The following is a 72089-nucleotide window of genomic DNA, read 5'->3' as shown; positions in this document are numbered from 1 at the left end:
GAGGTGAGCCCAACCAGATCCAACTGGTAACGCTCCACCTCCCGCACAAGCTCCGACTCCTTCCCCCCCAGAGAGGTGACGTTCCACGTCTCCAAAGCCAGCTTCTGTCGCCCGGGTCTGGTCCGTCGAGACCCTCTGCCTTCACTGCCACCCTTCTGGCAGCGCACCCGACCCCATCGCTGTTTCCCGTAGGTGGTGGGCCCGCAGGACGGAGAAGCGGAGGTGTTGCCCACGTTGCCTTTTCGGGCTGTGCCCGGCCGGGCTCCGTGGCAAGCCCGGCCACCAGACGCTCGCCGACGAGTCCTCCTTCTGGGCATGGCTCCAGAAGGGGACCCCGGGCTTCCTCCGGGCCGGGTATCCTCACTTTGTGTGTCATCTTTCATGAGGTCTTGTGAACCAATCTTAGTCTGGCCCCTTGCCTGAGACCAATTTGCCATGGGAGACCCTACCAGGAACACAAGGTTCCAGACAACACAGCCCCCAGGTTCATCAGGGCACACAAACCTCTCTACCACGGTAAGGTGCTGGTTCTTCAGAGAGGTGAGGGGTATCTACAGATAAATATTAAGCCTGACAAAACTTAACGTCTAATACATTGCTTTCCTACAATGTTAATTATGTTGAAGCACTTATTTTAACTGATATTATAAACATTAATTATACTCTTATGTATGTAGATAGTATAATAAATGTGCATAATCAATCAATCAATCAATCAATCAATGTTTATTTATATAGCCCAATATCACAAATGTTACATTTGTCTCAGTGGACTTCACAGTTTGTACAGAATATCAGTATGACAATACGACACCCTCTGTCCTTAGACCCTCACATCGTACAAGGAAAAACTTCCAGAGAAAACCCCACAGTTTAAAGGGAAAAATGGGAGAAACCTCAGGGAGAGCAACAGAGGAGGGATCCCTCTCCCAGGACGGACAGACGTGCAATAGATGCCGTGTGTAAATTGAAAAGATAATACATTTGCAACATAGGTAGTCCAAATGTTTTGAAATGCATGTGTGTATAATAAGAAGATGAATCCACGAGGATATCCATCCAGGACTTATGATCCAGGACCGCAGCCACGACTCAAGATCCAGGACTCGCAATCCATGACACAGGACCGCAGGATCATCCATGACTCCGGATCCCGGCGTATATAGACACCAAAAAGAAAGAAATTTGGGGAAGCTGGGTTAATCGGAACATGAGAGTAAACAGGTATAGACAGAGAGAAGGAAGAAGTAAGATGTCCCCCGACAAACTAAGCCTATATCAGCAAAACTAGGGGCTGAATCTAATCAGCCCTAACTATAAGCTTTATCAAAAAGGAAGGTCTTAAGCGCACTCTTAAAAACGGATAGGGTGTCTGCCGTCCGAACACAAACTGGAAGCTGATTCCACAAAAGTGGAGCTTGATAAGAAAAGGCTCTGGCTCCCATTGTACTTTTAGAGACTCTAGGAACAACCAACAACCCTGCATTCTTGGAACGCAATGCCCTAGTAGGACAATAGGGTATAATGAGTTCTTTAAGGTAAGATGGCGCCTGCCCATTAAGGGCTTTGTAGGCGAGAAGAAGAATTTTAAATTCTATCCTGTGTTCTATAGGGAGCCAGTGTAAGGCAGCCAGAACAGGAGTAATGTGGTCCCTTTTCCTAACTCTGGTTAGTACACGAGCTGCAGCATTTTGAATCAGCTGAAGCGACTTGACTGACTTCTTGGTACACCCTGATAATAAGGAGTTACAATAATCCAGCCTTGAAGTAACAAATGCATGGACTAGTTTCTCTGCATCGTTTTGAGGCAAGATATGCCTGATTTTTGCAATGTTACGTAGATGGAAGTAGGCGGTCCTTGAAATGGATTTTATGTGGGTGTTAAAGGATAAATCCTGATCAAATATAACACCAAGATTCCTTACAGTCTCACTGGAGGCCAAATTAATGCCATCCATAGTTAATATATCTTTAGATAATTTGTTTCGTAGATTCTTCGGGCCAAGTACAATAACTTCAGTTTTGGTCGTGTTTAACATCAAAAAATTTAAGGTCATCCACGTTTTTAAGTCCTTGAGGCAGTCTTGAATTTTATTTAGATGATTAATTTCATCAGGCTTGATTGATAAATATAGTTGAGTATCATCCGCATAACAATGAAAGTTTACAGAATGATTCCTTATAATATTGCCTAACGGAAGCATATATAGGGTGAACAAAATAGGTCCAAGCACTGAGCCCTGTGGCACTCCATGGCTAACTTTGGTTTGCATGGAAGATTCATCGTTGACACGTACAAACTGAGAGCGTTCAGATAGATAAGACCTAAACCAGCCTAAAGCAGTTCCCTGTATGCCAACTAAGTGCTCTAGTCTTTGCAATAGGATATCATGGTCGATAGTATCAAATGCAGCACTAAGATCGAGCAAGACAAGAATAGAGACAAGTCCCTTGTCAGAGGCTATTAGAATGTCATTTGTGACTTTAACCAGAGCTGTCTCTGTGCTATGTTGTGTTCTAAAGCCAGACTGAAAATCTTCAAATAAATCATAGTTTCTTAAGTAATCACACAGCTGTTTTGCGACTGCTTTCTCAAGAATTTTTGAGAGGAACGGAAGATTAGAAATAGGTCTATAGTTGGCTAAAACCTCTGGATCGAGGTTGTGCTTTTTAAGAAGCGGTTTTATCACTGCTACTTTGAATGATTTTGGAACATAGCCTGATAATAAAGACATATTCATAATATTTAATAAAGAAGTGCTAATTAATGGAAAAACTTCTTTTAACAGCTTAGTTGGAATCGGGTCTAAGATACACGTTGATGGTTTAGAAGAGAGAATCATTGAATTTAATTGTTCAAAGTTTATGGCTGAAAAGCATTCTAGTTTACTATCTAGTGTAATATTATTAGAACTTACATTTCCGGGAGCTGTTGATAACACTATACTGGTCAAAGGCAAGAGGTCATTGATTTTGTTTCTAAGAGTAACAATTTTATTGTTAAAAAAGCACATAAAATCATTACTACTGAGTGCTATGGGAATAGAAGGCTCAGTCGAGCTGTGGCTCTCTGTCAGCCTGGCTACAGTGCTGAAAAGAAATCTTGCATTATTCTTATTCTCATCTATTAATGAAGAGTAGTATGCTGCTCTCGCTTTACGCAGTGCTTTCTTATATTCATTGAGAGTAATATGCCAAATTAAACGAGATTCTTCAAGTTTAGTGGAACGCCATATCCTTTCAAGTTGTCTCGACTTTTGCTTTATTTTGCGGGTTTCGGCATTATGCCATGGAGCTAATCTATGTTGTTTTATTTTCTTCTTTTTCAAAGGAGCAACAGAGTCTAATTTTATTCGCAGCGCATCTGTAGCACTATCAACAACATGATCAATTTGGGGTGGTGTACATTTTGTATAAGTTTCCTCCCCTACATGCAGACATGCTATCGAGTTAAGTATTGGTGGAATCTCTTCCTTAAATTTGGCTATGGCACTAACAGATAGGTTTCTGCTGCAGGAGCTTTTGGCTAATGCTTTGTAGTCTAGTAACAGTACTTCAAAAGTTACTAAGAAATGGTCGGATAAAGCAGGATTATGCGGTTCGACTAATAGTTGCTCAATTTCAATACCATAAGTCAGAACAAGGTCAAGAGTGTGATTATAGCAGTGGGTTGGTTTATTTACACTCTGACAGAAACCAACAGAATCTAATATAGAGTTAAATGCAACAGTAAGGCTATTTTTATCATCGTCAACATGAATATTAAAGTCACCTACGATAATTACTTTATCTGTTTTAAGTACCAAAGCTGATAAAAACTCAGAGAATTCTGATAAGAATTCTGAATAAGGACCTGGTGCACGGTACACTGTAACAAATAAGATTGGCTGCAAAGTTTTCCAGGTCGGATGCGTAAGACTGAAAATGAGGCTTTCAAAGGAGGTATAATTTAATTTTTGTTTAGTATTGATAAGTAAACTTGAGTCAAAGATTGCTGCAACTCCACCTCCTCGGCCCGTGCCTCGGGAAATATGAGTATTGATATGGCTGGGTGGAGTGGCCTCATTTATGCTGACATATTCTTCATGTCTCAACCAAGTTTCAGTGAGACAGCATATATCAATATTATAATCTGATATTAAATCATTTACCAGTATTGCTTTAGATGCTAGAGATCTTATGTTTAAGAGACCACATTTAATCTTCCTGTTTTGTTGCACTGTAGTAGTTGTTACATTTACTTTTATTAGGTTATTATGTATGACACCTCTATTAGGTTTTACCTTAAATTGTCCTTGGGCAGACACACACACCGTTAATATTGGGTATTTTATTGGGGTCGGGATTCCTATGGATGACTGCCTAGGAGAGAGCGCAGAGAAGCGTGTAAGACTGCGACTCTGCCTCCTGGTCTCAACTCCAGTTTGTCATGGATTAAGTCCACAGAGCCCTGAAATGTTTGCCGAAATGAGATTTGCACCTTCCAAAGTAGGATGAATGCCGTCTCTCTTAATCAGACCAGGTTTTCCCCAGAAGGCTGTCCAATTATTCACGAAGCCCACATTGTTTGCTGGGCACCACCAAGACAACCAGCGCTGAAATGATGACATGCGGCTATACATGTCATCATTGATCAGATTGGGGAGGGGACCAGAGAAGATTACGGTGTCCGACATTGTTTTAGCATAACTACACACCGACGCCACATTAAGTTTGGTGCATTCTGATTGGCGTAAACGAACATCATTACCACCGACGTGAATAACAATCCTACTGTATTTACGTTTATTTTTAGCCAGCAGTCTAAGATGCGCCTCAACGTCGCCCGCTCTGGCCCCCGGAATGCATGTGACTGTGGACGCTTCGGTCTCTAAATTCACGTGTCTCATAATAGAGCTACCAATAACCAGAGTTGGCTTCTCAGCGGGTGTCTCGCTGAGTGGGGAATATCTGTTAGATACGTGAACGGGTTGGTGGGGACCTGCGGGTTTCGCGTTATGCCCCTTCTGAACAGTCACCCATTCTCCCTGCTGCTCGGGAGTTGCCGGGGGACGGCTAAGAGGAGCTACCTTTTGCCGGTCCGCACCGGCTAACATGGGCTTTACTGTAGCTGAGTTATTTTCTAAGATGCGGAGCCGGGCTTCTATGGCTATGATTCCCGCCTCCAACCTAACAACTATACTACATTTAACACATGTATCGGTACCAGTAAAGGAGGTAGGGGAGTAACCAAACATGAGACAGTTAGAGCAGGAAATAGCACCCGAGGGTGGGGAAAGAGCCATGGCTAGCTATCAAGCTAAAGTAGCTACCGTTAGCAAACCCGAAAAGAGTGTAGGCAACTGTGGAGTTACAGTCGCTAAGAGAAGGAGAGTTTGTGAGTGCTTAAGCTGTAGTAACGTGTGATTACAACATCAGGCAGTTGCCGTGATCAAGAGTTTTAAAACGATCGATTAAGTTAAGATAACAAGCTATCAGCAACAGAACAGGCACACGGGATACCCGGAGATGACAACAACAACCGGAAGTTACAACATGCTTACCGCAATAGTGGTCCGTGTAGGATAATTTGACAGTTTAATGGTGGAGGTATACACACATATTGATAGATGTCTTGTAATGCACTGTTGAGGAACCTGTGACCCAAGTTTTTCATTCATTGCATAACTACACCGTAGTTGTGTATATGATATGTCAATAAACCTTAGAAATTCTTGAAATCTTGAAAGGGATGTGCAAAATAGAAATTATATACAGTTTTTAATTAACTATTAGTAGAGAATAAAGAATATTAATATACTTTATAGATATCAGTAGATAAATGTTTAGTCTTCTCAAGCACCAACTATCAAATATCTCCTGATTGTTGGCACTTGACAATCACCTTTCCCTGAATTTTACTCAGGTGTAACTAAAGTCTGCTTTAAGGGTTGTTTATATTTCACATCATTAATCAGAATCTGCAAAGTAACTAAAATAAATGTAGTGGAGTAAAAATACCAGGTTAACCTCTGAATTATAGTGGAGTAGAATTACACAGTAACAATGAGCTGTCATGTGGTTATATACTGTATTAATGCTGCCCATTATGGATACAAGCGATGTTCACCCATTTAGTAATTATATGTTTTAAATTTGTACACACCAACTTGTTTCCTATCGCCTAAACCTCCAGGGCTGTACACAGTTTAATATTGTCAACTTCTAATTTTGGGAAAACGAAAACGTCTTTTTAAAACTACAATTCCCAGTAGAGACGTGCAAGAACATGTTGCGAAACACAATAGCCAGCATGTGTAGTTCTGGGGTAGCGTTCGAGTTTAGTTTTGAATAGTCTGCCGTGGTTTCGTTCCATTTCAAAGAGCTTGACGCTCGGCGTAACCTTGGCACACTGCCACTCCAACATCCAATCCCAGAACTTGAAGATGAATCACAGGGTTTGTCAACGGGACTGGAGTCACAAACGATAGCTGGGGATTATGGGTAGATATGGATATCATATCGCATTAACAACACCACATCTGGCTTCACAGATATCTTCTGTTACTGTCCTTTCTTCTTAGAGGAAGTACAGAAACACGTAACTCTGGATTTGTTTTAATGTTTGAGGTGCAATAAATGACACAGCAGCTTTTTGGCATGTTAAAACTATTATTTTCTGCCTCGCTCATGAGAGTAACAGCTGGCGAAATTACAGCCTTGCCTACTGATTTCAAATGTGTGCTCTAAAATGATATTTATAAATGACTATTATCATTATTATAAGCAAGATAATAAATGGCAAAGATATGTAGAAAATAAACGTATTTAAGAGACGTTCATAAGAAACCTAACGTGGGAAAAAATATGTCTCTAGAAGATATGTAGAAAATAAACGTATTTGAGATACGTTTATAACGAACGTAACGTGGGAGAAAATACGTTTCTTACTAAACGTAATCGAGAATGCAGTTTAGTTCTGTGGGAACGTAATTTTTAGGAGACAGAGTTGGACAGACAGGTTACCGAATGTGATAGATAACATAATTACATCATGCTCAAGCCCATGCCCTCAAATCTAAGTCAAACAAGTGTAATTTATTTTGTGACAAACAAAGGTTTTCGTAGTTTGACGAGGCAATTAATGGCAATGATAACTGTCTAATATGGCTATCTTTTTAGCTAACTTACCAATGTGGCTAACATCTGCAATAATAATTATAATTAAAACATACACGACCTGAGTGACCTCCCCCCGGGAGATTGGTGTCGATCCCCCGTCATACTCCAGCTCTGCCTCTAACATAGAGGGCGGAGTTGTCGGGTTCAGGAGTTCCTCAAAGTGCTCCTTCCAACGCCCTAACACTCCATCAGTTGAGGTCAACAACGTCCCATCCTTACTGTACACAGCTTGGATGGTTCCCTGCTTCCCCCTCCTGAGGTGTCGGACAGTTTTCCAGAACAACTTTGGTGCCGCCCGAAAGTCCTTTTCCATGTCTTCTCCGAACTTCTCCCACACCCGCTGCTTTGATGAGCGGGCCCTCGCGTCCGTGCGCCTGTCGGGGAGGGCGGCCGGTCGTCCCGGCGTCAAGCAGACGCGCGCGAGTCCTCGGAAATTAGTCGTTTGTCATTTCTCTAATTTCGCGTCCCAGACTCCCAGGTCCTCCGGCAGCAACCCGGAAACGGATGTCGGCGCGCGGTCTGGAAGGAAAACTCATTTCTCTGAAGGCTCGTCGAGGATCGATTATCGAGGAGGCTGTCTGGAGGAGCCGTGACCGAGGATACACTGATTTAGAGGAGAGAGGAGTGTCTCTGGAGGAGCTATAACCGAGGGTACACTGAAGTATTCTCCAGAGACGATTTCAGCCAACAGTGATGTTTAAAAGAGGCGTGACGCATGGCTGGATGTCAACGAAGCAGAGCTCTGCAAACTGTTCCCGTTGTGATTATAAGTAATTCAAGATGATCAAATGTGCATCAGACTTTCTGCCCTTTACCGTTTGTTTGTTTACTCACTAATCACATCTCCCCTGGATGTTAGGTTATGCTTTCATTGTGAGGCGATGTTTACAGTGAGAACAGCTGCTGAGGTCAGTGCAGAAAGCAGAACAGTGTGTTTAATATATATCGCTCAATAATATTAACAGGCCTACATTTCACACTTTATTTGTAGGCTTTAGGAGATATCTACAAATAAACAGTAGATATTTTTCATGAAACCATATAGTGCTTCACATAATAAAATATACAAGGGCTGTAGCCTGATATTTAGTTATGCTTTAGGAGCTGTTTGTGTTTGTTGTACAATGTGTAGGTGTGGTTGTGTGTGTGTGTTGAAGTATTATTTGAATTATTTGAAGTATTAAAGTAACGTGTTATGGCAGGAAAGTTCAATCTGGTATATTCATTTTAATGTCACCTTATATAGAATGTGTGTTAAACTTGTGATTTCTGCATTGAGTGACTTCTGCCTTGCAGATACCAAGAAGAGGCCCATAGGGTCTCTCTGTTAATTATCAATAGTCCTTGCAATTAACATGGGAATTCCCAGATACATTTTCAGATATAAGGCAGTTAAAGTCTTGTAGAATTAATGATTTATCTCCTACAGACCCCAAAAGAGGCCTTGAGACTTGGGTCACCCAGCAGTAAACGAGATAAACGTCCTTTTGAGCTTATCAATAAAATGTATTCATTCCTAGTAAGCTGACTTTGGGGTGAAGGGAAGTTCAGGGAAGCCATTAAGCCACAAGAACAATTAACTTATGTTGGTTGACTGATGCGGTGACTGTCATGGGACGATGGCGTTTGGATATTTACAAATATGGCTTTCATAGAGAAAAACAGGTGACTGTTGTGTGATAAGATACATGATAGGATGTGTGTGTTGAAGATGTTTAGGGGGAATGAGTATGTGTCCTGTCAAAGAGTCCTCTGTCATGACTCCAAATCATTGATTGGGGGATCAAACAAACACACACGTGCAAAACTTCTCCCCACCTGTGTATAAATGTTGTGATCATTTTGAAGATCGGCGCTCTTGTTTTTGACTTGCCGTTCCTGAGACGTGTCTCACACGGTGGTAGAACCTGAGCCCGGAGTACTCTAAAGAGTGCTTCGTGATTAGGTGATGTATTTGTATGTTTTTGCCATTAAAGCAGATTATTGTTTAACCCTTATCCTGGCTGCTTTGAATTTGTCCTTCTTTTGAGAACCCGCTCATATAGGAACGGCGCGGAGCAGAGATTCTGCCCCAACAAATGGTGTTTCCCCGACGTGATGACGTCATGACGTGGCGACGTGCCGACGTGGTGACGTCATGAGTAGGGTTTTTGAGAGGAAAATCAGCAGCCAGCGGACGAATGGTCCGGAGAAGAGGCCTAGAATAATCTCTGACAACTAAAACGAGGATCCTACAATTGAAAGGTGAGCAGACGAGCCTGTTTCTATCGAAGGTCTGTAATTGGCTAAACTACATTTTAGAGTTGTCAGAGACATATTCCGGTGTCATAGTTGTTGCGGTGGAATATACAAATACATATTTTAGATAGGTAGGAAAGTTATATAACATAAAAGTGAATCAACGAGGTATGTAAGACGAAGGTGAAAGGCCCCATACTTTTTGCAAAACGGAGACGGCTGAAGACTCGTTGGGGGATGTTCAGTGGCTGTTTTCAGACGCCATCCGGAACAAATCAGAATAACAATTCTTAGGTTCATAGGAATCGAAGTTGAGTTATAAGTAAATCCAAAGGAGAGTAACGCAACCTTCAAAAAGCAATTTTGAAGTGACCGGACCTCATTAATCCTTTGTTCTGTGGGGGTTGAATCTATAAAGCCAAACGTCACGATAAAGAGTTCTGTAAGCCTGGGTTACGTCTCCATGTCAGCGTCACATCGTTGAAAGACGGCGTTGAAGCGCTCTGAGAGACTCGCTAAACTTGTTGGAATAAACATCGGACAATAAAAGCTGAATAGACTGTACGGGGAATTTTTTCTGTGAATATTTACTGGTAACAAAGACAGTAAGTCAGATGAATAGATACGAAGTCATAATGAAGGGAGAATTTGAACGAGATGAGCGTGAGTTAAGAGCTTACGAGAACAGTGGGTTCAAGCAGAAAAATTTAATAAAATGATAGCAGAAGTGTTAATTGTTGAAAGAAGCCCCCCTTCTCCTAAAAAGGCTGAGAGCTGCAGCGGGGGAGAGAGAGGGGGGTGTCAGTATTTGTCTGTGAGAGTTTCCCCCCCTTTTTTCCTCTCGAGAGCACAGCGGCCCGGAGGGTGTCCGCTTGCTTTTTTTCTCTAATGCCTGAAGTTGGAGGGAAATACATTGAAAATGAACAGATCAATGTGTGATTTGATGTGGTAGATATATTGAAATAAATAAGAAACAATGATTTGCTGCTATTTAAACATAGTCTTTGAGAACTGATTGATACCGTTGCATTACATTGTGAATTTCATGGTATTTGTCATTAACTAAGGATTGCACTTAATTATACTTCAAAGAAAAATTATGTTACATACAGTAACATTAGGGGAAAGTGAAAAGAGGTTTACTGAGTATATGAAGTACATTAAAGTTAAGGTTTTATTCAAATTAAATATAATAGGTGGATTTTTCCACCTAGAATAAGACATGGAAAGAGGAGAATTTGTTAGACATGAAATAACGAACACACTGGAAGAAATATATATTGTAAGGTTATTTAGGAGTTGTTATCATATACAGTTACTCTCAGTTGATGGTTGTTTAAAGTAGATAGGAAACTGAAAACGTAAACGATTCACCACAATGGTGTTTTTAAGTTTATGAAGAAGGAGTAGAAAGTAAAAAGAAGGTTTTTGTAAGTTTGTCAGAGGGAATCTGTTAATGTTTAAACAGGACAGAGGTGCCGCACGAGGTTTTGCTCCAGCCATCTCACACAGTTACACAAAGGGGTGATTTGTGAGAAGCTGGTGCAGGAGCCGGCTGCTGCAGGGCGCAGAGAGGGCGCAGTGAGGAGAAGTAAATGGTTTGAAAAGTATAGAGAGGGTAAATGTTATATAAAGTTAACTAATATTCTGGAAAAGGTCATATTGTTTTGTGAGTAACATAAAATAAGAATATATTTACTAGATATAAGAACAACAGGCTTATCTAGGTTAACAGAAAATTGCTATTAACCAGTTTCAGCTGCAACTATCCTATCTTTGTTCTAAAGAGAACATACGTTGCATTTACAATTAATATTAAGGAAAGTTCACAATTGATACCATTAAAGACCGTTTGGGATTAATAGGACGAGTTTGTCATAAACATTCGTGCTTAGATGGAATAAAAGTGTTGAGATGTTCTCAAAAATGGGAGTTTTCACAATGCTTTTTAGTTTTTATTGAAACAATTAAGTAATAAGGACAGAAAAATGTTCCGTGATGATTTATTTAGGTTTCAGCTTTAGTAATAATGAAGATTACATTTTGTAATAATTCCTTTAAGTGTTCCAAAAATATATTCATTAACTGTAGTCAGATTACTTGTTTTAAATATATAGCGCTGAATACAGTTAGTTTTGTATTCTGTTGCAAATCTAACCATGCTTGTAACACACAACTTAGATAAACAATTTGAAAAAGAATAGAATAAGCAAGTAGATAAAAGATGAATCTATAGTGGTTAAGAAAGGTGTCTTTGTTTTGCCTATTAACTTAGAACTGAAGTAATGAAGAATAGGAAGACTGTTACCATTAATGGGTTTAACATTCACATGTTTCTGTGGTGGCTGTCCATTTCCAGCCGCCTCCTTGGGGATGTTTTCCCTTTGCCTGTTGTGTGGGCGTGGTGGCTGTCACTCTGGCTCCCGGCTCACCTGCTGCAATCAGCTGTTCACCCTCACACCTGATTCTCATCAGCCATCTACAACGGCATATCAGCAGAGGCTCCACAACCTGTCGGTGCCAGATCGTTGTTAAACCACAGTGGTAAACCTCCAGGCTACTCAGCATTATCAGCTACCTTATTTCTGGATGTTCTGACGCTAACGTGTTTTCTTCCTGTGCTCCAGGATCATTCTCTGACCGCCGTGTTGTCGTCACCAGCCTCCACTTCCTCGCCACTCCTGCCGGATTATCCTTCCCGCACCTTTTGTTCACTAATAAACCCTTTTTGAACACTCTGCCGTGTCCTGCGTTTGGGTCCTCTCAGATACCGTAACAGTTTCAGCATTCCTGACCATATAGACACTCAGCTGTTTTATTTTGTAACTCGCTGGGGGAGAGATTTGCATTGAGTTTTTCTCAGTAGCTGATTTGCTGTGATTACAGCAGCATTGGATAGTTGTGCGCCACCTTTGGGTTGTACTCTGAATCAGTGTGTTGGTGAAATGTTGCTCATTGCAAACAGAAGAAGTGTGCAAAGAACGCATCTCTGAGGAGGTATGGACAGTTTGCTTGTGCCTCGTTGTCAAGGCAACAGTGGTGTGAAGAGGTACTCCAGTTTTTGGGGATTTCTGCTGTGCAGAGGACAACGTGTGTCTGCTGATTGTATCACATTGATCCAGAGGTTCCTTCCCCCTCAGGACATCCAAATGCCAGAGAGAGTTTCCTTGGAGCCCACTGACCAGGGCCGGTTCTAGCTTTTTGGGGACCCTGCCCACACTACAGCTGAAGAGGACAATGAATCATTGACTGTTCTCAATATGACAAGATCTTGAGACAGGCTGGTCTCAGTCTGTTCAGACTCTGAAGAAATCATGCAATGATTTTAAAGCATAACTGTGCAAGAGTTTACCAGAAGGTGGTGTAGAACGATATGCTTAGTGTTTAGGAAAGGAGGCTGATTGTTTAATGATGGTCTGGAATACTGAAAAGATTCAAGTTTAATATCCTTATTTGGCAAACAAGACATCTGATTATTTTGTCACACATGATAATCTTGACATCTAGCTATGGGAAAAACATGTGGTTGTTATACCATTGTTATCATGAATTCAAAATAAATAGGGAAATAGTATCTGGTTAAAGATGAATGGATTTCATATCCTAGAGAGGGTTAGTTATATTGTGAATACTTCACAAGGTATTTACTAATGTATTTTGAAGAACACATAACAAGAACACAAGTCCAGTTTTGTTTTGTTTCTAGATTAAATTGTCCACTACCAAAACTGTTCAGCTTAGGTCTGGCTTTAGACTTTGATAGTGAAAGAGTATTTAGGGTTATTTTTGTATATCTGACATTTTTTAAATATGTTGGCTATTCACTAGATAGAGAGATGGCATTACTCTCCATTTTTTAAGAACATTTCTGAGGATTAAATATTTGTTTCATTTCTAATATTCCTATTTAAGACATAATTTTAGAGTAACAAGGCTGATGCTGAAATTGGAAAATGTGGTAGTGGTTTGCATGATGTAAACAAAAAAAGGTTTTCTTTGTTCAAGCTCCAGTTAGATCTGAAACAGTAATAATGATTGATTTGGCCAAAGCTTAGTTTAACATCCTGATGTAACATTATGAGGTATGTTCACTTCTAAGGGTAAACAAATTGATAAAATGGATTATTGTTATTATTATTGATTTTATTTGGAATATTAATTCAAAAGGCCGTTTTCTGCAGGTTCACTTAAGAATGCCTTGCATGAATATTTGTCAGGTATTGTGTTTCCTTGGGGCGGTATATTAATAAAGTGTATTGATAATTTGTTTGTTAAACATCTGAAGAAAATGTGCATTGGTTGACATCAACACAATGATGTCACTAGTACAACTCCAGCTAGTAGAATATTAAAGTCTCTGCAGAGCACGACACATGGCCAATGAAACTGAGACCAAATGACCTTTGACCCTGACTGACAGTGTGACTTGAGAAAAGCACTATCATAACTGACTCTGGGGCTGACCGAACTTGACTTTAAAACCTGACAGTGTGAGTGTGAATGACATGTCTGCATGTGATCAGTGCAACTGCATGATTCTAAAACAATAACTAACCAAGCATGTTTTTAGACTAACACATTATTCTGGAGCTCCAAGGGAAACGAGAGGTTTCCTAAAAAACTGTTGACATGTTTCTAATATTGATTGAGTTATAACAGGTAACACAGATGCAGAATCAGTGGCCGAGGGGCTACTGAGAGAGGTAATTCCAGAAGGAGAATACCAGAGAAGGTGAACTGTGATGATGAAACAATTTTGTAATATTTCAACAGGTATTAAAGTAACTGAGGTTTGAAATGTAGAAAGAACGTATTACAGCTAAGTTAAAACATAGTAATGTATTGAGATATAATTTAATTTAGACAACATCTTGTCACTAGCCTGGTAAAGAAGTAAAAGCCATAGACTGTTTAGATCATTATTGGGATGTACATTTAATTGAAATTCATAATAGAAAGACATTTGATGACAGTATGTTGGATTTCTGTATTCATTTTTTCAGCTTGATAATATCTAAGCAGTGACAGGTAGAAGCTGTATCACCAGGAAATTATTCACTTTGTCAGTATCATGATTTTAGTTGTTTTGAATCCATAACATTAGTGTGTTCCATTACCAGAAACATTAGCAGTTCATATTATATTTAGATTTTAAATAGGATTTCATTTAAAAATAACACAGATGCTTGTCAGAAATTCAGAGCTATTGACATATGTTATTTAGTTCACCTGAAGATGTTGGAGTTTAGGCCAAGTATTAAGATTCTGAAGCGGCACTGACAGATAGGAGGTCTGCAACTAATTTAGAAAACCTGTTCACAGACAGCTGTTGTTTTAAGACACCCCACCAACAGGCTCCAAGCGGCCTACCAGTGGTGGGTCAAACACCTGAGGGCCCAGAAGCCCTGAGCGTAGACTTGAGGGGTGGGTATCAGATTTCTCCACACAGGTTGCTGACGCCAAAAGGGGGACCCGAGGAGCAGGAGGCCGACACAGCGGAGTTCGTCTGGCTGAAGGTCGTCAGGTCTAGGTGGCTCAACCCCAGGTTCTCCGGCCTCTACAGAGTGACCCAGAGGACATCTCATGCCGTCCGCCTAGGAGAAAAGGGGGACATCTGATACTACAGGAGCCAGTGTGCGGCGAGGAAATCACCTCGAAGGACCCAGACACATCAGGACGGACCTGGCTATCGTCAACGAGGACATCCCTACAGCAGACGACTCGGAAGCGGCTGTCAGCAGGCTGGGGGACTTCTCGAGGCAGCTGAGGAGTCTACTTCTCTCTGATCAGATTAATCAGTTCCACCTTTGAAGGAAAGGCCGCATCTCCCCCTCCCTATCAGCTGCCCTTGTTGGCGTATTCCTTTGAGGGAGGATTCAACAGGACGGACCTGGCTATCGTCAACGAGGACATCCCTACAGCAGACGACTCGGAAGCGGCTGTCAGCAGGCTGGGAGACTTCTCGAGGCAGCTGAGGAGTCTACTTCTCTCTGATCAGATTCATCAGTTCCACCTTTGAAGGAAAGGCCGCATCTCCCCCTCCCTATCAGCTGCCCTTGTTGGCGTATTCCTTTGAGGGAGGATTCAACAACACGCAAGGATGCTGCTTTCTGGCACTCAGGCCCTCACTCTAATAGTTCCTTCACTGACATTGAAAGTTGTGTTCTGTTCCCAAAGGTTTAAGGTTGGGGGAAAGACACAATAGCAAAGAATGACAGTAGTTGTGTTTCAAATGTCTTATGTGAGTTGGTCTCGTGAGGCGAGACCAAAAGGGGGAATTGAAGTATTATTTGAATTATTTGAAGTATTAAAGTAACGTGTTATGGCAGGAAAGTTCAATCTGGTATATTCATTTTAATGTCACCTTATATAGAATATGTGTTAAACTTGTGATTTCTGCATTGAGTGACTTCTGCCTAGCAGACCAAGAAGAGGCCCCTAGGGTCTCTCTGTTAATTATCAATAGTCCTTGCAATTAACAGGGGAATTCCCAGATACATTTTCAGATATAAGGCAGTTAAAGTCTTGTATAATTAATGATTTATCTCCTACAGACCCCAAAAGAGGCCTTGAGACTTGGGTCACCCAGCAGTAAAGGAGATAAACGTCCTTTTGAGCTTATCAATAAAATGTATTCATTCCTAGTAAGCTGACTTTGGGGTGAAGGGAAGTTCAGGGAAGCCATTAAGCCACAAGAACAATTAACTTATGTTGGTTGACTGATGCGGTGACTGTCATGGGACGATGGCGTTTGGATATTTACAAATATGGCTTTCATAGAGAAAAACAGGTGACTGTTGTGTGATAAGATACATGATAGGATGTGTGTGTTGAAGATGTTTAGGGGGAATGAGTATGTGTCCTGTCAAAGAGTCCTCTGTCATGACTCCAAATCATTGATTGGGGGATCTGCCTAAGGGCAGAGGGACAAACACACACACACATAATTTTGAAGATCGGCGCTCTTGTTTTTGACTTGCCGTTCCTGAGACGTGTCTCACACGGTGGTAGAATTAGGTGATGTATTTGTATGTTTTTGCCATTAAAGCAGATTATTGTTTAACCCTTATCCTGGCTGCTTTGAATTGTTCCTTCTTTTGAGAACCCGCTCATATAGGAACGGCGCGGAGCAGAGATTCTGCCCCAACTGTGTGTGTGTGTGTGTGTGTGTGTGTGTGTGTGTGTGTGTGTGTGTGTGTGTGTGTGTGTGTGTGTGTGTGTGTGTGTGTGTGTGTGTGTGTGTGTGTGTGTGTGTGTGTGTGTGTGTGTGTGAGTGAGTGAGTGGAAGGTGCAGGCAGACAGGCGGGTCTCAGTAGCTTAAAGGGGTCCTATCATGCTATATTTGAATAATATATTGAAGAGCCATACCTATATAAGGTATATTTATAAGTTTTATTTTTCAAAATACCAAACAGATCATGCATTTTAGCCATGCCTCATTTTGCCTCACTCCAGCTCTGTCTTTGCATGAGCTGGAGCTGACACCCCCCCCCCCCCTGCAAAGGAGGGGGCGGGGCACAAGCGTCATGTTACTATGCTGTCGCCATGCTGTTGCTATGCTGTTGCCATGCCACTGCAACCTCTCATTCCCCTGATAGGTGGGGAGTTGACCATACAGGTGGAGTGCACCTCTGTGACATCATAGAGGTGCAAATCAGAATCCGCATGTATCAAATCCGTTGCAGCCCTGATTTTAGGTTCCCTTTAAGGTAGCATGTGACATCAAAAATGGTACATTCTCCATTAGCTTACGAGGTCCATGTTCAAGCGATCAACTATTCCTTCGCATTGTTGCATCACATTGGATATCCGCTTAAGTTGCCCTAGATTGGAATTTTTCCGATCATTTCCCTATGACGAATTAGCACAAATGTGCTTAAAATGCATGAAAAACGCCAATTTTTCAAAATGGCCAGCTTTCTGCGGGGCGGGGCTAATGAAAAGCAATTTGAAATATGTGTGAATCATAATAGCAATGTGTATACAGCGTTTCGTGAATATCGGAAAAACTATATGCAAACAGTTTGGAGCAATTTGCGACATGTAAATCGTCAAAAATGGTGTATTCGCTGTTAGCTTACGACCTCCACGAGTGAGTTTTCAAAAATGTGCTCCGCAATTAAGTATCATATTGGATAGGGGCTGAACTTGTCCTGGATTGGAACTTTTCCGATCATTCCCCTAAGAGGAGTTCGCAAGAATGTGCTTAAAATGCATGGAAAACGCCCATCTTTCAAAATGGCCGACTTTCTGGGGGGCGGGGCTAATGGAAAGCAATTTGAAAGATGTGTGCAATCATAATAGTAATGTAGATATAGGGTTTCGTGAATATTGGAACAACTATATTTGAGTAATTTGGAGTAGTTTGGAGTCATTTGCGACATGTAAATCGTCAAAAATTGTGTATTCGCTGTTAGCTTACGACCTCCACGATTGAGCTATCAAAAATGTTCTTCTCAATTTGGCATCATATTGGATAGGGGCTGAACTTTTCCTGGACTGGAACTTTTCCGATCATTCCTCTAGGAGCAGTTTGCAAGAATGTGCTTAAAATGGCTGAAAAACGCACATATTTCAAAAGTGCCGACTTTCTGGGGGGCGGGGCTAATGGAATCTATTTACAAATATGTCTGCAATTTCATGAGGAATGTCTGTGCCAAATATCGTGAAGTTCTAAGAAACTATATGTGACTACCACACAATAGGGGGCGCTAGTGAGCAGCTTTTTTGAATAATTACGTTTTTTTTTTACATTCTCGAAAAGGTTGTGGGTTCTGACGTGTGTCCCAAGTTTTGCGTCCGAACCTCATTTTATGCTATCGCAATTTAAAAAACATGTATAGGCCACGCCCACATTCTGATTTTTTTGCGACACTTTATATCTGAGTTTGTAGTCACCCTGAGAGTATGTCTAAAAAAAATAAAGATAATTAGTCCATCCGCTATTGAGTTATAAATTGATGGTGTTTTTGGCGCCCCCTATAGTCCAAAATGAAAATGCTTTAGTGTGCCTATTCCCCAAGACAGTTTGAACCTATTTACCGAAATCTGTGTTGTTTGGATACATTGTTGATGAGTTATGAGCATTTCTTTCTAAGCCCCGCCTTTTTGAGAGTACGTTTTGATTGACAGCGGCAATATTTATCGTCCTAACATGCTCATTGTCTACTATAATGTGTCAAACCCTCCACCAATGCAGGATATGAAGTTTGGTGTTGAAAAACTGAAAATTGAAATTTAAGTGAATATTTAACTGTTTTGAACATTATGCTAATTTAGAAGACAAATATTTAGGTGGAGCTTAGGGTTCCAAGAAGATTATTTGTAGAACAGGTCCACTCGGATATGTGCAACATTTCAGTTCATTCGCAGTTACGGTGCGACTTTGTAAATGTATTCCGAAATGGGATTTTGATAGGTGGCGCTATTTAGCACGTTGGAATATTTTAACCCATTGACTCCAGAATGTTGCAATTTTTACCGGACCTGGCGTCCGTGCAAAATTATACAACTTTGTCAGCATCCTAAAGGCCTCAAAAACAGGAAAGATGGTGACTAAAAATAATAATAATAACAATAATAATAATAATTAAAACTGCGGTCGCACTTGTGCGCGCAGTGATGAGCGGGCCCTCGCGTCCGTGCGCCTGTCGGGGAGGGCGGCCGGTCGTCCCGGCGTCAAGCAGACGCGCGCGAGTCCTCGGAAATGAGCCGTTTGTCATTTCTCTAATTTCGCGTCCCAGACTCCCAGGTCCTCCGGCAGCAACCCTGAAACGGATGTCGGCGCGCGGTCTGGAAGGAAAACTCATTTCTCTAAAGGCTCGTCGAGGATCGATCATCGAGGAGGCTGTCTGGAGGAGCCGTGACCGAGGATACATTGATTTAGAGGAGAGAGGAGTGTCTCTGGAGGAGCTATAACCGAGGGTACACTGAAGTATTCTCCGGAGACGATTTCAGCAAACAGCGATGTTTAAAAGAGGCGGGACGCATGGCTGGATGTCAACGAAGCACAGCTCTGCAAACTGTTCCAGTTGTGATAAGTTATTCAAGATGATCAAATGTGCATCAGACTTTCTGCCCTTTACCGTTTGTTTGTTTACTCACTAATCACATCTCCCCTTGATGTTAGGTTATGCTTTCATTGTGAGGCGATGTTTACAGTGAGAACAGCTGCTGAGGTCAGTGCAGAAAGCAGAACAGTGTGTATAATATATATCACTCAATAATATATGTAACAGGCCTACATTTCACACTTTATTTATAGGCTTCAGGAGATATCTACCAATAAACAGTAGATATTTTTCATGAAACCATATAGTGCTTCACATAATAAAATATACAAGGGCTGTAGCCTGATATGTAGTTATGCTTTAGGAGCTGTTTGTGTTTGTTTTACAATGTGTAGGTGTGGTTGTGTGTGTGTGTGTGTGTGTGGGTGTGTGTGTGTGTGTGTGTGTGTGTGTGTGTGTGTGTGTGTGTGTGTGTGGACGCGGTTGGGTCCTAGCACATCGTGCTCGGGCCCTAATAATAATTCCACCAATAAGAATAGGTTTCCTCGCACTTCGTGCTAGGACGCCGTTGGGTCCTAGCACATCGTGCTCGGGCCCTAATAATAATTCCACCAATAACAATAGGTTTCCTCGCACTTCGTGCTAGGACGCCGTCGGGTCCTAGCACATCGTGCTCGGGCCCTAATAATTCCACCAATAACAATAGGTTTCCTTGCACTTCGTGCTAGGACGCCGTTGGGTCCTAGCGCTCCGTGCTCGGGCCCTAATAATTCCACCAATAATAGGTTTCCTCGCACTTCGTGCTAGGACGCCGTTGGGTCCTAGCACATCGTGCTCGGGCCCTAATTATAATAATTATTTATATTACTGTAGCCTACTATTACATGTTAATAAAATATAAAGTTAACTATCGAAGAAATCACATAAACTCAAGCATGAAGAAGAGACCATGTTGTAAGAAAACACAGATAAACTACAATTTTATTTATCATGAAAATAATAAAAGAAAAGTATCGAAAAAGAATCGGAATCGCAATTCTTGACTTGGTATCGGTATCGAAACCAAAATGTTGGTATCGTGACAACACTACAAAATGTATTTATTCCCTGTGGATTAACAAAGAAAAACCTGAGTAAAGTTGATTTCAGAAATATGAATTTATGCATGCACGGTTCCACAATATAGATGATTAGAATGGACATCATTATCCCACAAAGTCTTGAAGATGGTTTTCCTTTGGGATCAAAGTCAGTGTTGCAGTCTTAATGCAAGGCTTATCATAAAACAATTTCTTCGTACAGAAAAACTGTTCATCCAGCCATCTGCAAAAGTTTTTGTTGCATTTTGCAAAATGTTAGATTTTCCTTCCCTATGGTCCGTTGGCCTTGTACTGCGAGGCGCTGCTAAGCTGCTGATCCCGAGAGATGTTGATCCTCCTCACGTTCAGCTCGGCAGCAAACGCTCTGGCCTTCTGGTAGAAGAAAAGCGAGAGCTCCCGGTCGGTTAGGAAGTTGTGGTAGATGGTGGCCAGGCGGGTGCACAGCTGCAGCTGGGACCGCTTGTTGCCCAGATCCATGGCTGCAGCCAGGGCCAGGTGATAGTAGCCTGCAGCGTCATGAGGGTCCTGTGGAGAGAACAGCAAAGTGTAGGGTGGTAACAGCCCTTCATGAGTCATTTAGTGACAATGGTCTTTGTATTTCATAAAGACTGCTTGAGACTTGGGATGCCCCATTGCTGCCCCATTTTTGGCAGATTTTCTTAATTTCACTGGACATGACTGTGGTGGCAATGTGGTGACACACTGTATACTTTTTTTGTAGCTTTTGGTCACACAGCATATCAAGGAAGCATATGAAGAAGAAGAAACCTGAGATTTACAGATAAAGGAAACACAATGGCATCCACATTTGCTTTTTGCTTCCTTATCCTCCTGAAGCCCAAGCTTTTTTTTAGTATGCACTTTTTAATTTCTCCTACCTATTTGGGATAAGTAGGACCTAATAAGTATACAACCTAAGTATTGTCTTTGAACAGGAAGTTGTTTTTGAAAAAAACATGTCCTCATATGTTGAAAGTCGGTTTATTTTACGAATTTATGTCTGAAAATATGTTATAACTCTGAACAACACCCAAGTAACTCTTGAGTGTATTGGAGACCAGCTTGGAAACTGACAATAAAATAGTCCTGGTTAGTACAGGGCCTCAGGTCTGATCTCAGGAAGTAAACTAGGTGAGTAAGTAAATGACCCTCTTTGAATCCCAATCACATCCTTTGTCATTACCAACTCGTCACATATGGATGCTTGGACATGACGCATCTTGTAGACCTGTACTATCCTCAAACTATGATGCTGCACGTTGGTGGCAGTAAACATGTGGTTTAGGGTTGGTTATTATGACTTCTAATAAAAAGTCAAAAATACACCATTTCGCATGTTGGCAGGGATATCATTTTGAAAAAATGTATCTGTAATCTCTTACCTTGAGGTCATAGAATATGATGTCCCCCAGTGTCTGGTACACCCGGGCGTAGTACAGTGTTTCTTCATCGAACATCAGAGGGGTTGTACAGAGGGTCAGGGTCTTCAGGTAATAGTGTTCAGCCAGCTCAAACTGTTCCAGACGGTGGAAGAGGGAGGCCAGGCGGTGGTGAGCCACTCGCTCATTCAGACTTTCACCTTTATGTAGAACCAAAGGTAGACTTAATCATTCAGATATAGCACATGGCTTTGAACTGCCACAGTATTTGTAAGTTCAATTTTGTATCAGTTAAGTAGTTCCGATATCAAATAACTATTTGCCAACTACAATACCATAAGAATTTGTGGTTGCCAAATGTAATTATTTCACACAAATCTAATCCAATGAGCATTACATTTGCTGATAGCATTCATTGTCCCCAGACGATGGATCACTTATGTATGTATGAATGCTGCGTGTCTTTGATGTATGTTGTCTATTCTGAATGTTTTGATGGCACCTTAACCCTCCTATCGTCTTCGTTTTCCCCCCCTTAGTTTGGTGTTCGCAGTCAAATTTGACCGGTTCTGTTTTAACTCATATTATATTAACACAAAAACCATTAATCATCACCAAATGTCATTTAAAACCCTTTCAAACTGTAAATATTGTATCAGACTACTGGTATTAGGGTTGCAAAGGGGCGGACATTTTCCATGGGAAGTTAAGATGGGGAAATGGAAATGGAAATATTCGATCCAAAATTAAACAAAAAAACATGACATTTCAAAATATATATATTTTTTAAGTAGAACAGAACAAGTTTCAATTATTTTATTGAACAATTATTTGTTTAATTGAAGAACGAAAACAGGAATGTTGAGTTAAATGTTACTCATCCCCCCCAACCCCACTCATTAAAAAATGAACAAAAATGCACCTCCCATCCAAAAATCCCCACAAAGTCCCATTCAAAATGTTAAATGAAAAGAGCCCTTCTCCCTCCAAAAAGTCCCATTAAACATGCAAATCTTCCTTCGAGCAATCCTCTGCATTTTTTACCCTTTCAGTCAACGGGCTCTTCCTGGGCCTCATCAACATCCAACTCTGAGTCTTCCTCTTCAGTGTCACTGTCCAGCCTTGTTGAGGATGGCTCTGTGTCCGGCTCAAAGAGCCTTAGGTTTGCCCGAATGCCAACCAGCGTTTCCACTCTCACATTTGTGAGCCTGTTTCGAACCTCTGTGTGGTCTCAATAGCCATGCTATTGCCAAAGCCAAGGCAATAGCTAAGCCAAGTGTACTTGAATTGCATCTGTTTGTTTTAGTCAAGATTATGCTCAAATATACTTTCCCCAACTATATTTAAGTTCCCTATGAAGAGCCAACCTTCAATTTAGAAAATTCCCAGTTTATTCCCATAAATTCCCGTGGAAAGTTTCCATCTTTGAAAATTCCAGGAATTTTGCAACCCTAACTTGTATACATGAAAAACTGCAGTAAATATACAAAGAACAGACACTGAACATGTATTGCGTGTGCCAGGTGTGATTCACATGGGGGGATGGGCACATAAGGGGACATCTAGAGTATGTGTGTGTGGGTGTTTGTGTTTTATCTGATCCGGATGGTTACTAATTCCTTTTCTTTATGGCGGTCATTTTTGACCGGGAACTCCATGGGTGTTACAAAGTTGACTAAATCATCCAAAATGCAATGAAAGTGGTGATCAGCAATTGTATATGTTCAAATATCTACTGTGAAGGATATCATAAAGCCTTAATGCAATCGAATGTAAAACAGAAAAGTTATGATTGAGGAAAGTAGTAAATCGCTCAGATTTGACCCGAAAACAACAGGAGGGTTAAAAGGAGTAGCTTTACTCTTCTCATTGTATAATGACAATACATGCTTCTAATCTGATCTAATCTAACTTTCCATTTGCAAAAGAGACCTCAATATAAATTAAACAATTGTCATTCAATCCGTTGAACACCACTTAAAATAGAAGCCTTTAGATGTGCTGTTCATGCCACCAGAAGGTTTAACTTAACATTTTAAGCTCTACTACTCACAATTTTCTAAAATTAGCTAAATCCCCTGTATGTTATTTATTCCTAAAATAAAATAATACGGCATGACATACACTTTATGATAGCAGTACAAAAGCTCAGCTAATAATGAATTCCCTTTACTAGTTATTTGAGGTCTTTGTGTTTTAGTACTAACTACTACAACAAAAATGTAATATAACTGCTATATCAATTAGCATACTGTAGTAGTAGTAGTAGTAGTAGTAGTAGTAGTAGTAGTAGTATTTCATAAATAATATCGCAGGTGGATGACAGTATTATGAATATATCTGGCTTTAAAAACACATTTTATTATAATTACAATCCTAAACTAACCTATAGACATTTTAAAAAGGTTGTTTTTGAAGTGTTCCGTACCCAGTGTGATACTGATGTCCAGTGCAGTCTGGGCGAACTCCACAGCTTCTCCATACAGCTTGAGACTGAGCATCAGTTCAGTCAGCTTGTTACACAGCCTCAGCCTGGAGCGGACACTATTGCTCCTCACTGCGACGGGCAGAGCGCGGTCCTGCAGGGTGGAATACACACAGGCTATTATAATCTATTTAACAGTAACTCCATTATCTTTCTGAACAATAAAAGTCCTACAGTAACAGCGAACGGGCTAACCTTAATGGCTAAAATGTGATTCAAATCAATTCCGATTTATTTCAGACCATACCCTGTAGAAGGTGATGGCTTTGTCCCGGTCCCTGCTGCTGTTGAAGAAAATGTCTCCTGCAGCTTCCAGAAGCTTCAGGATGAACTGAGTGTCTCCTGTACTCAGAGCGACATCCTGCGCTACCTGACAACGACCACAAATATTACAGTTCTCCATTTACTTGAGAAAATACGATATTATATTCTTTGGGTGGAATAACCTGTACTATATTAAGTATTATGTTGACTGTAAAATGTTTCGTAGATTGTTACTAATAGACATTTAATAGTTGTGATTTCTGACCTGAACGTACAGGTCCACCAGTTCCGTCTGCTGCACCAGGTGGTAGATCCTCCCCGCCTGCAGCCAGCCGTACGCCTCCTTCTCTCTGCAGCCCAGATCGATGGAGATACCCAGACTGGTCTTGGTGTAGTCGAGAGCCGCCCTGTAGGCCCTGAAAAGGTTAAAAAGTTGATTAGTTCTGTTTCTCCAAACTTTAAACTCTTTGGTGATACATTCAAACCAACAGCTTTGATGATAAATGTATTTAATATTTGTCCCACTTCAAAGGAAACTGCTCAAGCCATCTAAAAACGAAATGAATGGCTTTACTGCTCACAATGGTGTATTCCCTACTTGAAAAAAAAATCATATTTTTCTGTTACATAAAAAAAAAGACTCTTTGAACACATAATCAGTGCAAACTATTCTCTCATTTGTACATGCTACAAAGGAGAGAATATATTGCTAAAATGATAGCACATCGTCATTGTGTGTATCCACTTCTTTAAGAATCCGAATCAGGTGTATTGCCACTATGTTTACACATACAGTACAAGGAATTTCCTTTGTTATCAAAAATATATAAGTTGTAGCATAAAACCGTAGGTATGCAATGTAATAAAAATATTTTTGATCATGCATTTTCAAAAATACATCTTTGAGAGGGGCAAAGATTAACGTTAGGTCAGACCAATGAGCCTAACCCTAGCTCCACACACACACACACACACACACACACACACACACACACACACACACACACACACACACACACACACACACACACACACACACACACACACACACACACACACACACACACACACACACACACACACACACACACACACACACACACACACACACACACACACACACACACACACACACACACACACACACCGTTCTGTGCCCAGGTTGAGGAACAGCTGGCTGATGGCCTCCAGTGCCTCCCCCTCCTGGCCCCGGTCCCCTGTGCTCTGCAGCAGCGCCACCTGGTGCTGGCTGTAGACGATACACTGGGCCTGGTCCGGGCTCTCACACCCGTACAGAAGGCTCAGGTGTCGGGTCGCAGAGAGCTGGCCTGGCAACGAGGGACAGTCCAGTTCAGTTCAATGCATCGAAGAGCAACGTTATGCATATTGAGGACCACACCTTTTTGTTAAATGAAAGACTTTTACTTAAAATAGGCTGTTTTCAAATCATTTTTTGCCTTGGCACATTTCTTCTGTTCAAACCTACAGTGCTACTGCAGTGTGAATTAGTAAAGAGCAGCACATAATAGCATTTACATACTGTACTGCAGTTCAATTCATCTGAAGACACAAATCATAATAAAACCTTGGTTGGATGTTGAACCAGCAAGTGCCTCTGCAAAATCTAAACAACGTGTTTGTATGAACTTTTTAAAGAACATTCATAAACATTCATCTGTTTGTATCTTGCAAATTATTTATCTAATATATATATATTCCATGTACTTGAATTATAGACTCTTCTAAAAACATTTCTAAACATTCTCTTGCACTATTTTATCTGTTGTATTTGTTTTATGTCCTATATATATTCATGTTGCACTGTTGGAGGAGCCTGTGACTTAAGTTTTCCATTGCAATATCTACGCTGTAGCTACTGTGCACATGACAATAAAGTCTTGAATCTGGTGTCTATACTTACAGTCTAGCAGGTTAGCGTTGATAGCTAGCAGAAGAGCCCACTCGTAGCATCCTTTCCCAAAGTCCAGCTGCTGCTGCTTCACATAGTGCTGACCCAGCTCCAGCAGCACGGTGATGAAGTCAGCCTCATGCCCTCCTTCCTCCAGCTCAGAGAAGAGCTGCACAGCCTCTGTCAGGTGTCTCTGGGCTAGTCCTTTAGCTCCAGCCTTCAGACACAACAGCCCTTCAAGAAGAACAACAGTCACCCACAGAACCAGAGTCCATTCATGTGTCAAGAAGTTTATTCTATCTTACCTAGGTTAGCCTGAGCTACAGCCCAGTTTGGCATGTCCTCATACTCTTGGCAGATGTCCACAGCAGCCTGATAGCTCTCTGCTGCCCTCCGGAGGTCACCCATGTATCGAAGTGCAACACCACGCATGTTGAGGACCACACCTGTGTGTTAAATTAGAGACATTTACTTCAGCTGTTTGGAAATAGCCTGTTTTCAAATCGGTTTTTGCCTTGCCATCACACTGATTATTGTTTTTTAATGAAGACACATCTTTAAAAAGTCTGCACATTTATTCAGTTCAAACCTATACTGTGACTGCTTTGTGCATGAGTAAAGAGCAGCACATGATAGCATTTAAATATTGGAGTTAAACAATTCCTTTGGTTGGATGTTTAACCAGGAAGTACTTTTGCAAAATCTAAATCACTGTTAAGTAATAACTTTTCTAAGGATCCAATACCTTTCTGTGGACTAAATAGGGAAAAGGACATCAGGAAGCACAGTCGACTTTTAGCCTCAGAGATAGTGCTAGAATACCAGGGCAATCATTCATAGAAAGCAATGATTAAAATGTTCATCAATCTTAAGACTAGCTTAGTTTGTTAGCAAGGTGCTAGATTGCTGGTTTCAGTGAACAATGACAATTACAATGATGTATTTGACTGTAGTTCAAAATTGTAAGTTGCTCCTTAGATACTAGAAATATTTACTTGCCCCCTCTCAATCCCTCTGACTGTTATTTTGAACACATAAAGACTTCCACAGACCTTCCTGAGGGGTCGTGCAGTGTTCTGGCATGGAAGCTAGGACCAAATCCAGGACATCCAAAGCAACATCTGGCTGATGATTGTCAATGTGAAGCCATGCCAGCCAGATGAGGGCACTGTTTCTTTCTGGGACGGAGATGCAGAGTGAGGGTCCGTTGTTGTTGATCAGAGTATGCATGCGGCAGATGGCGTGTCCAACCATTGAGTTCTTGCAAAACAGTTGGCTGAGACAAACAGTAATCCGATGACCCAGAACATGGTATCGATCATTTCCTTCTCCTTGGATAGAAGGAAGGGCTTGGTGTAAATATGGAGCCACTTTAGGTGGGATGGACTCTTCCTGTTCTGTGAACTCATACAGTTTGTTGACATTGTCCATAGCTAGTGCCATGCTGCTGAGACAGTCTGTCAGTGTAGCAGAGGGCTGCAGAGAAGCTCTCCTGGCTGAACTGACACTGAGGTGGGGGAGCTGGAGTTCGCTGTAGATCCTTCCCAGTGTGAGGTACTCCTGACTGGGAGAGGTCCCCCAAGTCCTTTGAGCTTCACCAGAAAGAACAAGTAGTCTTTCAAGATAAGGAACAACTCGCAATCCTTCAGCATGAGTCAAGTGGTGCTTCGCCAATTGGTAACAAGCCCGGGCCTCCGCCATTTGGTTGTGAGATAGAACAGCTTTCTTGAGGATGTATTTAAGAGCGGAGTTGTCTTCTAAATATGCCAGGCAGTCTGGGATTCCAAATAGCAAGGCAACGAGTCGTTCGGCCAGAGCAAAGAAACTCTCAGTATTTTTCTGCAGGAGGTAAATGGGAACCAGTCTTGAGTAGATGCTGGCCAACAACCTGAGGTCCGTGAAGCCCTCTCGTGGCACGCTGAGGGCTTCCTCCAAGTAAACCCGGGCCTGGCTGAACTTCAACCTCCCAGCACAAAGCTTACCCAACAGAAAGCACAACCGAGTATGCGGCCAATAGAGTCGCTTCTTCCTGGCTGTTTCCCTAGCAACACCCAGGAAGGCAATCAACTCATCCTCGTCCGAGTGGCCGGTGAAGATGGAGGACGCGAGGAGTTCTGAACCCAGTCCATACAGGACACCAAACTCTGCTCTGTAGTCTCGTCCCTCCAGTAAAGAGAGGAGGGGGATGAAGTTCTCGGTATTGGTGTTTCCTTCGACCACTGGGTGAACCATGAAGCACGGAGGGATGGGGTTCTTTGATTCTGTTGCAAGGTGCAGTTCCTTTAGAGTCCCGTTAACGGTCACTACGGGACCTGGTGATGAGTGTTTTCCCTGATCAAGTATCCTCTGAATATTTCTCTTAAGGTCAGTCTGAGCGTCAAATTTGCTTGAAGTGCCGACTGCAAAATGAAAATCAGAAATAGAGAATATGTAATACAGAGTGGACAAGACTTTTACTGTAGATATATTAACATCACATTTACTGTAGATGTCAATACGTACGTGATTTTTTTTTCTCAGCGTCTTGGCAACTCATCGTATCTGGGATTGAACAAAACAAAGTACAAAAAGAGAATGAGGAAACCCAGTGAAACCTCAACAACTGTCTATCTGGACATGGTATGAGTCTGATTGAATCCTATTGATATTTGACAATTCCTTAAGATTTTGTTCAGTATTACCAACATTTTTCAATGAACCTTATCAACCACTTTCTGACTGATTGCCATGACATTTGACACAAACATGTATGTCATCTACATGATGAAAGCCTTCTGGCTAAGTGGTGTTTGTTTTTCTATAGGCAATGACAACATTATTACTTTGCTTGGAATACTTGTTGGGTTTTTGACCTGTGAGTTTGCAGCGTTTTTGTCTCACCAAGTTTGTATTTCTGACCGGTATCATTTTGGGATTTCTTCTGCAGTAACGCAGTTGTTTCCTCTATGACTTTGTCCTCTTGCACACTGAAGAGTGTTCTTTCCTCTCCATCCAAAAAAATATCTTCTGACCTGGAAAGGTGACCACGTAAGAACAAGATATTTTACTCTATTGCAAATCAATTCAACAACAGCTAACTCTGTGATATTGGTAAACTCACTGGGTAATGTCAGTGGAGGGTTCCACCAGGCTTGTCTTCACCAGACCCACTTCTCCTGTGGCCTCCTTCCTCCCTGTGAACCACTCAAAACAAGACACCAGAAGTCCCACGATGATGATGCGATCACCAGGGGCCACGCTCAGCTCATCTGGGCCCCCAGCATCGTACTCCATTGTGGCAAGACAGGTTCCTCTGGCTGAACAAAAGAGATTGAATAAATTGCCACTGTATTTTATTACAATAAAGTACAGTGGAGTATTCAGAAGAGCTCACTGAAAAAACTGAACCGTATTAGGTTAGTTGAAAGCAATAATATTAAGTTTAAATAAAAGAATATTAGGCTCAACTTATTAGGCGCGTTCACGCCGGAGTACTTTTCCCCGTACTTTTCCCGTTTGGTTCCGTGAGTACCCCTTATGTCGCGTTCACACCAAAAAGAGTACTTAGTGCCGGGAACTTTTACCCCCATTTTTAGTGCCTGCTAGAGAGGTGGTACCAAAAAATTACCAAAAAAGTACCAATTTCTATTGACTGGGCAAATTGCAAACCACGCCCCTGAAACGTTTTTTGAAGCCGCCATTGTATTTGCTGGCATTAGCATTATTAGAATTAGCATTATCCCCGCGCACCAACGGAGAGACTAACTTATGGCAACACAAAAAAATCATGGGAGCGGTGGAGATGAGGAGGTATCGGTGTTCTGGCGATTTACTCGGAAGTAACTTCCGACCGGGGACTTTCGGTGGCAGTATACACCGTGAAGTTGTTTGCGGCCTGCCAGTAAACCCAAAGCAGAAGAAGACGAAGTGACGTCAGCGGCTCATTTGCGTAATCTTCTCTCAGGAAAAGTACTCTGGTGTGAATGCGATTGGTACTTAGTGCCCTGGGGTACTAAGTGCCGGGGCACTAAGTGCCGGCACTAAGTACGGCACAGTACTTGGTGTGAAAGCGGCTAATATTATTGCTTTCAACTAACCTAATACAGTTAGGTTAAATTTGTTGAAGTCAATGTTTTAGTTTTTTCAGTGCTGAATAGTTTTTTTTGGAGTCAAATTTTTTTAAATCTGTGGCCTTAAAGGACTTGAAGTGTCAGTTGATGTGTGTACAGGTAAAGTGGTTGAGATGTCAGTTGGACAGTCGTTACAGAAGGAGGATTTCCTCTCAGTTGAATTGTTGAAGACCCAATGTGAAAAGCAGTTTAAATCTCAGTTGTGGAGAGAGGGGGAAAAGGCAAACATTTTCAAAGAAATACTAAAGAGATTAAAGTTTAAAGTAAAGAAGAGGCATCTTGAAATTATACCAGTGTTAGAAATTGAAACGCGTTTAAAAGATTCAGGCAATATGTAAGTATGGCTGACAGGTACAAACGTGCAAAAGCGGCCCAAAACTCTCCCTTTAGGAGAAACTCGCTGCAGCTTCAGAAACAATGCAAATATGAAAATCCAAATGTGCCAAAAGACCTCTAAATTAAGAAACATCTTCACCAACTTGACAAAATATGCACATGGTTTACTTAAAATGTGGCATTAGGCGCTTTCACACTGCAGTACTTTTCCCACTTTAGTTCCGAAACGTCGCGTTCACACCAAAAAAATCCGGAACCAAAATTAGTTAATGAGAACCTTTTTACCCCCTTTTCTGTCCCTGCTAGAGAGCAGGGACTTTCCTGGGAGAAAAAGTTTCCTATTTCTGATTGGCTGGGCGGATTGAAAACCACGCCCCGTAAAACTCCCAAAAAGTTTTGTGAAGCCGCCATTTTATTATCCTCGCATTAACATTATTAACATTAGCATTAACCCAGCGCACAAACGCGGAGAGACTAACTTATGGCAACACAAAAGAAAACATGGGAGCGGTGGAGATGAGGAGGTGTCGGCGTTCTGGCGATTTACTCGGAAGGCTTCAGTAGAAGCCAGTCCCCAACTCTGGGGACTTCCGGCCGGGGACTTCGGGTGGCAGTATACGCCGTGAAGTTGTTTGCGGCCTGCCAGTAAACCCAAAGCAGAAGAAGAAGAAGTGACGTCAGCGGCTTCATTTGCCTAATCCTTCCCCAGGAACTTATTCCGGTTATTTAGTTCATGAGAACTAAAGAGTTCTCATGAACTAAGTTCTGATGAACCTTTGTGGGAAAAGTGCTGCGGTGTGAAAGCGCCTATTAATGAAACACTGCAAATACAAAATGCTGCATTCCAAAATAAACCTGCAATAAAGAAAAAGGTTTTATACTTGCATTGTTTCTGAAGCTGTAGTGTTTGGGCTGTTGTAGCTCCTTTTCCCAAGTCAGCTACCGTATATAATCAAATTGAGCCCTCAATATAAAGGTGTGTTCATAATTCAAACAGATTCTTTATCTTATTTTTAGAGGGAAAATAAACTGCACTTACCAAACTGCAGAGGGAAGTCACAGGAGGGTTTCCCATCACCAACTAAAATGCCTTCTGCACAGGATTTGAGAAACCACCTGTGGACAGATCGTATCATGTGAGAACTTTATTTATTATTGTTTGTTCACAGATCAGTGAGACATACAGTACTTGTATGAGATTGTATTGAGCCCATAATGTGACTCACTGATAAAAAGGCATGACGGGCTTCACAGCAGGTCTGGGTGCAGTGCCTCTGCCTCCATCAGCCAGGCAGAGCATGGTCCACCCTGAGCCCAGGAAGGGGGGCTCGAACTGGGCTATGTCCCCCTGTTCCAGGTACAGGTCCCCTCCAGAGGTGGAGCTGTCGAACATCTGGTTGGTGCTACAGCTAGCAAAGAAAGACCCTAAAGATAGCCATGTGAACTGTCAGCATGTCATATATTTCTTTATTTAAAATTGTACGTTGCATGTGATTTGTTAAAAGATCATTATTGGTTCAAATCAGTGTTTTTCAACTTCACTTTTTTTTTCAAGTGACTTAATGACACGTTTTCATTTTGTATTGCTGTTGACTATCACTCCGATTTTTGTCCAGGACCCAGTTCTGCCTTTTTCATCTTCAAATATTAATCCATTGCTGTTTGTCTCCATCGACATCACTTAATTCTACTGTCTTAAATTAACATCATTATTGCCCTACCTACTGCCACCCACTGGCATGGAAGAGTATTTCATTAGCCAGCCAGTACATTGAAGGCACAGACGCTTAACAAACTATCTGCAGCAACTTAATAATATTTTTGGGGACCGATTAAGTGCAATTTGTTAATTTCCCACGGCACACTTGGCAATCTCTCACAACACACTGGTGTTGAACACAGTGGTTCAAAATCACTGGTTTAATTACAGCTCTTGGGTATGTAATGTTTCCACTTTCCCCAACTTTTAGAGGCCACTATTAGCTACTGTTAGTGCTGTCCCCCACCTTCCTGCATGAGTATGCCTTTGTATATCAGGCTGAGGGTCTCCTCCTGAATGGAGACCTGGATCCTGATGTCCTCCTCCAGAGAACTGAGACGAAACCTCTGGTCTAACAACAGATCCTCCATACAGCGACCCAGGAAACCTGCAGCACAGGAGGAAGAAGTGATACTATGAACAGACCTATTCTTGAACACACTTTCTGAACTATAACTACTGGCATTATGTTTGCTAGCAGCAGCAATAGCTGTATTAGCATGATCATTACTACCCAGTACTCCATACAGTAGGTCAGAAATATGAAAACTACAATTACAACAAAAAATTACAATAACATTTCTCTCTTTTGCACTTTAGCCTTATTTTAAATACCTACCAATTGTGTAATATGTGGTGAACTTCCATATTTCTTCAAATGTTTTGAATGTGACAAAAATAATATTTTCTTCACTGTTGATGGAGATCAGATGAGTAGATAGCTCCTGTAGACAGAGAGAGAGAAAACAAAATGTAGTATAATTTAGCTATAATAAAGAAAACAATATGTATTATTAAGGAGTGGCTTAAGAAGTTTCTTTGGATATTCAGATATTTAGAGTCAACCACAACCAATATGAAATTAACTAGTGAAAGGATATTGATCTGCAAGGATCAGTCGCATCAATGTAATCACAAACTATTTTGAAGATTTAGATTTCCTTTCGTTTCTATTTTATAACTTATTCTTTGGGTTTCGAATATATATTGTTTATGTTTAAGCTACCATTTTAACACAACACTTGAAGCAGTCCTGCAAACCAAGCAGACAGACAGCCTTTACAAACCGAGTCATTCATAACTTGTTGAGAAACTGGACTCTTGTTCAGCGTAAAATGCCAGGTGTGTGTGTGTGTGTGTGTGTGTGTGTGTGTGTGTGTGTGTGTGTGTGTGTGTACCATGAACAGAGCGTTGACCTCGGTGCTGTCAGCTTGCAGAATGCGCAGTTTCCCTCTCAGCATTTCCTGTGTCTGATCGTCTGCAGGAAGACTCTCGGGACCCCCAACCACATCCAGCAGCACAGGCAGAGCTACACACACACACACACACAATCAGATACCATGGAACCCTTAGATCTCTGGGTTTACACACACAGGTGTTTGCAAACATTCAATCACTAGTACTTACATTTGATATCTTTATTTAACTCCTTCAGCCTAATTTCAGCTGCAGGAACCATTCAAACATCAAACTATTCAGCACATGATGGGAAACTTTTTACTTTTTCTAAATTCTCTCTCTCTCTCTCTCTCTCTCTCTCTCTCTCTCTCTCTCTCTCTCTCTCTCTCTCTCTCTCTCTCTCTCTCTCTCTCTCTCTCTCTCTCTCTCTCTCTCTCTCTCTCTCTCTCTCTCTCTCAATGGGGCTTTATTGGCATGAAAGTTAAATTAAACAATGTTGCCAAAGCATCACAATACAAAATAATTAACAACATTAACAGACATTTCAAATTTTTACATATTATTGATGATATATATATACAGTGATACAATTACATTTCAACGTGTGTGTGTGTGTGTGTGTGTGAGTCTCATTCACTGTCCCTCAGGTTGTGGCATGTGTATACATATTGGGCAGCAAGGTGTGCCTTGTCTCCTTCTCCTAGGAGTACTCTCAGTCTTGAGAGGTCATCAACCTCCTTGAAACCTGGGATTACAGAGTTCAACTTGTTCCAATAAATGCTCCTTACTTCGTTGAATGTTTGGCACTTCAGGAGGAAGTGCATCTCTGTCTCAGTCTCACCTGTCGTACAGTGACCACATGTTCTGTTCTCTTTTGGTTGCCAGGATCTTTTGAGTCTTCCTGTTTCGATTGCCAGTTTGTGGTCACTGAGCCTGTACTTGGTTAGGATCTGTCTCTGCTTTCTATCTCTGACAGTAGAGAGATACTCTGCCAGCTCATACTCTCTGTTTAGAGCCAGGTAACATTCTAATCTACTTTGGCTTTTAGTTTCTTCTTCCCAATGTTGTAAATAGTTGTCTTTACATTGTGTTATAATGCGTTTGACTGTGATTGGTGTTTGGAGAGCAGTGTTGTTGAGAGACTGGTCAGAGTGGCTCTGAGAGGGGGCAGTTAGCCTCAGCACCAGCTGACATAGGGGACTCTTCTCTGGGGTTAGCTCTTGGCTTTGGAGGGCTTTGGAGTGGAGGGTGTCTCGGGGGCTGGATCTAAGGTGGTTAAAGAATGTCAGTGCTCTCTTTTGAGTGTTAATGATCAGTGGGTATCTGCCTAATTCTGCTCTACATGCATTTGTTGGTGTTTTTCTCTGAACACGTAAAATGTATCTGCAGAATTCTGCATGGAAAGACTCTGTTGGATGTTTGTCCCAGCGGGTATAGCTCTGGTGACTGAGTGGACCCCAGACTTCACTACCGTACAGCGCAATGGGCTGGATCACACTATCAAAGATTTTGAGCCAGATTTTAATTGGAATTTGGACATTATAAAATGTTCTCTTAATTGCATTAAGAGCTCTTCTGGCTTTTTCTTTGAGTGCATTCACTGCCATGTTGAAACTTCCTGATGCTGTTATGGTTAAACCGAGGTAGGTGTAACTCATACTATGTTCGATGATATGATTATTTATGGTAAACTGGTATTTGTTCTCCTGACATCTGGGGCGTTTTTGGAAAACCATGACATTAGTTTTCTTCATATTGACTGCCAGGGCCCAGTTCTTACAGTACTGGTCTACTATGTCCAGCTGTTGTTGTAGTCCTTGTTCAGTAGGAGACAGCAGAACAAGGTCATCAGCATAAAGCAGACACTTCACCTCTCTCTCTAGGAGGGAGAGGCCAGGAGCAGCACAGTGATCCAACTGAACAGCAAGTTCATTTATATATATATTAAATAAAGTGGGACTTAAATTGCAACCCTGACGAACACCTCTTCTCTGGGTGAAGAATTCAGTTTGTTTGTCTCCAATTTTAACAGCACACTTATTCCCTAAATACATTGATTTAACCAGATCGTACATTTTGCCCCCTATACCACAATGTAGAAGTCTATAATAGAGCCCTTCGTGCCAAATAGAGTCGAAAGCTTTTTTGAAATCAATGAAACAAGTGAATATCTTACCATGTTTTGTTTGGTGTACATGTTTGTTAACTAAAGTGTGAAGGGTATATACATGGTCGGTGGTGCGGTGTTTTGGAAGGAAGCCAATTTGATTTTGACTCAAGATGGATTGTCGGTTAAGGAAATCTTGTATTCTTTTATTTAGAATACTACAGAATAATTTCCCCAGACAGCTGCTGACACAGATGCCACGGTAGTTATTAGGGTCTGATTTGTCTCCACTCTTATGAATGGGGGAAATGAGCCCTTTGCACCAGATGTCAGGAAAACATCCTGACTGCAATATGATATTGAACAGCTTTAATACTGTACCCTGCATCTCTGGGGTGCTGCATCTGAGCATTTCGTTTTTAATGTTGTCTGGGCCACAAGCTTTCCTTGGCCGGAGAGATTGTGTCTGTGTGGTCAACTCTTCCCAAGTCATTGGGAAATCAAGGGGGTTTTGGTTGTCTTTAATAGTTTCTTCTAATGTTTGGAGTTTCTCTTTTGTAATACATTGATCTGAATTCATTAGATTTATTGGTATGTCTTTGTACAAACTTTCAAAATGTTCTCTCCAGATGTCACCGTTTTGGATGGGTAATGCTTGCGGTTGTTTTGTGTTGAAGTTGCTCCACAGATCCCAGAATTGATTTTGATCAATGGCTTTCTCAATATCCTCAAGTTTCATGTGGGTATAATTTTGTTTTTTGTTCCTTATTGTACATTTATATTTGTTTAAAAGGTCATTGTATCTAATGCGTAAGGCTGGGTTGTTTGGTTGCCGATGTTTTTCATTTGCTATTTTTCTCAGGTCTTTTCTGATGGTCTTGCATTCCTGGTCAAACCATTTGTCAGCGTTTTGCCTTTTAACAGGCTTCCGCTTTTGTTTTACAAGGTCAGCTTTAATAGCTGCCTTGTGAAATATCATATTGATATAATCAATGGCCATGTTTACACCATCTTTGGTAGGAACATATTGATTTTGGTCAAATAGTGACATGTCATTCATCAGATCAGGTGAGTTCAAGGCCATGGTGAATTTGTCTCCACTGTCTGGGGCCCATCTGTAAGTAGGATTTAATGTATACAGCTTACTGGGTCCCCTTGTTGTGTCACTCATTGGACCTGAGACTTTAAAGAACACATTGATTTGGTTGTGGTCTGAAAAGGGGGATTGCTGTCTGACAGTGAATGCACTGATAGTGGAGGGGTCCATGTCAGTGATTGCATAGTCTACTACACTAGACCCTAGAGCTGAGGAGTATGTGAATCTCCCTAAAGAGTCCCTCTGAACCTCCCGTTCACTATGTACAGGCCTAAGGCCCGACAGAGATGCACTATCTCTTTGCCATTCTGATTGATTTCAGAGTCAAGGCTGTTCCGATGGCTGACGGTTGGTGTGGTAAACAGGGGGGGCTCACCAAATACATGGTGGCTGCCCTGTGGGTCTATGACATCAGGTTCAATTCCTGTTCGTCCGTTCAGATCTCCAGTTAGAAGCACATTTCCCTGGGCCTGAAAGTAGGCTATTTCTGAATGGAGAGTTTCAAAAATGTCTTCTTCAAAATAAGGAGAATCTACTGGGGGTATATAAATAGCACACATGTATAGATTCCTGTCAGTTATGCCCAGGGCTTGATCTAACCTTAGCCAAATGTGTGATTTACCTTGTTTTACTACTGAGATCTGATGGCAAAGATCTCCTTTATACCACACCAAGATCCCCCCCGATGTTCTGCCCTTGCGTATGTTTTTTGATTTTATAGAGGGCACCATTACTTCATTATAACCTGGAGGACAGTGAGTGAGCAGATCATTTTTACACCATGTTTCTGTTAATATAATTATATCAACATCTTTGATAGATTCTAAGAACTCTGGATTCTCACTCTTAACCTCAAAGGTTGAGGAGTGGAGTCCCTGAATATTCCAACAGCTTATATGAAAAGAATGCATCTTTTAAAAAATACAAAACAATCAAAATGAACCTGTATAGTGAGACAAATATATAAAAAAAAACAAAAAAACAACAACAAATAAAACAACTATTTTCACTAATATTGCTATTGTACTGATTACTACGATAACATATAAATGTAATGTCTTAGCTGGACAGAAGTCGGGTGCACAGGGTGTGCAGCATCATCCTGATGTCTCCCAGTTCAGAGGTAGCAGGGGGAGGGAGGGTGGCAGCAGGCTGGGCTACAACTGCAGCATAGCTCCGCTGCTGTAGGCGGGGAGGGAGACAAGGAGCAGCTGTTGCTGCATATCTCTGCTGCTGATGTTGTGCAGGTGTTGAGCTGGGTGAAAGCAGCCTCCTCTGGGTGTGTTGGGGGCGTGGGGAGTGGGAGGTCCAGGCTGAGCTGTTGTGTCTCCTCACAGCAGGGGTGGTGATCCTGGGGTGGTGATGGGGAGGAAGCGGTGTGGGAGGGTCTATAAGGCCTCTAGAGGAGGGGGTGGGAGGACTGCGTCCCAGGGCTGCATCTTTGAGGGTCTTTGCAAATATCCCCACCCTCTCTCTGTGTAGGTGGAGTCCATCATAGAGGTCCCAGGGGCCAATGGTTGAGTGGAGGGCCAGGTGGACATTTGGTAAGGTGGCACATCCTTTTCTGATCTCCATATTAATGTCATGGATGACATGAGGAGGGGTGTCTGTCCTTGGCAGCAGGGTGGAGACCACAATGCGGGTGTCAGGGAATTCCTTACTGGCCTGCTCCGCCATTTTCCTCACTGCCTCAGCAGTGTCCCTACGGAGGGTGTGCAGGTCATTTGTTCCCGTGTGGATCACCAGGTACTGAGGGCTCCTGAGGGTCTCCTTTTTCAACAGCTTCATGGCCTGGCCTGTGGTGCTGCAGTGTTTAGACAGCACCTTTTTATCAGGGAAAAGCTTTCTTGGGTCCAGGAACTTCCCGTTTGAGTCAGCCAGCAGGACCACTTGTGGGTCTTGTTCTTCCTGCTGAGTAGAGGGAGGCTGGGATGGGCAGAGCTGGCTGTGGGCAGCTGGCTGTGTGGGTGTATCAGGACGGGCCAGGGTGTTGTTGGGCTGGGTGCTGAGCAGAGAGGGTGGGCCAGGGACACTGGCAGGAAGAGTCTGTGTCTCTCTACTCGTTATTGTGAGGACTGATGAGAGTTTCTCTGTCAGGTGCTGGACCTGCCTGGTGAAGCTCTTCTCTCTACACTCAGCATCCTCCCTCACCTTGGCTAACTGAACACGGAGCACACTGTTCTCCTGTTTGAGTGCCTCTACACTTCCTCTGAGGTCAGATGCCAAAGCCTCGTTGTCGCTCTTGAGCTGCTGGAGGTCCTCTTTAAGCTGCTGCAGAGTGTTGTCTGGGGGACCAGACTGCCTGGCCTGGGTCCGCTCTTTGAATTCTGCAAAGTCCAGCTCCAGCAGGGCCATACTCTCCTTCAGCCGATTGTTGGAGCTGGCCGGTGTGGGAGGGGCAGAGATGGACAAGGTGTTGGGGTTCTCTATTGGGCTCTCATCACCTTCGCTGTCAGAGGGGACATCAGAGGGGACATCAGAGGGGACATCAGAGGGGACATTGATCCTCTTTGTGTCCACCTCAGCTTTCAACAGGGGGAATGCCTCTTGGAATGACTCCAGGTTGGCTTCATTCCCTTGGACCATGACCTTTCCTTTGGTGTAGTATGTGATGGTGAGCAGAGGGTCATCTTTGTCAAGGTGTTCATCTTTACAGATTTTTAATCTGCCTCCTGAGCCGATGCCCTCTCTGGATACGTATGCATAATTCCTGCACAGAGTATCTTTCCAGATGTAGATGGAATCAGTGAAGAATATGAGGTTGTTCTTCTTCCTTCCTCCTTTTTGTTGGGCATAGTCAGTGAAGAGGACCTCTGGGTTTCCACACAGTGTCTTCTCCTTGTGTTTGTCCTTCGCATTTACACTCTTGCATTTAGCAGGATATTCAATCTCTCTTCCCTCTGCTCTGAGAGCTGAGAAGTTCTTTTTTGCCTGCTGGACAGTTTCCATGGCGACCACTTGTTTTGTTCCAAAGAGAGGCTAGGCTAATTAATTAGCTTACAAATACTTTTCTTTTCCTTTCTTTTTATCTTCATGAAATAATTCACAGTTTATAATGTTCCTCTACCTTCTTTGGTGCAGCTCCTTCCAACAGTGGCAGGTAACAGCTGGCAGCCCACAGCTAGCAGCCCACAGCTAGCAGCCCACAGCTAGACGGTTGACAGTTGTCAATTGGTAGTTGAAAGCTAGTTTGTAGTTTCAACTCAAAAATACATCCAAAAATTGCGTTTCTTCCTCTGGTTTCTGTCGATCAATGTCGTTAACTCTTCTTTGGAGTTAATTCTGCAGATTTTCCTATAAAATGTCTCACTTTTTAGGTCCAATTTCGATTTTTTTGTTCAGGAGCTCATTTCTGATGCAGCTTACTCAAATCAAAACTCTCTCTCTCTCTCTCTCTCTCTCTCTCTCTCTCTCTCTCTCTCTCTCTCTCTCTCTCTCTCTCTCTCTCTACCATTCAGCTAATAACATATTCAGCTTTTTCTGCATTTTCTGCATTTTCAGCTAAATTCAGCCATAAATGTTCACAGTTTACAGCATTCGCACACAATTTCTGCAGGAAATGTATTTTCTAGTTAAATATTTGGTTTTGTAATCCACTCACATAGGGTGGATAATGTTAATGTACATTCAGTTCTGTGACTGATATACACATGTTGATGTTTAAGGGTTACATTAATATGGTTAATAAGATCTGAGACCAGGATATGTAGTGAGTGAACCTTCATTATTGTGTGTGTGTGTGTGTGTGTGTGTGTGTGTGTGTGTGTGTGTGTGTGTGTGTGTGTGTGTGTGTAGGCCTGTCGCGATAATCGATAAATTGACTTATCGTATGATAAATAAAAATGGACTCGATAACTTTTCTGAGCTCGATAAATTGCCGTTTACATAAAGATGTGACCAGCATTTTAGCTTGGAGCGCTGTTGCTGCCAGGCGCGCTGTGAGCGGCGGGGCTGACACACAGCCAGTTCAGGACACTCCGCGTGCACGTGCAGCAGCGTAGCAGCCAAATTAATAATATAGCGACAAGCGGGAGACAACGTGTCACTTACTCGCGGGGAATTTGAAGTGAAATGGAATTGGTTATAAAACCTAACGACACATCTCGATTCTCCAGTGTGGCTGTATTTTGGATTCAAACCAAATCAACGAGGCGAACCTACGGACTTGAATTAGCCGGGCGGTGTGTCGCATTGGTTTAAAAAAGGTAGCGACAAAAGCAGGCAATACCACGCATTTTAAACCACCTAAAACACAACCACCCCATTCCGTTTTCCCAGCTGGGAGTAAACACGGCAGCTGGAGATGGAGAGCCCCCGCCCGACAATGCAAACATGTTGGTGTTCCTTGCTCGAAAACTTAGAAAAACAGATTTGGATATGGCCTGTTGAGGCATCTGGGTCTTTGACAGTGGACTGTACACTTGATTGTTGTTTTAAGGAGTTTTTTTTTGCTTGTGAGATAATGTGTGCTCATATTTATTTATTTATTTATTTATAAAGCTCTCTCTCTCTCTCATATATATATATATATATGAGAGAGAGAGCTCTGTTTTCCAGCCTGACTCTATTTAATTTATTGTTTTGGTTGTGTGTGATTTAATTAATTTATTATAATTTAATTAATTTGTTTTATTTATTAATTTATATATTTTAATATTATTTCACATTTCATTTGCAATGTTGAATGTTCAATAAAAAGTTATGTTTGAAAGGATGTACTTGAATTATTATTATATATTATCATTATGTCTAAAATGGTCTTAAAACGGTGCCGACAATATTATCGTTTATCGTAATAATTTCCAGAAAAATGTATCGTCCAACACAATTAATTATCGTGACAGGCCTATGTGTGTGTGTGTTGCTCCAATCTACCCAGCAACACCATGACAACCAACTGCAGCACTGAGTCCCATAAGAATGCATTGAGGAGTATATCTGACAATTTTGCCACCTGTTCAAAAGATATGGCTCCTATCAAAAATTACCGGGCCTTGAGCATCAGGGAACCCCAATGAACTGAAATATGTTTTTTGGGGGGGTTTTGTGTGGTAAGTGTGAAGAGGAGAGCAGTTTGTCTGAAGTGCACTTCACTCTGTTCTGAAGAAAGGTCCGGATGTTCTTAACCTGGGAATCAATTGGGAGCTAGCTGGACTTTTTCTCTCTTCATGCCCTCAAGAGGCATTTTGTTTAATTTCTTTTCTAAATCTTTTTTTATTTTACAACCTAGGAGACGTTTTCCTACGTTTTTCATGAAAAAATATGTCTGAGGAGTGTAGGGTTTGGGAATTATGGCAAGTTTAAAATATTTTTGGGGGAGAATTTTAAGCACTGCTGCACTCTGTTTTGAGATCAAAGCACTCTAGAGTTAATGAGCTGCTCCCATCCACTCTAATGTTAAAATCTGAAAAAGGCCTCTCTACCAAGCTCCAAACTAAATTAAATATCTCAAAAGGTGTAAAAGATATCAAAAAGAAAAGTCAATTTTGAATAGCTGAAGGTCGTGTGATCATTTGAAAGTTGGAATGAAGTGTCTACCTGAAAGTATGTGGAAGGAGTAGCATTTGGTGCAAAGTGTAGGAAAAGTGGATTTGAAGGCATCTCCCCTTGACTTCAATGTTAAAAAAAGAGTTTAAAAAGCTGAATATTTCAAAAAGTATGAAATATTTTGAAAAAGTTGAAAGTTAGCCATTGATTGCTGAAAAGGCTGAATAGTTTAATATTTGAATGGTTTCTCTAGCTGAAAGTAAGTTGAAGTTATGGAGAGCTAAAGTATTGGCTGATTTGAAGGCTCTTCCCATTAACTTCAATGTTAAAAAAAGAGTTTAAAAAGCTGAATATTTCAAATATTTCAAATATAAAATATTTTTAAAAAGTTGAAGGTTGCCCATCGATTCCTGAACAGGCTGAATAGTTTAATATTTGAATGGTTTCTGTAGCTGAAAATAAGCTGAAGTTATGGAGTGCTAAAGTATTGGCTGAAATAATAATAGGTTTAAGGGGAAGAATAAAGATTTGAAGAACTATAGTGGAATGCTGTAAACAGCATTCGCACTAATTAAAATGCTTATAAATGTCATGTTTGAGGTACTGTCCATAACTGTGTTACTTGCAACCAGTGTTGTAAAGTACATTTACTCTTTACAAAAAAAATATAGGTACTTGTACTTTACTTGAGTTTTTCCACATTATGCTACTTTATATTTTTAACTCCACTACATTTATTTTTCATATTAAGTTACTTTGCAGATTTAGGTTATTAATATCAAATATAAATCAACTAATACATTATAAAATATTATTATTGGTTAAGCTACCCAGCAGTATAAAGTAATTCAAATAAACCCCCATTTTACCAAGAGCAACATGATGGGATGAACAAATTAATGCATCAATTATTGTAGTACAATAATTTAAAATATATGTTGCGTAAATGGGCCATTCTGCAAAAAAAGTTTACTTTTGGTACTTAAAGTGTTTTTTGATGTGTATACTTTTTCAAATTTGACTTAAGTACAATTTTGAATGCCGGACATTGACTTGTACCTGAATAGTGAATGATTGGACCCCCCTCTGCTCAGTGTTGCATGAGAAATATCACATAGCATGTAAAGGTGTCTCTATGTAACAGCAAAGTTAACTTTAGGTGAGTAGTTATAGGTGCCATAAAGAGACCAGGAAGTGTATTATAGCCCATTTGAAATGTAACTTTAATTACTTAGCTACTCAGTAAACCTGCATAAAAAATAAATTGAAAAAAAGCACATCTTCATGAGTATTTTAATGACATCAAATGCAGTTAGATGAAACTACCTCTCTTGTTGATGTTTGCTAAAAAAGAACAAAAATGAATGACCTGAGGCGTTTGCTGCAGTTGTAACAACACCTTCAGTCTTCAGTTCAGTGTTATAATGAAGGTATGTATTTCAAATATAAATAATAATTGGTTGATATCAGTGGTTCAAGAAAAGTAGGTTTATGCGTTTGACCTCCTGCAGCTACCTGAGCTCATCTTGTGATTTCAGCAGATGATGAGTGTGATCACCTGACAGATTAATCAGTGACTCCAGAGGAACTCAGGTTCAAGGTATAAAACACTTCAAATTCTTCCACATGACTTTTACTCATGTCATGTGATTTCTTGTGACTCGTCCAGGTGGAGAGAGATGTATTTCTTTACTCATGAAATATCCTCTCCAACAAAACTGCAAGGGTTGACTAGCAGGACTTCAGTGCCCCTTTGTTGCTTTGGGAAATAATATGAAATATGTGATTATAACATTAAGTGATACAGCCACTGTGAGGCTGTATAGGCACAGCTGCAGTGGTGGAAGAAGTGCTCAGATCTTATTCTTAGGCAAAAGAGTACAAATACTCTGTTAAAGGTAAAAGTCCTGCCTTCAAAAGTATAAGTACAAAAGTATTAGCAGCAGAATATACTTAAGATGTAAATCTAAATGTATGCATTATCTAAAGCGAATATTTTCGAAAAACTATTCTACTGGTTTAGTAATTAGTAATAGATTAATGTGTCTATCATTTTGCAGCTGTTGGATGACATAACATTAATATATGTTATACTGCAAGGTATTTACATCCATAAAAGTAAATTATAGTGTGTTAGTTGATTTAATGTGTCTATTAATAATAAAATCTAGCAAAAGTTACTAGTAACTTATGTTGTCAATGTCAAATGAATGTAGCTAGCAAAAAGTCGAATATTTGCTGCTAAAATGTTGTAGAATATAAATTGGCATAAAATGAAAATACTCAAGTAAAGTACATGTTCTTCAAAATATACTTAAGTACAGCACTTGAGTTAATATACTTAATTACTTTCCACCACTGCACAGCGGTGCTTTGTGCTAAATGCTAACTGAAGCATGATACCATACTAACATGCTAACAATGCTTTAATGCCGCTATTAAGCAGGTATGACGTTTACCATCCTAGCTTAGCAAATTAGCATGCTAACATTTGTTTATCAGTGTGTAACACAAAGCAGCATAAAGCTGAGGCTGATGGGAATGGCCTCAGTTTTGAAGGTTTTGACCAGGCAGGGTCGCTAAACGAAAATGTAGGAGTTTACGGAAGTGTAAGGTCCTCTCAGGTTAACTTTGTTTTTGCAATTTTGTAATTCCTCTCTTATATCGTTACACCTCTTCTCGTTCCAGAGTCACCACTCTGGATTATTCCTCACCTGTGTATCATCTCAGTTAGTCTCCATGTGCCCCAGTGTCATCCTCTCCCTGTGTGTATAGTGTGTGTATCCACTCCCCTCGGTACCAGTTCCTCTTTGTACCTCCGAGTCAATTGTTCCAGCAGTTTCTCCCAGTGATTAGTGTTTATCGTGTACCTGACCTTACTATGTTTCCTTACCCAGTTTTGCCTACTCCTCGTCTGTTTTGGGTTCCTGTATTGCGTATCAAGTGTGTCCCGAACTTTATCAAGTAGACTGTCTTTTTAAAAGCCTGTGTTTCTGAGTCATGCTGTCGAGTCCATTAACTGAGCTCACTCCAGCTGTTGCAGAAAGTCATTAGGATTCATCTTCTGTATCAACTTTTATGGCAATATTTCAAAAAGGTGTTATTTTTCTGGATGGAATCAATTGATTATTATTTGATCTGGTTAGCCACGATTAGCAATGCTCAGCCATTCAAGGGTCAATATACCCTTAACCATTCAATTCCCACATATGGTAAAGGTTAGGATAGTTGGCTGGATGGTAACCAGGGCCGTGGGAAGTAAGGCTGCTGAGGGTGCTGCAGCACCCCCTGATGGAGGATAGGGGATCTGCACTTCCACAAGATTAAATGCAAATATAATACAAAAATAACGAATTTTCAGCCTTGATGTAACAACATTCATAATTAAGTAAAGATAACACCCTTTTCACCCCGGTTACATTTTCCATTTGCCCTGTACGATGGGCGCTGTAAGTGATGAAAGTGGGGAATGTTGGCTTATCAGGCGCCCAGCTCATAGCCAAAGTGCGAGAGAGAGAGAGAGAGAGAGAGAGAGAGAGAGATAGATAGATAGAGAGAGGGGGTGCACCGGTACCGGCGGGGATTGTTGTTAGCTTCTGCTGCGCTAACGGATATAAGAAGCTGTTTCTACAATAATGTGGAGGGAGTGTTCTGTCCTGTCAGACTGAGAGGCTCAGTGAGGTAAAGGACTCTGAGTGTTAAGATAGTTCACTTTAGTCTAAGTTATCTCAGTGGATCTCAAACGTTTTGATCACAATTTATGTTAGCAAATATTTCAAAGGGACATCTTTATAATTATTAGGATATATAAAAACAGGTTTGAAATCATTCCAATGTATACTATAGGACAGTAAACCAAAACAATTGTTTAAAACTGGAGAGATTTAAAAATATGCATAAATAAATAAATGTTAACTGATAAAATAAGATATGAATGAACCACAAAAATAAAACAAGTTAGCCTACATTTATTTGTTATTGGCTATGGTAGGTTATTGGTTATGTTCACATACAAACCGATCTTTTTCACGTGGGCGTTTAGAGTTGTATCCCCTAGATCAGTCTCTAGTAATTGGGCGCTCAAAGTGCACCAGATTGAAGTATTTTACTTTAAAATGTTAAAAAAAATCTTCCCGGGGGGGCACCCCGGACCCCCTTAGAGGATGTGAAGTCCACCCCTCAATTAAAATATGTTCATGCAATACTAAATACATTTGAAGCCTTTTTATATAAGCTGTCCACCATATCAATACGTTTTTCTTTTTGTAGTGTATTGGTCTTTTGTAGAGGCTTTTCATTGCCAGCTAAAATCTTGCCTAGGGCAGCAAATTGGTCAGAACCAGCCCTGGTGTCATCCCCACAGCACCCCCCATTTGAAACATGTTCCCACGGCTATGATGGTAACCCTTATTTTGCAAAGCTCTAGCACAAACATTGAGATTAGGCATTGACCTCAAAACATCAGAAAAGCTCTCCTAGTCCTGGTTCTCAAAGATTTAACCATCTAAACACGAGCGGTATTCCAGTCTCTTACCTGTTGGGAAGTTTTCCTCACATATGGAGACAGTTCTCTTTAGACTTGCAGAATCTCTGGAGAATCCACTCACTGTTAGAAACATGAAGAAGTGAACGTGACCAACATGGCAAGAGGCTTACTTTTATTTTAAGCACAGAGCTTGTGGCTGATGGGTTAGGGTCTTCAAGGTGTCACTGTTGATGAGAAAGCAAGTACATCTGGGATGTATGAGTGATTATTAAAATTATATAATTTGTTTCATTTTGCTTCACTGTACAGATATGTTTGGCAGAGTTTGGATGTCAGTTTAACACCATATCAGCAGCAATGTTGACATCACAACTTGTTTGGAGCCAGTCGGTTGCACAAGTGTGTTATGGGAAACTGAAGTATCCAGTGTGACACTACGTTATGTCCAGCAATACAAGTAATATTATAATATTCATAGATTATTGATCTTTTAATTAATTTTAAAGGTTTTAAACATTATAGCTAACCAGACTTTTATTATTTAAATGGGGCTCTTTTAAACTGGAGAGGATCCACAAGGATTAAAGATAAAATAATAACAACCGTAAACATGACCAAATCACATATACGCCATAGCCTACTTCAGTTATAAATACTATTTGTTATTAGGGTGAATAATCAGGGATGGTTCATTTATTATATTGTCCATTAGTCAATTATAACTGGTACATTATAGATTACTTTTTAAATACACAAAATACTTTTATTTAACTCTTAGATCACGACTTTTTAAAATGTTGTGTATTGTGACGAAGGTCACTTCGCCACTATGGACTGACGGCTTTGGGCCGGTTAATATTGCACTTTATTAGCGGGATTGCACAGGACAGTTAACATTGGATTGTTAATTGCACATAATGTATTACATAAACCGTATTTATTATGTCGTCTGGATGCTGGTATAATGGTGACAGCGGTTGAGGGTAATCAGGGTGCAAATAATATGTTGAATGTCTGTGGCTGATGATTGTGTGCACCTGGGGCCCTGGGTTGTCTCCTCCCCGCTCACATGTGTTTAATTGTTCCCCCTCACCTGTGTCTAATTAGTCTGTATATTTAAGTGCTGTTCCTTGTTGCGCTGAGGGTCAGCCTGTGTGAGCTGCTGGTGGCCGCAGGCTGGGCACGGGAACCACTTATTGATATTGATGGCAAAATGAAGCTTTGAATGAAGCGTCGAACCACTTGGACAATTGTGTCGGAAATAGGTTCATTTCTCGAAGCTTCAGTTACAGCGACCTCTCCTGGCGAAGTGCAAGGCTGCAGTGGGTTTAACGTATCTTTGCCTTGAAAAATATTCGAGACACACACACACACACACACACTCACACTAAGACTGAATATCATGTTCTATTTGCAATTAAAGATTGATAATAGTGTGTATTGGGTTATTGAGAAGAGACTAGAGAGTGCTTAACATTTTTGTGGGCGGAGAGGGCCTTTTATCAGTTATTAAAGTATTAAAGTTGAAAAGCAATGATTAAAAGTTTAACTTTTCCGTGCTTTGAACCAGCTGCGCGGAGGATATCGCCGCATCTTGGCCGCCGGCTCTATCCATTGGGCTATCAATTCCTTAGACCACCGAAGTGTTTTTATATTACTCATTGTCTTTTTGTTCACAACTTTTCCACATTTCGAAGTGTTTCACGAGCCAGAACGACCTATTTTTCTTCCTGGCTTGCTCTATAATGATCCAATTCAAATGCAATGCCAACAACAACTCAACAGCAACAATGCAAACTACGACAACAACCCACACATTGCGCATTGTTTAGAGCGGTTATAAAGTGTTGAAGTGCTCAAATTTGAAACTGTTTCAACCTGTCACCTGTCAGAATCGAGACGAGGCAGTGCATTGAATCACCTGATTGGACGGCGAACCAGTGAGTTGATTCATTCAGGAAATGAAGCAGTTGCTGGTTCGGACGTCACATGTCACGTGATTTGAAGCAGTTGCTGCTTTGGATGTCACATGTCACGTGATTTGAAGCAAGCTTCGAAGCACTGCTTCTATGGAATAGGAAGTCCAGGGTTGAAGCTCCGTTCGAAGCTTCAGTGTCAAACTGCCATCACTACTTATTGAGGCTGTGTCATTATGTGTGAACTTTGTGCACAGTGTTTTAATAAATGCCCACGTCGGGTTATATTTTTGGACGTTCTGCCTCTGCCTCCTTGCTTGATCGGGCCGCTCAACGGTCAGTCTCACATGTATCAACCATAGACTGGTATTAACAAAAAATGATCATATGATATTGCCCCTATACAGTGGTGGAAAAAGTAGGCTATTACAATTCTTTACTTGAGTAAAAGTACTAATACCACACTGTAAACATATTCTCTTTCAAGTAGTAGGCCTACTGCATCGAGAAAAGTACTTAAGTAAAAGTACTGAATCTGTAAAATAAATGTAGTGCAGTTATGCGTAAATGAAAATACAAAGTACCTCAAATGTGCAGAGTAATTGATGGCTCCTATATTATAAGTATGAGTACAGATACCTATTCTGCCGTGCCGGTGTGACTTCTCCTCCCGGTACTGGCCTTCGGTAGAGCTCTTCCTCCGGTACCTGCCGGTGTCTCGGTCCGGCCGGGAAGACATGTCCGATACAACCCTCCGGTCCCCGGGGATCAGTGAGCAGCTCTCCGTCACATGCCCTGCACCGAGTGTCTACTACTCCGTATGAGAGGCGGGAGTCAAGCTGACCCATAACATCCTGATGTGTCCTTTCAAAATAAAAGTCCCATTGCAAAACGTTTGACCTCAGCTGACATAAGCAGAGGTGGGAAGTAACTAAGTACATTTACTCAAATATACTTAAGTAGACAATATGAGGTACTTGTACTTTACTTGAGTATTTCCATGTAATGCTACTGTGTACTACAATTCAGAGGTAAATGGTGTACTTTTACTCCACTACATGTATTTAATCCCTTTAGCTTCTTTACAGATTTGGATTAATGATGTGAAATGTAATCAAGTGTAATCTAAGTCTTTAGTTTGCACACGTTTTATTGTGATGCAGGTTTCTCTCAGGTCAATCAAAAGAAAGTGTTGCTGTATTTTTACATTCAAAAGTTTGCATCATATTCTTTTGAGGAGTTTTATATTTTATTCATATTTGAATAAAACGAAGTTGCCTTTGCTATATTTACAGTTCACACTGAATATGTGGTTTGTTATCTACTGATATAATGGTTGATAGAAGTTATTATGTGATAATTTTGCCAATTGAAAACGATAAAATCAATACTAACACTTCAACATTATAAACTTGGAGGGAGATTCAATTTATTTAAATGGCAATGATGATAATCATTATTTTATTTAAACCTTGTTTTTGTAAAGTAAAACCAAAAGATAATGAATAACCAGTATTATATCCCTACACATTTTATAATTAGTTTCTAGTGTTTCCCACAGATCTGAAATATACTTGGGGGGGTGGTGGTAGCGGGGGGGGATGGGGGGTTGAGTTGTAATGCAACAACGTTAACCTTTCTGTTGGTCGCTTGTTAGCAGACCATTCACGCGATGGCAGAGCGAACAGGTACAGGCAGGGCCCATAATGATAGCCCTATAGTTTAAATCTACTACCCACACATAAACATATGGAAATGGGTAACTATTTTTTTTTAAAAATGTATTTATAAATGTATTTAGGAACCTATCCATGTGATTTTAAGTGGGGGTCGACCTCAAATCCTCTAGGGGTGTCCGGGGGCATGCTCCCCCGGTAAGATTTTAATTTTGGAGTTAAATGCATCAATCTGGTGCATTTTGAGGGCAAAATAAAGAGACTAGATCTATGGAAACACCTATATTAAGCACAACTGTATACGATTTCAATAATCATAAAATCATGGCCATAACCAATAACATACCATTTCCAATATGAAAAAAACACTGAAACTTGTTTATTAATTTATAGTTTATAGTTATGAGTGTGTCTGTGCTCCTGAACCAGCCTCTCCTGTCTCTCTCCTCTCTCCTAGTTTTAGCTCTCAACAAGTTTTAAAAGTGTATCTTACCTTTTTTCACCTAGTTAATTTTTTATTTATTTATTCATGCATATTTTACTAATCACATTTCATTTAGCTGACGCTTTTATCCAAAGCGACTTATAATGACCGATTACAGGGACATTCTCCCTGGAGTAACTAAGGGCTAAGTGCCTTACTCAAGGGCACACTAGAATGAACTCAGAGCCTTCCGATCTTCAGCCCACCTCACTATCCATTAGACCAGGGGTCTGCAACAGTTTTTTTGCATTTATTAGGCTATTTATTACGTTATATAAAACTATTAAGTATAAAACTTTTAACCTCTAATAAGAAACAAAGAACTCCTATAGATGAGAGTAACACCTACGTCACTTCCGGGCAAAAATTACGGCCCCGCCCACTTTTGGGGGAAAACAACGCTGTCATTTGAATGGCGGTCAATACAAATTCTGAAGTTTTTGCCCATCCGATCAATTATTTTTGAAAACCGTGGATTTTTGGGTCTTCAAAAAGCTCGATTACGATGGCCAGTCAGGCAAACAATTACATTCGATCATTGGTAATTGACAATCGGTCTTGATATATGGTTAATTTGAAATCAGTAGGCGAGGCTGTAATTTCTCCAGCTGTTACTCTCATGAGCGAGGATGAACATAATAGTTTTATCATGCCAAAAAGCTGCTGTGTCGTTTATTGCTCCTCAAACATGAAAACAAATCCAAAGTTACGTGTTTCTGTACTTCCTCTAAGAAGAAAGGACAGTAACAGAAGATCTCTGTGGCTTCAGGCTCGATCGCCATTCAAATGACAGCCGTTGTTTCCCCCAAAAGTGGGCGGGGCCGTAAAGTGACGTAGATGTTACTCTCATCTATGAAAATCGATAGCCTACTGCTATAGTTAACCATATATCGAGCCCGATCGTCTATTTCTAATGGCTTAATGCAATTGTTTGCCTGTCTGGCCATTGGAATCGGACTCTTTGAAGATCCAAAAATCTCCGGTTTCCTTACATTTCTGATCGGATTGGCAAAAACTTCAGAATTTGTATTGACCGCCGTTCAACTGACAGCATTGTTTTCCCCCAAAAGTGGGCGGAGCCGTTATTTTTGCCCGGAAGTGACGCATTTGTTACTCTCATCCATAAGAAGAATTAAAAATAATACACAGGCCTACTTTAAAATAAATTAAACACAGCAGTTGGGGAGTCCTCTGCACATTTGAAGGAAACAAATATATAATTAAAATGGGCCCACTTTGAAATAAATAAAACATATAGCTGCACCCTAAAAAGAGTTAACGGTGGGGTAGGTAAGAATGGAGAAACCAGCTCGAGTGCGCTAGAATTTGAAAATACACAACCAGAAAAAATATGCCTCTTCCTTCAGACTTTCTTACAGAGCCCCTCCTCCAACACACACGAACGCGCACATGACCAATGAGGGCACGAGATAAGTTTGTGCACAGATGGAAGGCTGACAGGCAGGTAGGCCATCCAGTTATTTTAGCCGGGCCGGCTCAGATGATTGGTCGTGCTTTTTACAGCGCTACGGCTTCCAGAGATTTTAATTTGTGTATGTATTTATTGTCAAAGCATTTAATATATTCATTGCTATCGGGATGTTAAGAACATTCCATGGAATATAACAAAAAGTGTTTTCTGAAATAAATGACATACCCCATTCAATTATGACTGAAGATCGTCAGCTGTCTTCCTCTCCCGTGTTGTTCCTCGATACGTAAAGGCTGCAGCACCGTTGACAACTTCTCTCTACATATCAAACATACCGGTAAACCAGCATTGTTTGCTGTGAAAGCATATAACTCTGTCCAGGCAGAATTAAATCCTGTGTTCCTCCGGTACTTTTCTTTGATTTATCCATAGTTCGCTCATCGAGCCGGGGGTCAGGTTATTCACCCGCAGGAAAAGGCGCTGGAGCGGGACCGTAGCAGGATGTGACGCATATTTTAGTTGATCTAATTAAAAAAGTTTTGTTTTTTATTTATGTGTCACAGTATCACCTCAAAACACAAGATACGAAACATTTTCAACCATGCAACAAAATATAAATAGTCCTACAAATACTTTTATTTTATTTCCTTCTTATTTTTGTCTAAGCTCAAGCGAGCCAGAGCAGAGGGCTTAAAGGGCCGCATGCGGCTCGAGGGCCGCGGGTTGCCGACCCCTGCAATCACTACCCTCTCAAATGGAAATATGTGTTTACATAAATGGTGACCACACCGTTTAACACCCACTGAGAACTTAGACTAAGTTAACTATCTAAACACACAGAGTCCTTTACCTCAACTGAGCTGAGGTTATCCCGAGCTTGAATGACACACAGAGACCAATCAAGGGCTTTGATTTATGATCTGTATGACAGTGGCCATGTCGGCAGGCCACATCATGTAGACAGCCAGTCACCCTGTGTGAGGCAGGCCACTTAACAGGCCAGAAGGAGGCGAGATCAGAGCAAGGGAGCGAGGGATCATTGTCCACAAGTTAATCGATCGCAGATGGCGTCGTGGTCACGGACGAATAAAAAATAAAATATACCTAAATGGGTCGCAAAATATACTTGGGCGGCCGTTAATATACCTGGGCGGCCCGCCCAAGTATAGTCTATGTGAGGGAAACCCATATCATATTTAATTTTTCAAAACGTATCTCTGTGTGTAAAAAGGCTTTAATATGTTTGGCTTTTATTCACCTATTTGGTTCTTTACTGATGTGTATGGTTATGTGTTTGTTTGTATTCATCAGTACTTACTTACTGATCATATCAAACTGGCATTGAACTCGAGTGTCCTACTGTGTTACCTTAAGATGTTTCTGCTAGAATTTAGCAGTGAAGTGTGCGTTAAAGTGGGTTAGAACATGTATTATATTAGTTAATTCGGTCAAAACCTCACGCTCTTATTTTGAAATCACACTCACTCAATTTCCTGTTGTACTTTGGTTAACTTGACTCACACTCTTTGATATAATGCTGACAGCCGAAAACCCACATTACATTTCTTCTGTTGGTTTTCAACTTGTGATTTTTATTGAAGTTTCATTAATTCTGAAAGTTATTCAAAAAGCAAGATCCTTCCTTTACTATTATTTTTCAGATTCAAGTATGAAATGCTTCCAAAATCTTTCTTCAAATTTCAAGTGTGGTTTTAGGTTAATAATCCCTCACTGAACAAATAAAGCTCTTTCCATTACAGAGTCCCTAAATGGGTCACAGGGCTTCAATTACCCATACTCTCACAATCAGCAAGAAACGTAACCAAAGAACACTCTCATTTACTCTTTTTCTCCCAAACTTTTCCAGCAAAGTTCCTCTGTGTGTGTGTTTGGGTCAGTGTTGAATCCAGAGTGTGTGTTTCCCTCACACATCTGCAGGAACACACTCAGCACTTCCTGTCCTCGGTCAGTTCCCCTGTCAGCTGCAGCAGTGTTGTTCTAAAACTGGAGAAGCTCTCAGGAATTTATGGCAGCAGCTTACGGACACAATCACAAAATACATGGTGGCTCAGCATGACACATTCTGCACGATGTCACATAATACTTTTTTTATTACATGTTTACTCCACACACAGAGTAGTTGTCACATGACAAAGTGGTGTAAAGTGCACATGGTTTTTGATGTGTGTGAATCCCTCATATACTGCTGCTTTACTGGCAGTGGACTGAGGTTGTGTTTGTGCGGCTTCATAAATTGGTCATTTACATCAAATGTATTCAATTTTATTTTAACCCTTCTATTGTCTTCGTTTCCCCCCCTTACTTTGGTGTTCGCGGTCAAATTTGACCGGTCCTGTGTTAACTGCTTTTACATTAACACAAAAACCATTAATCATCACCAAATTTATTTTAACACCCTTTCAAACTGTACATATTGTATCAGACTACTGGTATAAAAAATGAAAAACTGCAGTTAATGTACAAAGAACAGACACTGAACATGTATTGCGTGTTCCAGGTGTGATCCATGTGGGGGGATGGGCACATAAGAGTGGGAAATGTGTCAAATTGTTCTGTGTGTGCGTGTGCGTGTGTGTGTGTGTGTGTGTGTGTGTGTGTGTGTGTGTGTGTGTGTGTGTGTGTGTGTGTGTGTGTGTGTGTGTGTGTGTGTGTGTGTGTGTGTGCGTGCGTGCGTATGTGCGCCAGGTGTGATTCACATGGGGGGGATTGGGCACATAAGGGGGGGGGACACATCTAGGGTGTGTGTTTTATCTGATCCGGATGGTTACTAATTCAATTTCTTTATGGCGGTCATTTTTGTCTGGGAACACCATGGGTGTTACAAAGTTGACTAAATCATCCAAAATGCAATGAAAGTGGTGATCAGCAATTGTATATGTTCAAATGTCTACTGTGAAGGATATATCATAAAGCCTTAATGCAATCGAATGTAAAACAAAAAAGTTATGATTGATGAAAGTAGTAAATCGGTCCGATTTGACCCGAAGACAACAGGAGGGTTAAACCTGCTTTTATAGTAGATAGTTCATGGTCATTGTATTCATCCACAAAATAAAAAAGTATTGATTGTGTAGATTTCAAAATGCTGCAGGAAAATGCATCCACTTTCCAAAAAATTCCTATCCGCTAGATCAACCTTAAGTTGCAATTGACAACCTTTGATAATACTAGGTGATCAAATGTTGGGCTGGCTTTCGTAAAAACGACTAATTTGTGTAACAGACTTAATCAATCTGGTAAAAAGTAAGAAACGTGTCCCTTTAATCTAGTTTAACAGTGTGTTTTTAATATATCCTTTATTTTTATTTAACCAGGCAAAAGTCTCATTGAGATTCAAATCTCTTTTCCAAGAGCGACCTGGCCAAGAAAGGCAGCATGAACAAAGTTACAACAGATAAAACACAGACAATACAGGCAGACGAATACAGCGGTCGTAAAACACAAATTAAATGGCACATTAACCAGCCAATATGCAAATAAAAGAAACTATTATTGAACATTGAAAACTGGCACAATTTAAAACAACTTCAATTATGGGATATAGCAATTGCATCGACCAATGGATTGTTGTTCTCTGCCCATTAAGATGGACTTGAATTCCCCCAAGGTGATCAAATCTGACGGTTTCAGCTCCTTCTGTACATTATTCATTATAATAATGAGAAAAACCTTTTAAGTTGTCAAGGCAAGGCAAGGCAAGTTTATTTATATAGCACCTTTCAACACAAGGCAACTCAAGGTGCTTTACAAAAATGAAAGACATTCAGACAAAGGCATTTAAAAACAGTCATTAAAAAAGAATAGATAATAAAAGAAACATTAACAGAAAAAATACATGAATAAAAAGTTACAGTGCAGTTTAAGATATTAATTGTTCACACAGAAGTTCCACTTTACTGATGAACACAACAACGGCTCAGTTTCAATTAAAAGCAGCGACAAAAAGAAAAGTCTTCAGCCTGGATTTAAAAGTAGTCAGAGTTGCAGCGGACCTGCAGGTTTCTGGGAGTTTGTTCCAGATATTTAGAGCATAATAACTGAACGCTGCTTTACCATGTTTAGTTCTGACTCTGGGTACAGAAAGCTGACCAGTCCCTGAGGACCTGAGAGATCTGGATGGTTCATAATTTAGCAGGAGGTCAGAAATGTATTTTGGACCTAAACCATTCAAAGCTTTATAAACCAGCAGCAGTATTTTTTAAATCTATTATTTGACACACAGTAAGCCAGTGTAAAGATTTCAGAACAGGAGTGATCCACTTTCTTAGTGTTAGTGAGGACTCCAGCAGCAGCGTTCTGAATGAGCTGCAGCTTTCTAATAGACTTTTTAGTGAGACCTGTAAAGACACCATTCCACTAGTCCAGTCTACTGAAGATAAAAGCATGGACACGTTTCTCCAAATCCTGCTGTGACATTAGTCTTTTAACCCCAATATGTTCTTTAGGTGATAGTAAGGTTGTTTAGTAATTGTTTTCTTCTTCTTCTTTCGTGTAACGTCAGAGGTCCAACTCGGTGTCGTGTAGCCATGCCCGCATCTCTGGTCCTACGTCGAAGAGGCTGGCTTCAGAGGGTGGTCTATATAAAGGGAAGGTGGTTGTTCGGCAGTCTGTTCAGGGTCACCGCACTCGCATGCAGCACTGTCTATCAGGCCCCACTTCTTCATTGATGTTTTGAAACGACCGACCCCAGTTCGTAAACGGTTTAGTGTGGTCCATTGCTGGCGTGGTAGGTCGTCTCCTCCTATGGCGCCATCTCCTGGGTCCCAGATGTAGCGATGGATGCGGGAGGGCCCGGCTAGCTCCCACTCCTGCCTCCAAGCAGCCGCCAACCATGTTGTCACGTGTCTGGAGAGGTCCTCAGAGGTGGAATTGAGAATCTCTTGTGCTGCCTTGTTGAAGGGGAGGCGGGACTTGAGCCTACTTAGAGGCACTGCTCTCGTTGTCGTGTTATGCAGGATGTGCCAGTCATGCTTTTGGGCGAGGGTGGCAGCCTCCCGTCGGAGGCCGGCCGGAGCTATTCCCGCGAGGACTGGCAAGAGGGACACAGGGGTAGGCTTCAAGCATCCAGTTATAATCCTGAGGGCGTTGTTGATGACCACGTCGACCTTACTTGCGTAAGGGCTTCTGCTCCAGGCTGGGGCGCAGTATTCCGCTGCAGAGAAGACCAGGGCTTGGGTCGATAATCGCAGCGTTTTAGCGCAGGCTCCCCAGGTTGTTCCAGCGAGGCGACGGATCAGCGCGACCCTTGATGTTACCTTGGCCTTGACTTCTTCAAGGTGTTGTTTGAAGGACAGTGTCCGATCAAGACGCACACCAAGGTACTTAGGGGCTTGCTGGACCTCCAGATGGTTATTGTTGACACGCACCTCAAGTTCCCTCCTAGCTTATCTGGTGCTAAGATGGTATGACGCTGCTACTGTCTTTCCGATGTTGAGCTGTAGACGCCACCTTTGAAAGTATGCTACCAGGGTGCCCATGTCATCTTTAAGGCCATCTTCCGTCGCCGTCCATGTTGGTCGTCTCAGCATGATGGCTAGATCGTCCGCATAGCCGTATTTTCTGGATGTTGTGTCAGGTAGGTCATGTACATAAATGTTGAACAGCATCGGTGAGAGAACCGACCCCTGCGGAACACCGTTCCTCAGTCTTCTGAGCCTGCTGCGTTAGCCATTGCTGGTCTGGAGGACAAAGCTGCGGTTGGTAAGCGTCTCCATGATGAACTTAACCATATGCCGGTCTGGTATTGTCCTCAACAGCTTCAGGTGGAGTCCACGTGCCAGACGGTGTCATATGCGGCAGTCAGGTCCAGGTACACTACCCCAGCTTTCTCATTGTCCTGGAAGCTGTCTTCGATGTCCTGAGAGAGTAGCGTTACATGGTCTACTGTTGAGCTTCCACGTTGAAAACCAGCTTGTAATTGTTTTAATGTGACTGTTGAAACTCAGGTCAGAGTCCATGACTACACCTAGATTTCTGGCTTTATCTGTTGTTTTGAACATTGCAGACTGAAGCTCAGCGCTAACTTTTATACGTTCTGCCTTGGCTCCAAAAACCCTTTCCTCAGTTTTAACTTTGTTTAATTGGATAAAGTTCTGACACATCCAGTCATTGATTTGTTCAATGCACTTACTCAGTGTTTGAATTAGAGCATAGTCTCCTGGTGAAATTGTTATGTAAATGTGTGTGTCATCTGCATAGCTATGGTAACTTATTTTGTAGTTCTTCATTTTCTGAGCCAGTGGTAGCATACAGTATAGATGTTTTGGTTGTGAAAAGACTCTTTAGAATGTGTGAGGAATGCGATGGCCCTACCTTCACTTTCTTTGGAGCTCACAGATTTTTCTGGAAGGACTGCAGATCATTTTTGGATCATAATCCATCTTTATGCCATTTACCAACATTTACAACTGGTGGTAAAATTCCCTTTTAATGACATATTAACATTTATAACTGCAAACGTGTTGGTTTATTAGATAAGCCTACATATAAGTGTATTATCATGAAACTCGGCTGTCACAGGGACAGACAGCAGAACATCCTGCCAGCAGCAATAACTCTGTCTAACACTGCTGCAGAGTTTCTCTTCTGTTAACTGGACTTATAACTTCACTGTACATTTTACATTTATATTTCATTTAATATGCCGTTTTGCACAATACATGTAAATAATAGCCCACTTTTATATTACGTTGGCTGTAATTTAGCCCTTTAATAATGTTTTATTTGTCAGATAGTTTACATATTTTTTCTTTATGGTCAACTTTTATACTTTTACTCTTTTAGTTCTGTTTTATCTTCTATTTTGAGATGTTTATATTGTATAATTGTTGAATGTTCACTATTTATTTCTAATTATGTGCAATACTTGTTTTACATGCACCTGCAACGAAAACATTTCCCAATTTGGGAATAATAAAGTATATCTTGTCTTTATCTCATCTTAAAGGATAAATACGATATTTTCCACGCAACCCAGAGGTAATATCATTTTAAAAAATGTAATTGCTGTATAAAAACATGAACAAATAATGTTCAAACCATTAGCGAAACAATTTAGTTACAATGTAACAATGCTTACTATTGACTTATATGCAGAAAGTAGTTAATAACTGTAACAGTTGGTTTTCTACTGTACTCTAGAGGGCGCCACTTATGAACATTGATCTAAACTCTGCCGAATTGAGCCATTACTGCAACTCTGTTGTGTTTGTATGTCAAGTCAAATACTGTTAAAAAGGTCACATCCGTTAAATGCTTTCAAAACAAAAGTATAGTGAGTCTTTTGACATGAGAGATTTTATTTGGAAAGGAGATACCTGTGACATCCGGCGCTACTCATGTGAGTTTGATACACCTAACTACTGTCTTTCAGCATCATCCAAACATTAGCTTGCTGAGTAGCTTTTAGCTATCCACACTCTTCATAAAATAGAGCTTCTGGCCAAGTAAACCTATGAGTCGTAAAAGGAACCACAATTTCGCTGAAACGAGCCTGTCTCCCGAGCTGCACGGAGCCTTCATGGAGCCTCCCGCGTCCACGAGCCGAGCCGACGCAGATTTCTTGGAGCTGGAGCCCGACGAGGAGCTGCTGTGCTCGGTCAGCGACATCACCGAACACCTCGGCAGAAACATCACCGTGGTGCTGGAGACCGCGCTGTCCGAGATTCGCAAGATGGTCAGCATCAGGATACGAGTGCTAAAAATGGAGCTGCGGGAGAAAAGTGAAGAAATTCAAGTACTAAAGGCCAGACTAGATACAGTCGATAGGGATGGTAGGGACACTTTCCCCGGTCCAACCACCATGGAGTCTGCAGAGGCTGGCTTCAAGAAGCATGACTGCAGCAACAAACACAGCGGTTCCGACCCCAGGAGAGCCAAAGCCCTCCTGCCCGGGGTGAAGAAGGAGAATATAGATGCTATCTGCGACTATCTCATGAAAGACAAGAACTCGAGGGGGTGTGCCGACATGGACGGAGACCAGAGCAGCCAAGCCAGCAGCGACAGGGAGGCTCGCCAAGATCCGATCCCGCACTCCCTCCACCTGTGGCCGGACAGCGGCATGGCTGGCTCCGGGCCCGGGACCGGAGACCCAGAGTCCGCCGCGGACGACCTGTTCAGTATGCTCCCCTCTGGCAGCAAACGGATGTGTGACTACGAATGGATAGCACCGATGGAATACTCTGAAGACATAAAAGGTAAACACACAGGTGTGCGTGGAGGCATAGAGCTGTTACTAGACACCTGAGGTAGGCAACTACTGAGGATATGCAGTAGAGCTAAGGTAGATCATTTCAGCCAGCTAATACAAGCTGAAAGGAATCAAAATACCAGTGACCCTATCAAATATATAATGGTGGATAAGATGTAGTGGAGTAAAAGTCTAAATTAGCATCATGTGAACCACTCAAGTACTGTACAAGTACTTCCATATATTAAGTACAGTACTTAGTTACTTTACACCACTGAAATACAGATACCTGTCTTCAATGCTGAAACTATAGTTAAAATTCAATCATGAGTATGAATACATTTCGAAGAAGGGTTGGTCTATATTCATAAACACTGTTTATGAGGCAATGCACTTTAGTCAACCATCTATTTAGTTATACCGTTTAGATTTTTGTACTCCCACGGAGATACATCTCATGACCGAAACCGAATATTATTATTAATATCATTTCACAAACTAACTTTAAAAATAACCTCATTATATTTGTGTGTGTCTATCACAACATATACCAAAGCAAATTCCTCGTATGTGTAACCCTACTTGGTAATAAAACCCATTCGGATTCCCGTAATCTGTTTTTGCACACCTAGAGATTTGGATAGCAAAGATCGATGTTTTAATAATCCATAGCTATGACCTAAAGTTTTATACAAAAATCAAGTAGGCTAACTGTATTCAGCTGGCGTTACATTTGAAAAACGAGTAATCTGATTACAGTTACTTTAATAAACCTGAAGTGAATACATTTTGGAATACTTATTGGAATTATTGGTGGAAAAATGTCCTCACAAAATGTAATATTCATTACCGGCAGAACTGTGTGCACACTGCACAGCGTGCAGCATGTCTGTGAGCGAGAGAGATGCAGCGTGTCTTGGAGGCCCCGCCCCCGCACGCAGATGAGAGAGAGAGATCTCTTTTACAATATATTGAAAGTTAGAAACGGAGATGGTTAGATAAAATGGGCAAGATAACGTTTATGTAGCATTTATTTATTGTCGAAATGATGACATTTCATAACGGGATCAAATCAAAGTGAATGGCCTGCTGCTGCTGCTGAATGCATGGGGCAAGTGACTGAAAAAAGTTATTACATCGTTTCAGATAATAATGATAATCCATTCTATTTAGGGGCGCCTTTCAAAGCACCCAAGGACACCTTACAATTCATAACATATTCCAAGGAAAGGTTTTAAGACAGTGCAAAGAATGCAGTCCGGGTGATGATTTTTATGTGGGGTGCAGATGAGAGCTGTCCAGAATGACACCAAGCTGTTGTGTTTGAGTTCTTGATAAGCCATTAAAACAGTAAAACAAGTGTCTCCTGTTCACCAAAACATACCCATCTGTTATGGAAAAATAAAGTATTCCAAAAGTATTCTAAAAGAAGTCTGAATACGTTACTTTTTTAAGACACGTAACTGTATTCTGATTACTTTCAGGGCATGTATTCAGTATTCAGTAACTGATTACATTTACAAAGTAACCCTCCCAACCCTGCCTAGAAGTGATCCTTCGTTAGCGTGAAGAGTCTGCTAAGCTTTATGCGCCCCCCCCCCACCAGTCAACAACTTCAAAATTCTGGGCTACATAAAAATCGCTGGCCCGCAATAGTGTCTATTGGATACATTTTGGCCCTTCGACAAATGTAGTTGGTGATCCCTGACCTAAACCAATCTACTGATCATTATGGTTAACACAAAATGGTTTATTTTTTCTTCAATTTGTTTGTAGTTTATTACATATAGAAGTATATGTACTGTAGCGAACAGTCACTTTGAGGCTTAGTTTCACTTAGACTCACTCTGACGCATTTGAAGTAGAAAAGTCTGTACTGAAGTTGTAGTTACGATGTTGAAAAGAAACAAACAATAACTTAAAGAGGAAAATGTCAGAGCCAGCTGTCATAAAAATTTCCGGACAACAACAGGTGGACTAAATATCCATAAACCACACCAATGTGACAATGTGAAGTTCTTTTAAATACAAATGTGTCCAATCTAAAATAATAACAATAATGGAAATAATTAACTCTGGCTAATTGAGCATTTTGGCTCCTTGCCGTCCCTGTTTTCTGAGATCAAGTTAAACGTGATGTTGATTTTCCCAGACATGAAGGGACCAGAGTGTGAGAACCCCCCGACCGGTGAGACAGAGGATGAAGAGGAGGAGGAGGAGCAAGACGAGTCGTCTAGGAGAGAGGCGGGGGGGCCAGAGCAGGCCCCGACCCCCCTGTCACACGTCCCAACCTCAGAGTTCTCCATGGGGCCCCAGAGCTCCCCAGGGGAGGGAGGGAGTCCCCTGGAGGGCCACACCCAAAGGCCCGTGGCAGGTGGGTAAGGGAAAGGAATGGTCACTGGACTGCATTTAAATGCTCTAAAACCTAAATGAAATTCACAGGTTCAGTTTTATCCCACTCCTCAACCCTCCACCCCTAAGTGTCTCACTCGTTGAGCTCCATTTTCCATCTGTTTCAGGGGAACAAAGATCTGGAATGACTTTCTATCATAACAAAAAACTGTCCCTCGCTGCATGCTTTGAAAACAAATCATTTAAATACAAATTTGAAGTATCTGTTGTTCTTAAAGTTTGCCATTTTTATTGAATATAAATAAGCATTGCTTGTATATTGAGCTTGTTATGAAATTATGATTTCTAACATTGTTTATTTTTTTTTCCTCTTCAAAACCGTTTGCAAAACCATTAAATGAAAAATAAAATAATGCTTTTCAAGACTAGCAAGCATTACCCATTCACATTTTCACACAGTGGGATTCCAGCTGCTAAACATTCACACGCTCACTCGCAATTAGGAGCAATTTAGGTTTCAATATCTTGCCCAAGCACACTATAAGTGCGTCCCTAATGATGGTCATGATTGCAAAAACAAGACTCCAAAGAAAGATCACAAAGCATTGGTTATTGTTAGCCATCGGGTCAGTGTTCCTGTATCAGCTGTTGGCCTCAACGGTGCACTAAGGCTCCTTTTGATCTAATATTCTCTACCCCCCCCCCCCCCCCCCCCCACACTCCTAGCACCATTTTGGAACATGCTCTTTATGCTGTTCACTCGCATAGAGAGAGGTTATATGATCCTTACACAGTTTGATCATTTGAGGTAAGTTTCTTAGTTAAATGGCAGCTCAAATATTAATATCCAGTGAAGAAATGTTACCCTGTGGATTTAACATAAAAAGACATGATGGTGCTGCCGAACATATGTAAGTGATAATGTGCTACGAGGCGGTCATTATTGAAAAAAGAAAACCTGAAAGGGTGATTACGGAGCACGATGCGTATTGCTTCCGCTATGAAAGTAGCTCAGCGTCTGGAACTGTGACAACAACAACGTAACTTAAAATGATTGCAACAGATCAAATGTGTCTGTAACTGTCCAATCAGTTCACAGTTTCTGAGTTAACAAGTCCTAGACAATGCCAGAGCCAATACTGTGCTCCTGTTAGTGTTTACTTCCTGTCTGTCTTCTTCTGTTGATTTATCTGATGTCCAACGCTCCGTCTTTTTGTCTCTTTCCTTCTCTCCCTTGATCCTCCTTAACAACGGTCATTATTTTGCATAGCAGCGGTGTATTATCGAGTATTGGCCAACCAGAATTTAGTATTTTAATAATAGTTAGTTCAGAGTTTAAGGTGTTTTAATATTTGATGTAATACAAGTATTTGTTTGTGTTTTCAGGCCAGCAGTTCCCCGGCCAAACCTTCATCTGCTCTCTGTGTGGAACCTTCTGCCCGGATGCTTTGTTCCTGGAGGAACACGTCAAACTGATACACGCAGACGCTTCCGGTGCTCAGGCTCTCCAGGCTCTGCAGTCCACCTGTTCCGCAGCACCCGACATGGGGGAGGGTGGCGACGACTCTAGGGGGGGCGGAGAGGGGCAGAATGAGGACGGTGAGGGAGAGGGAGAGGGGGCCGACGCTGGGCCGGGAGGGGGCCCCGTGAAGAAGGAGATCAAAATCGACGGCGGGTACGAGTGCGGGGACTGTGGGCGCCACTTCAACTACCTGGGCAACCTGCGGCAGCACCAGAGGATCCACACCGGGGAGAAGCCCTTCATGTGTCCCGAGTGCGGGGAGAGGTTCAGACACGCGGCGCGCTTAAAGAGCCACAGACTGGTGCACAGTGGGGCCCAGAGCCCCTTCCCCTGCCCCCAGTGCGGGAAGGGATTCTCCGTGCTGTCCGGGCTGAAGAGGCACCAGAGGGTCCACACCGGGGAGAGCCCCTACGCCTGCCCTCAGTGCGGCCGGCGCTTCAAGGAGCTGGGGAACCTGTACACCCACCAGAGAATCCACAGCGGGGTCACGCCCTACTGCTGCCAGCAGTGTGGGCGGAGCTTCAGACACCTGGGGACCTACAAGAGCCACCGCTGCACCCCCCCGCAGTGAACCTGTCCCGATGCTGAGGAACATTTGTAAGAGAAAGGAAATGGGTCTGACTCAGAGGCGAGGGACACTGCTGGTGACACTGAAGGAGGCGCAGGTCAAGTGGAGAACGGGTTGGTGTCCTGAGATGACCCCCATGTTCGGTCATCCTCGTGACATTTCACACTGAATCAGGAATTAAGAAAATACGCGTCATTGAGCTCAGTTTGACCTTGGAAGCGAAGGTTTGAGGAAACAATGTCAACTCCACGGCACTCCTTATCAGCAGAGGGAGTTTCCATGGAACTGTAGGCGTTCAAACTTTCAGTTTTATCAGAGGACTTGTTTTTTATGTAAGCATAAAGTCAGCAGGTTTATTATTGACATAAGAAACGTTTGGGAGGACAGAAACACTTAGAGTTCCATGGTGGAGACAACTCAGTCATTCTGAGCTCAGGTTGTTCTTAAAGCTGCATCAGAGGCCATAAGCAGTGTTTTAGCCCATCGATCTGTGAAACATTACCCAAGATGTCATTATCCTTAATTATCTTTTAACCATTTTCTCAAGCATATTTCAGCTGGCTTGACATATAATCAGTTTAATTAAAAAGCAGAGGGGGCAAATCGGTTCAACATTGTACCCAGGTTTCCATCCCATTGTATCACACATTGTAAGAAAATCATGAAAAAATGCCAATTAACACTTGTTACCATCATCCACTACGTGCCAAAAAAGGCCAACTATTTCAACTTAGCGAGGCCCTTTTTTGCTTCGTTTTGAGTTTCTTTTTGTTAAGAATGTTCAGCATTTGTACTCATGTTATCATTTGTATTTCCAACACAACCACCAAATGTGGAAGATGTAGATTTAAAGGGCTCATCAACTCTAAACTGAGGTTTTCAGGTGGTATAAATGAATGGAAACATGATAATGAATATTATATTCAATTTCTGCGAACATATTCCCTTAAATCCCACACTCTAGGGCTGCAGTCGAATAGTCAAAAAATCAGCTCCTAACGTCTAACCCTATTATCTATTCCTTGACCTATGAGTGAAACTTCACGGGTTAAGGGACAGTGGATAGGAGAATTCAAAAGGACTTAGGAGAAGAGACTGCGGTACTTTAGAGAATCCGACTGCACTTTCACTATCCGACGTGTTTATGATGCACCAGCGGACGTCATGAATGTGCATCTGCTGCTGTGGGGAAACTACAGTTTTCTATACAGCGGACTACAACATGGATGTATAATAAGAACGAGGGAATACTGTATAAACTCCTCTAGAGACTCTGCACCGTGCTCTGATGCTGTTGCTTTATGCTTTATGAACATGGCCAACAGAGAAACATATTCTTCATGACCAAAGTTGGAATTGAAATAAAAAAGGAAAGTGAAACTTATGCTTGTCACCCTCTCCCTCCGGTCCACATGAATACAAATGATCCCAATACGTATGATTGTATGAAAAGATCTTAAAATCAATATAAATGTATTTATTATAAACTTGTTAGTCCTTAACATCTATCACTGTGTATATCACCATTCAAACATCTTTTAAAAGTTGAACAAACCCCACACAGCTCAGTAAACAGTGTGAAATGTTGACTTTATTTGATAATTTCAGTAAAAGCTAACATTCATATTTCTCTTTTTGATTATAATACTGATGAACGTTCAGAACAAAGCACTTTGGCAACTTACCACATACGTTTTAAAAAGCTTAATAAGCACCGTAACTTTCATGATATAATTTCTCGGTCATAATCGGTTGTTTCCATGAACGGCCGACTGTTGTGTGACGGCAAATGCTGCGGCTGCAAGGCATTGTGGGGCAGCACTTTCTCCTCTCCTTTCGGTGAGGGAGTTCCAGTGGTTCCTAAGCTAAAGGAGGTTATAAAGGAAGTTTGAAACCTCCTTTCCTATCATTCTAGAGAATTGGAACAGCACTTATCATTGCTGCCACTGAGGGACTTCCGGGTCATTTCACTCTGTTAGGAAGGTTCCTAAGCTGAATGGACCGCAACCTAGGCATCACATTTAAAGTAAATCTTAACCCTAGGCTGAATGGATTACTTATCTCTAACACATTTCGGTCATCTGGTATTTCATCAATGGTTGCCTGGTAAAACAATGAGAAAGAGACATTACATGTATGATTCAACATCATTTAAGAACATTTCCCACTGACTTTGATTTGTGAAATGGGCTTGAATTCATCTGCGCCTTAAATGGATATGTAGTGGGACAACAGCACCCACTTGTGGACAGACTGTAACTACAACAACAACTGTTACTCTTTTGGTTTCCCCTTCACACTGCTTGGTGCTATGCATAGAGCAATGCTTTTCTCATATAATTTATAACCAATGTAATGTATGTTACAGACATTGGTCATGTTATACATTTGCCTGTATGAAAACCAAACATTGTGTGATGACAGAAAAAAAAAACTTAAAGGTCCCATGTCATGCTTTTCCGGTTATTATCCGTCCCCTTGTGTTTTATGAAGGGTTTTCTGCATGTAAACGGTCTGCAGAGTCACAAATCCTCAAAGTACACCCTGTAGCGAGTAAAACTCTAACACCGAAAAGACCTGTCTATTTTGCCCCTGAACGCCTCGCTGGAGATTTCTCTTTTTCTTCTTTTATGGTGACGTGCCCATACCCAAATGGACCAATCTGTGGAGCTCATCACACACACACTTCCTCACATATTTTGTGGGGTCCCAAGAGGTAAGAGGAGGTCCAACCATTTGAATGAACATTAGAGCAGAGACATTTTGAGTTTTCATTTGTGAGCGCATTGATGTTACAACTGCATTAATTTCGGAGAAACCCCTCTCACACTCTGCACTGCTCACAGCAATGGTTTGCACTGCATTCTTAAGCTTTAGAAGGGACATGTGCATCGGCACACTGGCATTCTCCTTAAAGTCCTTATAACTTTGCTTAACACCAGAGAATCCGATTTTCAAAAGAGTGCTTAGCTCTCTTATTTCACACTCATCATACATTAATTGTAGAGGGCTTGGCCATGTCTTTGCATCAAGAACATTGACCTTTTGAAAGAGGGATTCCTCTTCACTTGTGATCATCCTTGTTGCATGCTTTTGCATAGTGCTGCATACAACTTTGTGGGATCTATTATCTTCTGCCTTGGGTCATTGCATAGTGTTATGCCATTAAAAACACCTTGCTGCTCTGCCTCACATGCGGTTTTGAAGAACAGACCACTGTCTGGGTTCCTGCTTATGGTTTTAAAAACATCTAGCTGTCTTTTTATCAGATTTACTGATTGAGACAGTCTAATGTCTCTAGGCTGTAGAGCCTCAGACAGGTCTTTCAGCTCCTCAAGTGCATCCATCATCAGTCCCAGGTTTTTAGCAAAAGCAACTGACGGCAGCTTTGCTGCTAGCCCCTCATACATGCATCTATCATTTGAGGAACGGTTCACATCTACACTTGCAGATGTGAGGTGATGATAGAATGCAGCATACATAGTCAAACAGCATTTACTGTCCTAAAAGATGAAGCCACCCACCGTATCCAGAGGATGCGGCCAATCTTCCTCAAGCATACACCTACTTCAGAGACTGCAGCATCAAGCCCTCTTAAATTCTTTGGTGACTGATGATAGAGACAGTATAGCTTGTCAAGAAAAGCTGTGAAGTGGTTGGTTTCGGTGCTTGATTGCATCTGACACAGACAACTCCAACCTATGGTTTAGACCAGAGGTGCCCAGTACGTCGACCGGGGGCAATGCTGGTAGATCGCGAGTCATTCATAAAAAAAGAAATCCAGCTCCGTTAAAATAGACAAAACAGGTTTTGATCCCTCCTCCCTGCAACTTAATTCAGGGGTTTACTTGATTGACAGAAAAAGCGACCTATCGCTTTCCAGTCTGTTAACCCAGAATGCAAAGTGATACAAAATCAGTCAAGTGCCGGGAAAACTCAAATTAAGAGGCAAACAAGAGACAAACAAGAGACAAACAACAAAATGAGTGCGGGACCGAGCAAAAAGCTAAACATATACCACTTCCACTCAGAATGGGAGGAAGAATATTTGCTTGTGATGTCACATTCAAAGGTTATTTGCCATATTTGTAAAGCAAGCGTCGCTCTGCCAAATAAAGGTAACGTGGAGAGGCATTATCGGAGTGTTCACAAGGCGACTTCCCTCTGAGTAGCGAGTTTAGAAAGAGAAAGGTCATGTATTATTGCTACAAAAACCTTATCTCGCAGTCTTAGTGTCGCCAACTCGTTTCTAACATGCAAAAAGACAAACAAATGCGTCTATGGTCGGTGTATTTTTGATCTTTCCAATCGAGACGAGATCACTCTCCCCCGTCTGTGTGCGAGGGGGCGGGGCAGTTTACACACGCGGCTGCTATATGCAGCAACACACGGAGGAGATGGCGGAGAGAAGCGCTCCAAGGTGTGGTTAAATGTTACCCGTCTTAAGCTGGACAATGCTCGTTGCCAATAGTGTTTAGCATGTAAGGGCGGTAACACGAGCAATTTGTCTAAACATTTTGCAAAAGTCCACCACATTCAGACGGAGGAATGCACCAGGTTCGACTGTCTTTCTAGTAGCTCTGTAGCCCCCCCATTCACGAGTAACGTTTCCACATCAACAACACACGGAGTTACACAAACATGGGTTAATGATTAGAGAGGTAACAGAGTTACTCTTTATTTTGTTAAAGTTTCAGCTATTCTGTTTACAGTTCTGTCATCAGATTATTTAATACGATTTGTTAAAACATTGTTGTTTCTTTTGATGTGAAATATTATTTATTTAATTAATAAAAAGCAATGTTAATTTTGTTCACAATTTGTTTAGTTAATTTAATAATATATGTATTTTTGAATCAAGTATACATCTTTATTGTCTTCATGTTTAGTTTCCACATGCCTAAAACGACCTCAAGCTAAATCGAAAAGTTGATGGCTAAATAAGAGCGTTTGAGAAATTGTGCAAGGCATAATAGTCAGAATAGTCGATTAATCGTTTAGTTCAATTAGTCGTTTGTTGCAGCCCTATTGTAGTTATCCCATGTATAAATAAAACGTGTTATTCAGCAACCCTTGCAATTTGGGATTTTACTTTTGGTTGGTAGACCTCGGTCCTTTCAAAAGTAGCTCACCAGCCCAAAAATTGTGGGCACCCCTGGTTTAGACAATGCCAGCCTATGAGGCCTGGGTACTTACTTCTCAGTTTTGTGTAGACGCCATTCTTTCTGCCTACAATTACGGAGGCTCCATCTGAGCAGAATCCCACCAGACATTCTTTCAGAAAAGCATCATCAAGACCATATTTCTGTAGACAGTTCAGTAGTTGACTAATGATTCCATCTGCAGTTGTACTCTCGAGCTCGAGAAGATCTAGGAACAAGGTCACTGGCTCTGAGCTATCAACTGACGTTCTTAATAAGACAATACTTCTTGCTTAATGATGTGCTTTCATCCACAAGAACAGTTAGCTTTGGTCGGGTCATTTTGATACTTGCCAATAGGGCTTCCCTCATTTCTTTTGAGATAAAATGTACAATGTCTGTATATGTAACATTTGAGTGGAGTACGCGGCCAACATTTACACCATTTATCATTTGTAGTTCTTTTAGTCCAGGATGATCAGAGTATGGCCGGTTATTTTTTGCAATGTAGTATGCCGTTCTAAAGACATTTTCCTATGTGCCGGGACTTAGCCCCGGACAGCCCCGGCCAAATGTAACCCCTGATTGTAACACATAATCACTGATGGTCCGCTGTAACGGTGGTGGTCAGAGCACAGTGGGCTCACTGTGTATTCCCTCTTCGACAGAGAGTGAATACACATACTTTAAAGAGATGCTGTATGAGAAACCAATGTGAGTTTGGAACATTGAACAATGTAAATCTATTCTAGTAGAACTCAACAATGGAATTATGATCAGCAGAAATGGCCATGACATGGGACCTTTAATGGGGATTAACAACTCCAGTGTCCCATGTGTTACTCATTGATCTGATTCAGAGGAATGGACTCTGCCTGTCTGTAAATGAGTTGAATGTCTTGGCACTGAAAAGATAGAAAACAAATTATCCAAACCTCTGGAACTGAAACGATAACCTTAGACAATCTGCTATCTAATAAACAGTTGTCTTCATGTCACCAAGAGTGTATTTACTTTTTTTTAAATAACTTTTTCGAAAACAGAAGTTGTATATTTCACCAAGAACATTTACTGAAAACTGCACTTACAGGAAATGTGATTCTTATGTGTTTAATTGTTCCACTTTATGCTTCTCTTTATTTAATTCATACTCTACAGTTGTCAGAAAGGAATATTGTACTTTCATACTTTTTATTCAGAATAAAAGACAAAATAATATATTTATGGAGGAAGCTGGGTAAACATCTATAGTGACTACTTTTCACAATAAAAGTATTGTCTGTAGCCAATATTATCAAAAAGCTCCCTCTTTATAGCTACTTCATTAAAACACTATTACAATATTATTAATTTTATGATATCAAATGTAATTACTTAACTGACAAGGGTAATCCTGGCTTTTGAGTCATTTTGCCTCATTTAATCACGACTGTCTCATAATAATTATATATTTTTCAAAGATCATACCGTAGAAGTGTCTTTGCATTATTTCAATACAATTATTATTTCATTATGTTTCATTCAATTCCATACGGTCTAAAAACCTTGAATCAGACTGTAACACTTCCTTGACAATCATCAATTTGAACATCAAATCTGCATAAGATATGCAAGACCATGTGCATGTGATACATGTGTTGCTACGGTTACAGTAGTGTTAACACATGCATAGAATACATTGCCA

The 72089-nt window shown here is 41.2% G+C and overlaps 2 protein-coding genes across 2 annotated transcripts; one reads left to right on the top strand and one right to left on the bottom strand.

The window, feature by feature from the left end:
- Window positions 1-20361: 20361 nt before the first annotated feature.
- On the bottom strand, window positions 20362-49811 carry sh3tc1 (SH3 domain and tetratricopeptide repeats 1). Its single transcript, XM_079695921.1, has 19 exons — window positions 49661-49811; window positions 47154-47225; window positions 33929-34059; window positions 33370-33475; window positions 32998-33138; window positions 32218-32416; window positions 32031-32107; window positions 29647-29842; window positions 29427-29557; window positions 29049-29087; window positions 27599-28945; window positions 26852-26992; window positions 26559-26780; window positions 25785-25965; window positions 24903-25053; window positions 24621-24743; window positions 24317-24467; window positions 21892-22088; window positions 20362-21034 (listed from the first exon to the last, which is right to left on the bottom strand). The coding sequence occupies exons 1-19, from the start codon at window positions 49758-49760 to the stop codon at window positions 20780-20782; spliced, it is 3960 nt and encodes a 1319-aa protein (XP_079552047.1). The 5' UTR covers window positions 49761-49811; the 3' UTR covers window positions 20362-20779.
- Window positions 49812-59863: 10052 nt separating this feature from the next.
- Window positions 59864-70355, top strand: znf16l (zinc finger protein 16 like). The gene is made up of 3 exons (XM_079695920.1): window positions 59864-60829; window positions 62975-63196; window positions 64561-70355. Exons 1-3 carry the CDS (start codon window positions 60088-60090, stop codon window positions 65265-65267), a joined length of 1671 nt encoding a protein of 556 aa, XP_079552046.1. The 5' UTR covers window positions 59864-60087; the 3' UTR covers window positions 65268-70355.
- The last annotated feature ends 1734 nt before the right edge of the window (window positions 70356-72089 follow it).

This window comes from Notothenia rossii (genome assembly GCF_949606895.1).
Source record: "Notothenia rossii genome assembly, contig: scaffold_62, whole genome shotgun sequence".
Classification (NCBI taxonomy): domain Eukaryota; kingdom Metazoa; phylum Chordata; class Actinopteri; order Perciformes; family Nototheniidae; genus Notothenia; species Notothenia rossii.
The sequence above is the reverse complement of the archived record's forward strand: the minus strand, read 5'-3'. Positions and strand labels throughout refer to the sequence as shown.

What these genes read in the sequence shown, in the direction of transcription:
- sh3tc1 (XM_079695921.1), bottom strand. Translation starts at nt 49,760, where the DNA reads ATGTCTTCCCGGCCGGACCGAGACACCGGCAGGTACCGGAGGAAGAGC. An exon ending in CGGTCAGAAATACAAACTTG is followed by an intron (nt 29,088 to 29,426) that starts GTGAGACAAAAA and finishes GTTCAATCCCAG; the next exon opens with ATACGATGAGTTGCCAAGAC. An exon ending in CTGCACGACCCCTCAGGAAG is followed by an intron (nt 26,993 to 27,598) that starts GTCTGTGGAAGT and finishes TTTAACACACAG; the next exon opens with GTGTGGTCCTCAACATGCGT.
- znf16l (XM_079695920.1), top strand. Translation starts at nt 60,088, where the DNA reads ATGAGTCGTAAAAGGAACCACAATTTCGCTGAAACGAGCCTGTCTCCC. An exon ending in ATACTCTGAAGACATAAAAG is followed by an intron (nt 60,830 to 62,974) that starts GTAAACACACAG and finishes TGATTTTCCCAG; the next exon opens with ACATGAAGGGACCAGAGTGT. An exon ending in CACCCAAAGGCCCGTGGCAG is followed by an intron (nt 63,197 to 64,560) that starts GTGGGTAAGGGA and finishes TTGTGTTTTCAG; the next exon opens with GCCAGCAGTTCCCCGGCCAA.